The 68706-nt window shown below is 58.8% G+C and overlaps 1 protein-coding gene across 2 annotated transcripts; it reads left to right on the forward strand.

Moving 5' to 3' along the window:
- The first annotated feature begins 2833 nt into the window (after window positions 1-2833).
- Window positions 2834-19015, forward strand: LOC135327788 (uncharacterized). Of its 2 annotated transcripts, XM_064508364.1 has the most exons (5): window positions 2836-2887; window positions 16526-16699; window positions 17352-17598; window positions 17693-17788; window positions 18105-19015. In XM_064508364.1, exons 4-5 carry the CDS (start codon window positions 17736-17738, stop codon window positions 18958-18960), a joined length of 909 nt encoding a protein of 302 aa, XP_064364434.1. In that variant the 5' UTR covers window positions 2836-2887; window positions 16526-16699; window positions 17352-17598; window positions 17693-17735; the 3' UTR covers window positions 18961-19015. The 2 variants fall into 2 exon arrangements, with proteins under 2 accessions (XP_064364435.1, XP_064364434.1); XM_064508365.1 differs by lacking the exons at window positions 16526-16699; window positions 17352-17598; window positions 17693-17788; window positions 18105-19015 and adding an exon at window positions 3204-4740 and having other exon boundaries at window positions 2834-2887.
- Window positions 19016-68706: the final 49691 nt, after the last annotated feature.

Genomic DNA, 68706 nt, shown 5'->3' on the forward strand with positions numbered 1-68706 from the left:
TCTCATATGAGGAGAGGCTGAGAGAGCTCGGACCGTTCAGCCTGAAGTAGAGAAGGCTCAGGGGGATCTTAGCAATGTGTATAAACATCTGACAGGGTATAAAGAAGTCAGAGCAAGATTCTTCTCAGTGGTGCCCAGTGACAAGAAAGGCAAGGGGGAAAAACTGAAACACAGGAAATTCTGTCTGCACATGAGAAAACACTTCTTCACTGTGAGGGTGGTTGAACTGGAGCAGGTTGCCCAGAGAGGTTGTGGAGTCTCCGTCCTTGGAGATACTTGGAAGCTAACTGGACACGGTCCTGGATAATCCACTGACCTTGCTTTGAGCAGGGTGGTTGGACTAGACATCTCCAAAGTATTCTGTAGTATCTCCTGGCCCACTACAATGCTCTGAGACCTCATAATCTACAGAAGGATGAAAATACGCTCACTGTGACACAGGCATAAGAAATCAGACCCAGCTCATGTGAGAGCCATCGAGGTCACTTCAGTGCCATGACCAGAGAGTGACAGTGACAACAATATAACTGCCGGGATCATGGCATTGTCCCGGAGATGGGGTTTTGCCCTTCCCTGTGAAAAGCCAGAGGCTTTGTATCACCCTGAACAGTGCCAGGGCTGGGGACTGGTGTGGGCTGGCTGTGGCCCCAGCAACACTGTGCTTGCTCTAGCCATGCTGGCAGTTGCCTCGTGCTCGGATGACTGTTGACTGCCTTGGATTAGCTCAGCTCTGGGAGGGCCGCCTTTGGTATGTGGTGACAACCCCATGTCATCACTGCATCACAAATGTTGCCTCAGCTTAACTGTGGCAGCATCACCACTGGTGAAAAGAGGACAACCCTGTGTCATCACCGCATCACAAACACGAGCTCGTGTAGAAGTGGCACTGGGGAGGATGGGTGTCACTTTGCCTCTGAGCTGACAGGTGAAGAGAGCTGAAAGAGCAGGTAAGCACACTGAGCTGAGTCCGGCAGCTCCTCACCAAGGTCTCTGTGGCAGGGTGGGCTCTCGCTGTGCTTGTGGGCAGACCCAAAGTCCAGAAACCCTTGCAGACTCACTTCTGTGGATGTGGCGTGATGTGTGTGTATGTTCTGTTCATAGGATTGAAGGGGGTGATTTGAGCTTCCCCCTACTTTAGACATAAGGCTGAAATACAAAGGATTCTTGAAAAGATATTGGAAACCCAGCAGTGTTTGGGGTAGATTTTGAGCCTGGCTTGCAGATAAGAGAGCATCCCAGTGCAGTGCCCAAAGCCCAGTGGGGAATAAAAAGGGTCTTTGGCTTGGGAAGCAACAAAGACAGAGAGCCTGGGAGCAGACGCTGAAATTGTTCTTTTAGGATTGTTCTTCTCGGCGTGTTTTCAGAAGATTGTTGCTGTCGATCCTAGACCCAGGGACCACAGGAAGGGTGAGCACTGCCCCTGAACAAAGGGGTAGATCCTTGGATGTTTGTAAAGAGTAATTGTCCTGTTCATGAAGATTTCTTCTCCTGACCAGAGAATCTGGACTTGGGCTGTTGGTCTCCTTGTAACTCTAATGGGAATAATAATCCCAGGTGTTTGCTGAGGATCTGAGGAGGCTGTGAATGCAGTAACGGAACTGACAATATTTCCTTGGCTCCGCAGAGAAGGAGGTTGCCCTTTGCCTGTGTGCAGATCTGGCGCGTGAGAGGGAGGCCTGATCCCTGAGAAATGAACTTTTCCCCCACCGCCATGGACGGTGTCATCTCTCCAGCTTTCCTGTGGTTCCTGATGCTGGTGTTCACCTTCTACCTCCTGCTGACCTTCAACAAGCACAAGGTAGGAGTCAGTCTTGCTGCCTGGGCAGAGTGAAGGGGAGGCAGTTGCCCAGCCCAGCCCTGGCCAGCCTGGGCCAGGAGGGTCAGGGCAGAGACGGGCCTGGCCTTGGTGGGGCCCTGGTTTAGCTGGTGCCTGCGTGGCTGGTGGCGATGAGCAGGCAGAGCCCGTGTGTGCAGCTGGTCCCAGCTGTGCCAGCTCCAGCCCCGACTGTCCTGTGCTGCTACTGCAGCAGCTCTTGTACAGGTGCATTTTGAAGAGGGGATTTAAAAATCATGTCCAAACTGTCACGGTTCTTCCACAAGAGAAAATCCTGCTGGGAAGGTGGGACAGCAGGTCCTGGGCACCGCTGGGCTGCACACACAACGCAGCCTCCCTTTGGCACCAGCCTGGGCTGGGGAAATGCCTGCCTGCCCTGGTGAGAAAGAGCAATGGGAGCATCACCATCACCTGCAGGGCAGGAAACTCTCCCGGCCCCCCTGCATCTGCCCTCGGTCTGCCCCTGTAGCCACGGGCCATGGCCAGACTGCCCAGTGCAAAGTTCCCCACGGGTCCCTGACCTGCCCCTTGCCAGTGCAGTGGTTCCCAGGAGCCAGGGCACCCTTGCGGAGGAGAGACGCTGCTCTCTCACCGGCTGCTTTCTCTGCCTGTGTAGGAAGGCAGGTGCAAGAAGAGAAGGTGGAGGGGCAGTGATGAGGAGCCCAGAGGTGAGCGGCTCCTGGGCAAGGGCAGGTGCCCTGCAAAGGAAACCCTGAGACCCCACACATCCACCGCCCCGCTCTGCCTCTGCCGGGGCTCCTGTGAGGGACTGCCCCATCCGCTCACTTGCCATCTCCCCTTCCAGCAGCCTTTTCCCTCTGGGAGGAAGGTCCAGAGGAGTCTTCAGGGTCCTCTGGGTCACCGTAAGTGGAGCCCTTCCCTCTGTAGTGCAGCAGCCCCCTCTGGGAGCCGCCAGCAAGAGAGAGCCCATTAATACTGCCCTCTGCCCACATGCAGATGCACTGGAGTCCTGGAGACGCCCATCACGGATCACTGGGAGATGGACCTGAACTTTGATAACATAATCAGATCTGTGAAGGAGGCCTCAAAGAGGTGAGACAGCTGAGGAGGGGACAGGGTAGGGGGCATGGGCTGAGGGGGAATGGCTTGGGGAGAGCAAGGAGAAATCCAAGGGCCTCAGATCTGAGGGATGAGGCCTTTAGGGAGGGATTTTCTTCTCTGGAGCAGAGCTGACAGTGTCCTCCTCTTTTCTAGGGGAGAGGGACCTGCTGGGTTCTGGCAGGCAGGCAGGGGACTTTGGGCACACACTCGGACCCCATGGCAGTAACACAGCCTGCCATCTCCTTAGGGGGCATAGGGAGAGCTTGTGGCTGCTAGGCTCAAGCTTCACCTCCTTCCTCTCACACAGGCTCACCTGGGAGGCCATCAACAGCAGCTCCATCACTTGTGACTCAGCAAGTGAAGCCAGCTTCTCTTCAGGGACGTCTTTCTCCCCTGCTAGCGATTATTCCCTCACTTCAACTTTGGGGAGCCAAGCCAGCTCTTTTTCAGGGGAGTCTTTCTCCTCTTTCACTGATGGAGAAGGTCTGGCTCAAGGCTCTAGAGTGCAGCCTGTCCTCACGTATCCCCGGCCTAGCCAGGAGAAGCAGCAGGACCTGGCGACTCGCCCACCTGGCAGGGAAGTGGGGGCCAGCTGCCACATGGCTGGCAGTGGCCTGCAGCAGCAGCACTTTCAGGCCCACCTGAGTGTTCCCCCCCGATGCCCAAAGGTGCTGGCCTTCCACGTCATGGAAACGGAGACAACTTTCTTGTACCCTGATGCCCAAGAAGACCTGGAGGAGCGTGTCCGGAAAAAGAAACTTGAGATGCACCTGGGGCTGCCGGCTGCTATCTGCAAATCCCTGCACGCTGACCTGTCCTGGCCTCCTAGCCCACCACCACTGCCTGCAAAGCCAGACACGGAGCAGGTTTCCAGCATGCAGAGGCAAACCTTCCCAGGCAAAGCCGAGTTCAGTGCTGTGGAGTTGGATTTCAGCTGGAATGGCAAGGAGAGCTTGGAGTGTCTCATCCAGGAAAAGGAATGGCAGCAGGAAGCAGGCCTGTCAGCCAATCTGGGTGAACCTCAGCAGGAGTTGCCAAGCTCAGCTCCTCGAACACCTCAGTGGCATGCTGAGCCTGATGAGGTGGTGGTTCCCAGTGTGCAGGAGCTGCCCTTCCTCAACAACACTGTCAAAAAGCAGCTAGAGCTGCACATCAGCAGATAAAACAGCGTGTTGGGCCGCCAGCAAGGATCCCGGCCTGCAAGAAGGTTGCGGCCCCTGTCGCAGGGCAAAAAGCCTCCCAGCCTCCCCCTCCACACAGAGGTGCTGGGCTGCCATATCACTCCCCCTTGCAGCACTGGACCAGGCATGCTCAGACCAGGTGCTCTGCAGAAGAGCCCCCAGGCCCCAAGCAGGAGAAGAGCAGGTGTCCCACATCTCCCATGATGAGAGAGCAGAGACTCAGCTCTCAGAGCAGGAGGCAGCCAGAGGAAGAGAGCCCTGAAAAGGAAGAGGCTACAGACCTTGTCATGGCATGCCTGGGACAGCAGCAGGGTCAAGCCTGCTCTGCTCCACGTGCTTTCCTGAGAGCAGCACAGGAGATGTCTTGGAAGGACAAGGAGGTATCAGCCTGGAAAAGAGAGTGTGGGGGAACAGCCAGCAGCAGCAAGGACACTGAGGAGTCCCTGCTGGCCACCAGCAGGAAGGATCAGGGTCCTGGGACACAAGGGGATGTGCGCAGCCCTTGCCCTCCCAGCCAGGCAGAGCAGGCGTTGCTGCAGAGCAAGGGAGCTCACCAGGGGCAACTGTGGCAGTCCCATGAGAGCTGGAGCAGCTCCAGTGAGGACATGAGGACACCAGAGCTGCCATCAAAGAAGAGTGTCCCCCAGGAAAAACACGGCCAGTCCCGTGAGAGCTGGAGCGTCTCCAGGGAGGACATGGAGACACCAGAGCTGCCAGCAGCCAGGAGAGCTCCTCCAAGAAAATGTTCCCAGAAGAGATAACACAGTGAGGAGGGCCCCTCAGCTCTGCCACCGGCTCCAGCCCCTGCAGGGACCAGTGTTCCAGTCTCCCAGCTGGAAGGGCTCCTCACAGCCCTCATCGATTCCCACAAGGCCAGCCAAGCTGCTCACAAAGCGCAGAACCAGCTGCTGGAGGAAATGTTGGTGTGGCTCCCAGACAAGGCTGGGGCCCCAAGGAAGGACACGACAGGAGGGCACCCCGTTGGCTCACAGCGCTGCAGACATGTGGCTGAAAGCTGCCCTCACTGCAGGGGACGGAGAGCAGTGCAGGATGCGCCCATGCCGGCTGCCTTGCCCACCAATATCACCACAAATATGAGCAAGGACAGAGACTGCCAAAGGAGTCCTGTCTTTAAGCAGAAAATGAGTCTGGAGCAAGTCTGCCAACAGGTATTAACAGAGGAGCCAGAGCAGGGGAAGGGCAAGGGAAACCCCAAGGACAGAGCCAGCTCCAGGAGACTCTGCCCCAAATGCGGTAAAGCTCGGCGCCAGAGACTCTCCGGCAAGGAAGGCTTGCAGACCTCACCTCCATCTGATGCTGCAGCCCTGGGCGCAGGAAGAGCAGCACACAGGCACCCACCCCAGGGCAGGGGCAAGAGGCAGCAGGGGCAGGAGGAAAGGGCTGCCCCCACCCAGCAGGCAAAGGGGCTCCATCTTTCCACAACTTCATTCTTGCGAGCTGGGCAGGCGGGGTCTCAGCCACACCAGGCCCCCACCAGGCCTCTGCCCTCACATGTGGCGCCTGGGCACAGGACACTGGAGAGGGAGACACCACCTCTGCCGGGCAGCATCTGCTGTGGGCTCGTCCTCATCCTGCCGTGCCTCGAGAGAGCCTGCACCAAGCTCCTAGAAAAAATCAAGGCCTAATTTGGCAAGAACAAGGGGAGGGGCGGAGAGGAGCTGCAAGAGTGCAGAGTGCCAGCTCCCGCAGGGATCTCCAGAGGAGAGCAACAGCATGTGACAGTGACACGCCAGGCTGCAGATGCTGCGCTCTTGGAGTGAGTGGGGCTGGGTGCAGTAGTCTGTGGGGCTGGGGTATCGCCAGGGCTGCTGGGGGGAAGGGGCTGCCTGGGACTGTCTGCGAGAGGTGATGGGGAAGGACTCGGTGGGCTCTCCGGTGAGACTTTCCTGATGGGAGTGATGGATGCTATGGGGACACAGTGCCAGCGAGGCCGGGGCATAGCAAGGGGCAGAGCCAGGGTGGGAGCAGCCCCCCTGGGGACACAGCAAGGCTGGCTCCTGTTGCCTGTGGGGAGCAACCCCCCGTGCTGCTGGTTAGGAGCACAGAGAGCAGCCCCATTCCTGGCACCCCAACCCCCAGCCCTGGCTGACTGTGCTCTTCCCCTTGCAGCTGTGCAGGTGGGGCATGGACCCAGTGAGCAGCAGCTCCTGGCCAGGCCCTCCCAGGGAGCAGGAGCTCTCCTAACAAAGTCATGTCCATTGAAATATGGGCTCTTATGGGCTTCCCGGCTGCCTGGAGGTCCCTGGCTCGCGACAGCTGCATTTCAGGTGTGGGCACAGTGCAGTTCCCCAAAGGTAGCAAGCGGGAGAGGACAGTGGGGCTCGGTGTCCACCACAGGGACAGAGAGGATGGAGACCCAGCAGGTGGTGTTCCCCCCTGCAGCAGACTGTCCTCACTCCAGTCAAAGCACTCTGACAGGCAGCATCCCTGGGAAGAGCAGATAAAGGCTTTTGAGGGCACCACCTCTCCTCCTTTCTGTGGGACAGAGTGGGCCCATCTCCTTCAAAATCCCTGCCTCTCAGCATTGCAGGAAGATGTGGGGGTGGCATGGAGGTGACCTGAAACCCCCGGAATGGGGCCAGGACCACAGCCCTGAGCTCTGGGGCTTGCGAGGAGCTCTTTGGGGTGGTGGTAGATGGGGCTGTGCTGAAAGTCCTGCATCTTCCCCTTTGCTTCCCTGTGGGCAGAGCTGATGCTGAAGGGAGTAAAATGCTGAGGAGGAGGAGGAGGAGGTGGTGAGCTTGATCCACAAGTGGAGGGAAGAGAGCAGTGAGGGCTGGCAGAGGGGAGGGGGATGGCAAAGCTCTCACCGGTCCCCTCACACCTCCGGGTGGCTGCTGACTCAAGACAATGCAGGGGAGGCCAGAGGAGGCCATACTGAAGCCCATGCTGGCTGCCTTGCCCATCAAGGTCATCATAAAGACGAGCAAGGACAGAGACCTCCACAGAAACTAGTCTTTAAACCGAAAACTAGTTGCAAGCAAGGGTGCAAATGAGTATTAATGGAGGAGCTGCCAGAAGAAGGGAAAAGCCCCAAGGACAGAGCCGGCTCCAGGACACTCTGCCCCAGGTACTGTAAAGCTTGCTGCCAGAGACTGTCCAGCAGTGAAGGCTTGCAGACCTCAGCTCCATCTGACGCTGCAGCCCCGGGTGCAGGAAGAGCAGGACAAAGGTGTCCCACCCAGGGCAGGGGCAAGAGGTAGCAGAGGCAGGAGAAACAGGCTGCTCCCACGCAGCAGGCAGAAGTGGTCCATGTGAGAGCAAGCATGACAGGGCTCCCACCATCGCAGGCATAGACTTCACCTCCTCCCTCTCACACAGGCTCACCTGGGAGGCCATCAACAGCAGCTCCATCACTTGTGACTCAGCAAGTGAAGCCAGCTTCTCTTCAGGGACGTCTTTCTCCCCTGCTAGCGATTATTCCCTCACTTCAACTTTGGGGAGCCAAGCCAGCTCTTTTTCAGGGGAGTCTTTCTCCTCTTTCACTGATGGAGAAGGTCTGGCTCAAGGCTCTAGAGTGCAGCCTGTCCTCACGTATCCCCGGCCTAGCCAGGAGAAGCAGCAGGACCTGGCGACTCGCCCACCTGGCAGGGAAGTGGGGGCCAGCTGCCACATGGCTGGCAGTGGCCTGCAGCAGCAGCACTTTCAGGCCCACCTGAGTGTTCCCCCCCGATGCCCAAAGGTGCTGGCCTTCCACATCATGGAAACGGAGACAACTTTCTTGTACCCTGATGCCCAAGAAGACCTGGAGGAGCGTGTCCGGAAAAAGAAACTTGAGATGCAACTGGGGCTGCTGGCTGCTGGCTGCAAATCCCTGCACGCTGACCTGTCCTGGCCTCCTAGCCCACCACCACTGCCTGCAGCAGCAGCACTTTCAGGCCCACCTGAGTGTTCCCCCCCAATGCCCAAAGGTGCTGGCCTTCCACATCATGGAAACGGAGACAACTTTCTTGTACCCTGATGCCCAAGAAGACTTGGAGGAGCGTGTCCGGAAAAAGAAACTTGAGATGCAACTGGGGCTGCCGGCTGCTATCTGCAAATCCCTGCACGCTGACCTGTCCTGGCCTCCTAGCCCACCACCACTGCCTGCAAAGCCAGACACGGAGCAGGTTTCCAGCATGCAGAGGCAAACCTTCCCAGGCAAAGCCGAGTTCAGTGCTGTGGAGTTGGATTTCAGCTGGAATGGCAAGGAGAGCTTGGAGTGTCTCATCCAGGAAAATGAATGGCAGCAGGAAGCAGGCCTGTCAGCCAGTCTGGGTGAACCTCAGCAGGAGTTGCCAAGCTCAGCTCCTCGAACACCTCAGTGGCATGCTGAGCCTGATGAGGTGGTGGTTCCCAGTGTGCAGGAGCTGCCCTTCCTCAACAACACTGTCAAAAAGCAGCTAGAGCTGCACATCAGCAGATAAAACAGCGTGTTGGGCCGCCAGCAAGGATCCCGGCCTGCAAGAAGGTTGCGGCCCCTGTCGCAGGGCAAAAAGCCTCCCAGCCTCCCCCTCCACACAGAGGTGCTGGGCTGCCATATCACTCCCCCTTGCAGCACTGGACCAGGCATGCTCAGACCAGGTGCTCTGCAGAAGAGCCCCCAGGCCCCAAGCAGGAGAAGAGCAGGTGTCCCACATCTCCCATGATGAGAGAGCAGAGACTCAGCTCTCAGAGCAGGAGGCAGCCAGAGGAAGAGAGCCCTGAAAAGGAAGAGGCTACAGACCTTGTCATGGCATGCCTGGGACAGCAGCAGGGTCAAGCCTGCTCTGCTCCACGTGCTTTCCTGAGAGCAGCACAGGAGATGTCTTGGAAGGACAAGGAGGTATCAGCCTGGAAAAGAGAGCGTGGGGAAACAGCCAGCAGCAGCAAGGACACTGAGGAGTCCCTGCTGGCCACCAGCAGGAAGGATCAGGGTCCTGGGACACAAGGGGATGTGCGCAGCCCTTGCCCTCCCAGCCAGGCAGAGCAGGCGTTGCTGCAGAGCAAGGGAGCTCACCAGGGGCAATTGTGGCAGTCCCATGAGAGCTGGAGCAGCTCCAGTGAGGACATGAGGACACCAGAGCTGCCATCAAAGAAGAGTGTCCCCCAGGAAAAACACGGCCAGTCCCGTGAGAGCTGGAGCATCTCCAGGGAGGACATGGAGACACCAGAGCTGCCAGCAGCCAGGAGAGCTCCTCCAAGAAAACGTTCCCAGAAGAGACAACACAGTGAGGAGGGCCCCTCAGCTCTGCCACCGGCTCCAGCCCCTGCAGGGACCAGTGTTCCAGTCTCCCAGCTGGAAGGGCTCCTCACAGCCCTCATCGATTCCCACAAGGCCAGCCAAGCTGCTCACAAAGCGCAGAACCAGCTGCTGGAGGAAATGTTGGTGTGGCTCCCAGACAAGGCTGGGGCCCCAAGGAAGGACACGACAGGAGGGCACCCCGTTGGCTCACAGTGCTGCAGACATGTGGCTGAAAGCTGCCCTCACTGCAGGGGACAGAGAGCAGTGCAGGATGCGCCCGCGCCGGCTGCCTTGCCCACCAATATCACCACAAATATGAGCAAGGACAGAAATCGCCAAAGGAGTCCTGTCTTTAAGCTGAAAATGAGTCTGGAGCAAGTCTGCCAATGGGTATTAACAGAGGAGCCAGAGCAGGGGAAGGGCAAGGGAAACCCCAAGGACAGAGCCAGCTCCAGGAGACTCTGCCCCAAATGCGGTAAAGCTCGGCGCCAGAGACTCTCCGGCAAGGAAGGCTTGCAGACCTCACCTCCATCTGATGCTGCAGCCCTGGGCGCAGGAAGAGCAGGACACAGGCACCCACCCCAGGGCAGGGGCAAGAGGCAGCAGGGGCAGGAGGAAAGGGCTGCCCCCACCCAGCAGGCAAAGGGGCTCCATCTTTCCACAACTTCATTCTTGCGAGCTGGGCAGGCGGGGTCTCAGCCACACCAGGCCCCCACCGGGCCTCTGCCCTCACATGTGGCGCCTGGGCACAGGACACTGGAGAGGGAGACACCACCTCTGCTGGGCAGCATCTGCTGTGGGCTCGTCCTCATCCTGCCGTGCCTCGAGAGAGCCTGCACCAAGCTCCTAGAAAAAATCAAGGCCTAATTTGGCAAGAACAAGGGGAGGGGCGGAGAGGAGCTGCAAGAGTGCAGAGTGCCAGCTCCCGCAGGGATCTCCAGAGGAGAGCAACAGCATGTGACAGTGACACGCCAGGCTGCAGATGCTGCGCTCTTGGAGTGAGTGGGGCTGGGTGCAGTAGTCTGTGGGGCTGGGGTATCGCCAGGGCTGCTGGGGGGAAGGGGCTGCCTGGGACTGTCTGCGAGAGGTGATGGGGAAGGACTCGGTGGGCTCTCCGGTGAGACTTTCCTGATGGGAGTGATGGATGCTATGGGGACACAGTGCCAGCGAGGCCGGGGCATAGCAAGGGGCAGAGCCAGGGTGGGAGCAGCCCCCCTGGGGACACAGCAAGGCTGGCTCCTGTTGCCTGTGGGGAGCGACCCCCCGTGCTGCTGGTTAGGAGCACAGAGAGCAGCCCCATTCCTGGCACCCCAACCCCCAGCCCTGGCTGACTGTGCTCTTCCCCTTGCAGCTGTGCAGGTGGAGCAGGGCCCAATGGGGCATGGACCCAGTGAGCAGCAGCTCCCGGCCAGGCCCTCCCAGGGAGCAGGAGCTCTCCTAACAAAGTCATGTCCATTGAAATAAGCACGCAGTGGTCTCTTCTTCCTTGGGGAGTAGTGGCGCTGTCCCTGCCCACTTCTCGACCCTCATTTCACAGGCAAGTCAGGCATGTGTGTTGGCAGTTTCAGATGAGAGGACAGGGATGTCCCTCCACATCTCTGAGGGCGGGAGGCTGGGGCTGGCCGCCTGCTAGAGATTTTCGTAGGGTTTTCTTATGGGCTCCCCAGCTGCCTGGAGGTCCCTGGCTCGCGACAGCTGCATTTCAGGTGTGGGCACAGTGCAGTTCCCCAAAGGTAGCAAGCGGGAGAGGACAGTGGGGCTCGGTGTCCAGCACAGGGACAGAGAGGATGGAGACCCAGCAGGTGGTGTTCCCCCCTGCAGCAGACTGTCCTCACTCCAGTCAAAGCACTCTGACAGGCAGCATCCCTGGGAAGAGCAGATAAAGGCTTTTGAGGGCACCACCTCTCCTCCTTTCTGTGGGACAGAGTGGGCCCATCTCCTTCAAAATCCCTGCCTCTCAGCATTGCAGGAAGATGTGGGGGTGGCATGGAGGTGACCTGAAACCCCCGGAATGGGGCCAGGACCACAGCCCTGAGCTCTGGGGCTTGCGAGGAGCTCTTTGGGGTGGTGGTAGATGGGGCTGTGCTGAAAGTCCTGCATCTTCCCCTTTGCTTCCCTGTGGGCAGAGCTGATGCTGAAGGGAGTAAAATGCTGAGGAGGAGGAGGAGGAGGTGGTGGTGGTGGTGGTGGTGGTGAGCTTGATCCACAAGTGGAGGGAAGAGAGCAGTGAGGGCTGGCAGAGGGGAGGGGGATGGCAAAGCTCTCACCGGTCCCCTCACACCTCCGGGTGGCTGCTGACTCAAGACAATGCAGGGGAGGCCAGAGGAGGCCATACTGAAGCCCATGCTGGCTGCCTTGCCCATCAAGGTCATCATAAAGACGAGCAAGGACAGAGACCTCCACAGAAACTAGTCTTTAAACCGAAAACTAGTTGCAAGCAAGGGTGCAAATGAGTATTAATGGAGGAGCTGCCAGAAGAAGGGAAAAGCCCCAAGGACAGAGCCGGCTCCAGGACACTCTGCCCCAGGTACTGTAAAGCTTGCTGCCAGAGACTGTCCAGCAGTGAAGGCTTGCAGACCTCACCTCCATCTGACGCTGCAGCCCCGGGTGCAGGAAGAGCAGGACAAAGGTGTCCCACCCAGGGCAGGGGCAAGAGGTAGCAGAGGCAGGAGAAACAGGCTGCTCCCACGCAGCAGGCAGAAGTGGTCCATGTGAGAGCAAGCATGACAGGGCTCCCACCATCGCAGGCATAGACTGAGAGAGAATGGCTTGGGGAGGACAAGGGGAAATGCAAGGTCCTCAAATCTGAGCGGATATACCCATGTGGAGTCGTGTCCAGTAAAACAAACTTGAGGAGCAACTTGGGCTGCCAGCTGCTCTCTGCAAACCACTGCAGGCTGTCCTATCCAGTGGTCTTAGTTTACCCCCACTGTATCTGGAGCACGTTTCCCAGACAAAGCCGAGTTCAGTGCTGTGGAGTTGGATTTCAGTCTGTATAGCAAGGAGTGCTTTGAGGGGCTCATCGATTAAAAAATACCAACTGCAGTGGGAACTGGGCCTACCAGCTGATGTGGGTAAACACCTGCAGGATTTCCAGCCTTAGTTCCTTGAACACCTTGGCAGCGTGCAGAGACTGATGGGCTGGTGTTTCCTGGGTTGGTGTCCAGGTGGAGCAGGTCACAGCAGTTCACAAAGCCAGCAAGTAGGAGATCCCTGCCAGGCTTTCTCAGGGGAGGATCTCTCCCCATAATGTCATGTATTTGGGTCATAACCTGAGGAATCTTTCTTTCCTGTGGGACAGAGACTCCATCCCCTTCCCTGGGGGGAAGGCTTCACAGACTTCACACAGACTTGTTAGACAATGTTTCATTAACAATTTGCCAGATCCCCTGCCATGCAGGTGGACCCACTGCTCACTGCAGAGCATTAGAGACTCACAAACCAAAGCCGACAGCCTCCACACCCTGCACTGTCCTCCTAGGGAAGACGGCTGGTTACCAGTCGTCCGGTGGGCTACACGCTGTGGCACCAAGCGTTCTGATTGGCTCCTGTCTCCTGAGCACTGTCTCTGATTGGCTGCTGGGAAGGACATGGCCCAGCAACAGCTGCTTCCGTTGCTGGCCAGCAAGGGCTGCTTCGTTCCGGTTCTGACCGGCTGGGGCTGGGCACTAGCTCCCGGTGCATTTGGGTTCCCAAGGTCATTCACTCCTCAAGTGCACCTATTTGGTATAGCCCTACACCCCTTAATGTGTCCCGTGCCTTTTGTGAAGCATTCCACGGTGCATTGGCTTGCTGTCATCTAAGACTTCAATCAAGACTTCAGTGGCAAGACACAACCATTCATGGTTCAGAAAAGAAGAAAAAGTATTGAATGACAGGACAAAAAACCCCAACTTGAAGCACAGGTATTGTTAATAATGTTACACCAGCACTTGCCCAACACAAGAGTCTTACTTATTTGGAAGTAGTAAGAGAGGAAGTTTGTGAAAGCATTTCTGCCTGCAAGATCAAATGTAGCACTGGAAGGACAATCGCTCCGAGAATGCTTTAGCACATGCTCTGGCACAAAGCTGGTGGGACTAAAAGTTGTGGAGCAGAATTGCTGATCTGAGGAAGGAGAACAAAAATGGTCTTCTGATCTCAGGAATCATGAAGTTCAGCTTGCAGTATTCAAACCCCACCCCCCTCTTCTTTGTCAGCTCTTGTACTCCAAATGCAAATTGCTGAAATGCGACATGCTTTGGTGAAGGACCCAATTTGGATGTGCACATTTCACAGTTTTAGCCCCAAATTGGAGTTCTCTCCCACCATAATTTTTATGATATAGGGGGCCAAATATGTGTGTAAAGCACACACATAGCGCTGATAACCATGGCACGAAATACTTAACTACTCTCTCAACTTTGTGATGAAAACTGGAACTTAATACTTAAAGTGGTTTCAGGCCAATCATTGGTCCAAAAGCCAGTGTCCTAGTACAAGTGAGAAAGCAGCAGTTCTCAGTGAGCAAACACTATCAGTAATTAAAACCTATATTGGTGTCAATGCTCAAGTTACCTATTATCTACCTCTATTTCAATAACTCCTTCTGACTATGAGTAATGATCAATACCAAGATTTCTCATCGGGTCCACTCTCTATTGACAGAAAGGATGGTGAGAAAAGCAGCAGGTAATACAATGACTGGTTGATACATAAAAGAATTCTGGAATGATTATTCCTCCAGTTCCAAAAGTACCACTTCCTCTCGAGAACAACCTGTTTTCTGAGTTATTAGCTTACAGGCCCCTGTGTGGAAACTGAGTAAGCTGTCTTGGGATAATTGTTCCCAGAATAGCTAGTCTGATAGAGTTTCACATGTGGACAGACTTGCTAGGCCATCTTCCCTACTGCTTCCCCTTTAGTAAGAAGGGGCCTTAAGGGGCCATAAATACTACAATATGCACAACCAGTCCTGGGGGAGCCTCGGAAAAAAAGAAAAGGGCCTAATTCTTAAACAAAGAAATGCTGTAATTAGAGAAAAGCCTAAGCATCAAAGCTCTACTTTGACTCCACACTTGCCAGAATTCAGATCTGAGACTTGGGACTAGGGGCCACAACTGAGGGTTCATAGAGTTTAAGGCCACCGGATCATTTGGACCATCATGCCTGACCTCTAGGATATCACAGAACATTATGTTTCATTAGTTTTTGACTAAGGCTTCCAGAAATGCATCCAGTCTCAATCTGAATGCACCAGTGAGTGAATGTGTGGTTTGGCAGACCAGGAACACACAGGGCCCATCTACACTAGTAGATTCCAAAGTACCAGTGCCCACATGCATTTCATATCAGCAAGTGTTGCCAAAATGCAGTTTCACCGCCAACTTCCCTGCTGTTTGGTGCTTCTCATACGGCACCGGACCCTGGTATCAACTCCTTTACTAAAGACTCGCTGTTAAAAAAGAAACTGATCTGAAGCCCTTACATGCAGGTCTTTGAACTAAGTTGTGTGTGCAGCTATCATCAGGCAAACATTAGCCAATGCTGGGCTTCCCCGCTAGAAGAAAGGAGTAAGTCCAGTGAAGGGCCATGGAGATGATTATGGGACTGGGAGCATCTCTCATATGAGGAGAGGCTGAGAGAGCTCGGACCGTTCAGCCTGAAGTAGAGAAGGCTCAGGGGGATCTTAGCAATGTGTATAAACATCTGACAGGGTATAAAGAAGTCAGAGCAAGATTCTTCTCAGTGGTGCCCAGTGACAAGAAAGGCAAGGGGGAAAAACTGAAACACAGGAAATTCTGTCTGCACATGAGAAAACACTTCTTCACTGTGAGGGTGGTTGAACTGGAGCAGGTTGCCCAGAGAGGTTGTGGAGTCTCCGTCCTTGGAGATACTTGGAAGCTAACTGGACACGGTCCTGGATAATCCACTGACCTTGCTTTGAGCAGGGTGGTTGGACTAGACATCTCCAAAGTATTCTGTAGTATCTCCTGGCCCACTACAATGCTCTGAGACCTCATAATCTACAGAAGGATGAAAATACGCTCACTGTGACACAGGCATAAGAAATCAGACCCAGCTCATGTGAGAGCCATCGAGGTCACTTCAGTGCCATGACCAGAGAGTGACAGTGACAACAATATAACTGCCGGGATCATGGCATTGTCCCGGAGATGGGGTTTTGCCCTTCCCTGTGAAAAGCCAGAGGCTTTGTATCACCCTGAACAGTGCCAGGGCTGGGGACTGGTGTGGGCTGGCTGTGGCCCCAGCAACACTGTGCTTGCTCTAGCCATGCTGGCAGTTGCCTCGTGCTCGGATGACTGTTGACTGCCTTGGATTAGCTCAGCTCTGGGAGGGCCGCCTTTGGTATGTGGTGACAACCCCATGTCATCACTGCATCACAAATGTTGCCTCAGCTTAACTGTGGCAGCATCACCACTGGTGAAAAGAGGACAACCCTGTGTCATCACCGCATCACAAACACGAGCTCGTGTAGAAGTGGCACTGGGGAGGATGGGTGTCACTTTGCCTCTGAGCTGACAGGTGAAGAGAGCTGAAAGAGCAGGTAAGCACACTGAGCTGAGTCCGGCAGCTCCTCACCAAGGTCTCTGTGGCAGGGTGGGCTCTCGCTGTGCTTGTGGGCAGACCCAAAGTCCAGAAACCCTTGCAGACTCACTTCTGTGGATGTGGCGTGATGTGTGTGTATGTTCTGTTCATAGGATTGAAGGGGGTGATTTGAGCTTCCCCCTACTTTAGACATAAGGCTGAAATACAAAGGATTCTTGAAAGGGTATTGGAAACCCAGCGGTGTTTGGGGTAGATTTTGAGCCTGGCTTGCAGATAAGAGAGCATCCCAGTGCAGTGCCCAAAGCCCAGTGGGGAATAAAAAGGGTCTTTGGCTTGGGAAGCAACAAAGACAGAGAGCCTGGGAGCAGACGCTGAAATTGTTCTTTTAGGATTGTTCTTCTCGGCGTGTTTTCAGAAGATTGTTGCTGTCGATCCTAGACCCAGGGACCACAGGAAGGGTGAGCACTGCCCCTGAACAAAGGGGTAGATCCTTGGATGTTTGTAAAGAGTAATTGTCCTGTTCATGAAGATTTCTTCTCCTGACCAGAGAATCTGGACTTGGGCTGTTGGTCTCCTTGTAACTCTAATGGGAATAATAATCCCAGGTGTTTGCTGAGGATCTGAGGAGGCTGTGAATGCAGTAACGGAACTGACAATATTTCCTTGGCTCCGCAGAGAAGGAGGTTGCCCTTTGCCTGTGTGCAGATCTGGCGCGTGAGAGGGAGGCCTGATCCCTGAGAAATGAACTTTTCCCCCACCGCCATGGACGGTGTCATCTCTCCAGCTTTCCTGTGGTTCCTGATGCTGGTGTTCACCTTCTACCTCCTGCTGACCTTCAACAAGCACAAGGTAGGAGTCAGTCTTGCTGCCTGGGCAGAGTGAAGGGGAGGCAGTTGCCCAGCCCAGCCCTGGCCAGCCTGGGCCAGGAGGGTCAGGGCAGAGACGGGCCTGGCCTTGGTGGGGCCCTGGTTTAGCTGGTGCCTGCGTGGCTGGTGGCGACGAGCAGGCAGAGCCCGTGTGTGCAGCTGGTCCCAGCTGTGCCAGCTCCAGCCCCGACTGTCCTGTGCTGCTACTGCAGCAGCTCTTGTACAGGTGCATTTTGAAGAGGGGATTTAAAAATCATGTCCAAACTGTCACGGTTCTTCCACAAGAGAAAATCCTGCTGGGAAGGTGGGACAGCAGGTCCTGGGCACCGCTGGGCTGCACACACAACGCAGCCTCCCTTTGGCACCAGCCTGGGCTGGGGAAATGCCTGCCTGCCCTGGTGAGAAAGAGCAATGGGAGCATCACCATCACCTGCAGGGCAGGAAACTCTCCCGGCCCCCCTGCATCTGCCCTCGGTCTGCCCCTGTAGCCACGGGCCATGGCCAGACTGCCCAGTGCAAAGTTCCCCACGGGTCCCTGACCTGCCCCTTGCCAGTGCAGTGGTTCCCAGGAGCCAGGGCACCCTTGTGGAGGAGAGACGCTGCTCTCTCACCGGCTGCTTTCTCTGCCTGTGTAGGAAGGCAGGTGCAAGAAGAGAAGGTGGAGGGGCAGCGATGAGGAGCCCAGAGGTGAGCGGCTCCTGGGCAAGGGCAGGTGCCCTGCAAAGGAAACCCTGAGACCCCACACATCCACCGCCCCGCTCTGCCTCTGCCGGGGCTCCTGTGAGGGACTGCCCCATCCGCTCACTTGCCATCTCCCCTTCCAGCAGCCTTTTCCCTCTGGGAGGAAGGTCCAGAGGAGTCTTCAGGGTCCTCTGGGTCACCGTAAGTGGAGCCCTTCCCTCTGTAGTGCAGCAGCCCCCTCTGGGAGCCGCCAGCAAGAGAGAGCCCATTAATACTGCCCTCTGCCCACATGCAGATGCACTGGAGTCCTGGAGACGCCCATCACGGATCGCTGGGAGATGGACCTGAACTTTGATAACATAATCAGATCTGTGAAGGAGGCCTCAAAGAGGTGAGGCAGCTGAGGAGGGGACAGGGTAGGGGGCATGGGCTGAGGGGGAATGGCTTGGGGAGAGCAAGGAGAAATCCAAGGGCCTCAGATCTGAGGGATGAGGCCTTTAGGGAGGGATTTTCTTCTCTGGAGCAGAGCTGACAGTGTCCTCCTCTTTTCTAGGGGAGAGGGACCTGCTGGGTTCTGGCAGGCAGGCAGGGGACTTTGGGCACACACTCGGACCCCATGGCAGTAACACAGCCTGCCATCTCCTTAGGGGGCATAGGGAGAGCTTGTGGCTGCTAGGCTCAAGCTTCACCTCCTCCCTCTCGCACAGGCTCACCTGGGAGGCCATCAACAGCAGCTCCATCACTTGTGACTCAGCAAGTGAAGCCAGCTTCTCTTCAGGGACGTCTTTCTCCCCTGCTAGCGATTATTCCCTCACTTCAACTTTGGGGAGCCAAGCCAGCTCTTTTTCAGGGGAGTCTTTCTCCTCTTTCACTGATGGAGAAGGTCTGGCTCAAGGCTCTAGAGTGCAGCCTGTCCTCACGTATCCCCGGCCTAGCCAGGAGAAGCAGCAGGACCTGGCGACTCGCCCACCTGGCAGGGAAGTGGGGGCCAGCTGCCACATGGCTGGCAGTGGCCTGCAGCAGCAGCACTTTCAGGCCCACCTGAGTGTTCCCCCCCGATGCCCAAAGGTGCTGGCCTTCCACGTCATGGAAACGGAGACAACTTTCTTGTACCCTGATGCCCAAGAAGACTTGGAGGAGCGTGTCCGGAAAAAGAAACTTGAGATGCAACTGGGGCTGCCGGCTGCTATCTGCAAATCCCTGCACGCTGACCTGTCCTGGCCTCCTAGCCCACCACCACTGCCTGCAAAGCCAGACACGGAGCAGGTTTCCAGCATGCAGAGGCAAACCTTCCCAGGCAAAGCCGAGTTCAGTGCTGTGGAGTTGGATTTCAGCTGGAATGGCAAGGAGAGCTTGGAGTGTCTCATCCAGGAAAATGAATGGCAGCAGGAAGCAGGCCTGTCAGCCAGTCTGGGTGAACCTCAGCAGGAGTTGCCAAGCTCAGCTCCTCGAACACCTCAGTGGCATGCTGAGCCTGATGAGGTGGTGGTTCCCAGTGTGCAGGAGCTGCCCTTCCTCAACAACACTGTCAAAAAGCAGCTAGAGCTGCACATCAGCAGATAAAACAGCGTGTTGGGCCGCCAGCAAGGATCCCGGCCTGCAAGAAGGTTGCGGCCCCTGTCGCAGGGCAAAAAGTCTCCCAGCCTCCCCCTCCACACAGAGGTGCTGGGCTGCCATATCACTCCCCCTTGCAGCACTGGACCAGGCATGCTCAGACCAGGTGCTCTGCAGAAGAGCCCCCAGGCCCCAAGCAGGAGAAGAGCAGGTGTCCCACATCTCCCATGATGAGAGAGCAGAGACTCAGCTCTCAGAGCAGGAGGCAGCCAGAGGAAGAGAGCCCTGAAAAGGAAGAGGCTACAGACCTTGTCATGGCATGCCTGGGACAGCAGCAGGGTCAAGCCTGCTCTGCTCCACGTGCTTTCCTGAGAGCAGCACAGGAGATGTCTTGGAAGGACAAGGAGGTATCAGCCTGGAAAAGAGAGCGTGGGGGAACAGCCAGCAGCAGCAAGGACACTGAGGAGTCCCTGCTGGCCACCAGCAGGAAGGATCAGGGTCCTGGGACACAAGGGGATGTGCGCAGCCCTTGCCCTCCCAGCCAGGCAGAGCAGGCGTTGCTGCAGAGCAAGGGAGCTCACCAGGGGCAATTGTGGCAGTCCCATGAGAGCTGGAGCAGCTCCAGTGAGGACATGAGGACACCAGAGCTGCCATCAAAGAAGAGTGTCCCCCAGGAAAAACACGGCCAGTCCCGTGAGAGCTGGAGCGTCTCCAGGGAGGACATGGAGACACCAGAGCTGCCAGCAGCCAGGAGAGCTCCTCCAAGAAAATGTTCCCAGAAGAGATAACACAGTGAGGAGGGCCCCTCAGCTCTGCCACCGGCTCCAGCCCCTGCAGGGACCAGTGTTCCAGTCTCCCAGCTGGAAGGGCTCCTCACAGCCCTCATCGATTCCCACAAGGCCAGCCAAGCTGCTCACAAAGCGCAGAACCAGCTGCTGGAGGAAATGTTGGTGTGGCTCCCAGACAAGGCTGGGGCCCCAAGGAAGGACACGACAGGAGGGCACCCCGTTGGCTCACAGCGCTGCAGACATGTGGCTGAAAGCTGCCCTCACTGCAGGGGACGGAGAGCAGTGCAGGATGCGCCCGTGCCGGCTGCCTTGCCCACCAATATCACCACAAATATGAGCAAGGACAGAGACTGCCAAAGGAGTCCTGTCTTTAAGCAGAAAATGAGTCTGGAGCAAGTCTGCCAACAGGTATTAACAGAGGAGCCAGAGCAGGGGAAGGGCAAGGGAAACCCCAAGGACAGAGCCAGCTCCAGGAGACTCTGCCCCAAATGCGGTAAAGCTCGGCGCCAGAGACTCTCCGGCAAGGAAGGCTTGCAGACCTCACCTCCATCTGATGCTGCAGCCCTGGGCGCAGGAAGAGCAGCACACAGGCACCCACCCCAGGGCAGGAGGAAAGGGCTGCCCCCACCCAGCAGGCAAAGGGGCTCCATCTTTCCACAACTTCATTCTTGCGAGCTGGGCAGGCGGGGTCTCAGCCACACCAGGCCCCACCGGGCCTCTGCCCTCACATGTGGCGCCTGGGCACAGGACACTGGAGAGGGAGACACCACCTCTGCTGGGCAGCATCTGCTGTGGGCTCGTCCTCATCCTGCCGTGCCTCGAGAGAGCCTGCACCAAGCTCCTAGAAAAAATCAAGGCCTAATTTGGCAAGAACAAGGGGAGGGGCGGAGAGGAGCTGCAAGAGTGCAGAGTGCCAGCTCCCGCAGGGATCTCCAGAGGAGAGCAACAGCATGTGACAGTGACACGCCAGGCTGCAGATGCTGCGCTCTTGGAGTGAGTGGGGCTGGGTGCAGTAGTCTGTGGGGCTGGGGTATCGCCAGGGCTGCTGGGGGGAAGGGGCTGCCTGGGACTGTCTGCGAGAGGTGATGGGGAAGGACTCGGTGGGCTCTCCGGTGAGACTTTCCTGATGGGAGTGATGGATGCTATGGGGACACAGTGCCAGCGAGGCCGGGGCATAGCAAGGGGCAGAGCCAGGGTGGGAGCAGCCCCCCTGGGGACACAGCAAGGCTGGCTCCTGTTGCCTGTGGGGAGCAACCCCCCGTGCTGCTGGTTAGGAGCACAGAGAGCAGCCCCATTCCTGGCACCCCAACCCCCAGCCCTGGCTGACTGTGCTCTTCCCCTTGCAGCTGTGCAGGTGGGGCATGGACCCAGTGAGCAGCAGCTCCTGGCCAGGCCCTCCCAGGGAGCAGGAGCTCTCCTAACAAAGTCATGTCCATTGAAATATGGGCTCTTATGGGCTCCCCGGCTGCCTGGAGGTCCCTGGCTCGCGACAGCTGCATTTCAGGTGTGGGCACAGTGCAGTTCCCCAAAGGTGGCAAGCGGGAGAGGACAGTGGGGCTCGGTGTCCAGCACAGGGACAGAGAGGATGGAGACCCAGCAGGTGGTGTTCCCCCCTGCAGCAGACTGTCCTCACTCCAGTCAAAGCACTCTGACAGGCAGCATCCCTGGGAAGAGCAGATAAAGGCTTTTGAGGGCACCACCTCTCCTCCTTTCTGTGGGACAGAGTGGGCCCATCTCCTTCAAAATCCCTGCCTCTCAGCATTGCAGGAAGATGTGGGGGTGGCATGGAGGTGACCTGAAACCCCCGGAATGGGGCCAGGACCACAGCCCTGAGCTCTGGGGCTTGCGAGGAGCTCTTTGGGGTGGTGGTAGATGGGGCTGTGCTGAAAGTCCTGCATCTTCCCCTTTGCTTCCCTGTGGGCAGAGCTGATGCTGAAGGGAGTAAAATGCTGAGGAGGAGGAGGTGGTGGTGGTGAGCTTGATCCACAAGTGGAGGGAAGAGAGCAGTGAGGGCTGGCAGAGGGGAGGGGGATGGCAAAGCTCTCACCGGTCCCCTCACACCTCCGGGTGGCTGCTGACTCAAGACAATGCAGGGGAGGCCAGAGGAGGCCATACTGAAGCCCATGCTGGCTGCCTTGCCCATCAAGGTCATCATAAAGACGAGCAAGGACAGAGACCTCCACAGAAACTAGTCTTTAAACCGAAAACTAGTTGCAAGCAAGGGTGCAAATGAGTATTAATGGAGGAGCTGCCAGAAGAAGGGAAAAGCCCCAAGGACAGAGCCGGCTCCAGGACACTCTGCCCCAGGTACTGTAAAGCTTGCTGCCAGAGACTGTCCAGCAGTGAAGGCTTGCAGACCTCAGCTCCATCTGACGCTGCAGCCCCGGGTGCAGGAAGAGCAGGACAAAGGTGTCCCACCCAGGGCAGGGGCAAGAGGTAGCAGAGGCAGGAGAAACAGGCTGCTCCCACGCAGCAGGCAGAAGTGGTCCATGTGAGAGCAAGCATGACAGGGCTCCCACCATCGCAGGCATAGACTTCACCTCCTCCCTCTCACACAGGCTCACCTGGGAGGCCATCAACAGCAGCTCCATCACTTGTGACTCAGCAAGTGAAGCCAGCTTCTCTTCAGGGACGTCTTTCTCCCCTGCTAGCGATTATTCCCTCACTTCAACTTTGGGGAGCCAAGCCAGCTCTTTTTCAGGGGAGTCTTTCTCCTCTTTCACTGATGGAGAAGGTCTGGCTCAAGGCTCTAGAGTGCAGCCTGTCCTCACGTATCCCCGGCCTAGCCAGGAGAAGCAGCAGGACCTGGCGACTCGCCCACCTGGCAGGGAAGTGGGGGCCAGCTGCCACATGGCTGGCAGTGGCCTGCAGCAGCAGCACTTTCAGGCCCACCTGAGTGTTCCCCCCCGATGCCCAAAGGTGCTGGCCTTCCACGTCATGGAAACGGAGACAACTTTCTTGTACCCTGATGCCCAAGAAGACTTGGAGGAGCGTGTCCGGAAAAAGAAACTTGAGATGCAACTGGGGCTGCTGGCTGCTGGCTGCAAATCCCTGCACGCTGACCTGTCCTGGCCTCCTAGCCCACCACCACTGCCTGCAGCAGCAGCACTTTCAGGCCCACCTGAGTGTTCCCCCCCAATGCCCAAAGGTGCTGGCCTTCCACATCATGGAAACGGAGACAACTTTCTTGTACCCTGATGCCCAAGAAGACTTGGAGGAGCGTGTCCGGAAAAAGAAACTTGAGATGCAACTGGGGCTGCTGGCTGCTGGCTGCAAATCCCTGCACGCTGACCTGTCCTGGCCTCCTAGCCCACCACCACTGCCTGCAAAGCCAGACACGGAGCAGGTTTCCAGCATGCAGAGGCAAACCTTCCCAGGCAAAGCTGAGTTCAGTGCTGTGGAGTTGGATTTCAGCTGGAATGGCAAGGAGAGCTTGGAGTGTCTCATCCAGGAAAATGAATGGCAGCAGGAAGCAGGCCTGTCAGCCAGTCTGGGTGAACCTCAGCAGGAGTTGCCAAGCTCAGCTCCTCGAACACCTCAGTGGCATGCTGAGCCTGATGAGGTGGTGGTTCCCAGTGTGCAGGAGCTGCCCTTCCTCAACAACACTGTCAAAAAGCAGCTAGAGCTGCACATCAGCAGATAAAACAGCGTGTTGGGCCGCCAGCAAGGATCCCGGCCTGCAAGAAGGTTGCGGCCCCTGTCGCAGGGCAAAAAGCCTCCCAGCCTCCCCCTCCACACAGAGGTGCTGGGCTGCCATATCACTCCCCCTTGCAGCACTGGACCAGGCATGCTCAGACCAGGTGCTCTGCAGAAGAGCCCCCAGGCCCCAAGCAGGAGAAGAGCAGGTGTCCCACATCTCCCATGATGAGAGAGCAGAGACTCAGCTCTCAGAGCAGGAGGCAGCCAGAGGAAGAGAGCCCTGAAAAGGAAGAGGCTACAGACCTTGTCATGGCATGCCTGGGACAGCAGCAGGGTCAAGCCTGCTCTGCTCCACGTGCTTTCCTGAGAGCAGCACAGGAGATGTCTTGGAAGGACAAGGAGGTATCAGCCTGGAAAAGAGAGCGTGGGGGAACAGCCAGCAGCAGCAAGGACACTGAGGAGTCCCTGCTGGCCACCAGCAGGAAGGATCAGGGTCCTGGGACACAAGGGGATGTGCGCAGCCCTTGCCCTCCCAGCCAGGCAGAGCAGGCGTTGCTGCAGAGCAAGGGAGCTCACCAGGGGCAACTGTGGCAGTCCCATGAGAGCTGGAGCAGCTCCAGTGAGGACATGAGGACACCAGAGCTGCCATCAAAGAAGAGTGTCCCCCAGGAAAAACACGGCCAGTCCCGTGAGAGCTGGAGCATCTCCAGGGAGGACATGGAGACACCAGAGCTGCCAGCAGCCAGGAGAGCTCCTCCAAGAAAATGTTCCCAGAAGAGATAACACAGTGAGGAGGGCCCCTCAGCTCTGCCACCGGCTCCAGCCCCTGCAGGGACCAGTGTTCCAGTCTCCCAGCTGGAAGGGCTGCTCACAGCCCTCATCGATTCCCACAAGGCCAGCCAAGCTGCTCACAAAGCGCAGAACCAGCTGCTGGAGGAAATGTTGGTGTGGCTCCCAGACAAGGCTGGGGCCCCAAGGAAGGACACGACAGGAGGGCACCCCGTTGGCTCACAGCGCTGCAGACATGTGGCTGAAAGCTGCCCTCACTGCAGGGGACGGAGAGCAGTGCAGGATGCGCCCGTGCCGGCTGCCTTGCCCACCAATATCACCACAAATATGAGCAAGGACAGAGACTGCCAAAGGAGTCCTGTCTTTAAGCAGAAAATGAGTCTGGAGCAAGTCTGCCAACGGGTATTAACAGAGGAGCCAGAGCAGGGGAAGGGCAAGGGAAACCCCAAGGACAGAGCCAGCTCCAGGAGACTCTGCCCCAAATGCGGTAAAGCTCGGCGCCAGAGACTCTCCGGCAAGGAAGGCTTGCAGACCTCACCTCCATCTGATGCTGCAGCCCTGGGCGCAGGAAGAGCAGCACACAGGCACCCACCCCAGGGCAGGGGCAAGAGGCAGCAGGGGCAGGAGGAAAGGGCTGCCCCCACCCAGCAGGCAAAGGGGCTCCATCTTTCCACAACTTCATTCTTGCGAGCTGGGCAGGCGGGGTCTCAGCCACACCAGGCCCCCACCAGGCCTCTGCCCTCACATGTGGCGCCTGGGCACAGGACACTGGAGAGGGAGACACCACCTCTGCCGGGCAGCATCTGCTGTGGGCTCGTCCTCATCCTGCCGTGCCTCGAGAGAGCCTGCACCAAGCTCCTAGAAAAAATCAAGGCCTAATTTGGCAAGAACAAGGGGAGGGGCGGAGAGGAGCTGCAAGAGTGCAGAGTGCCAGCTCCCGCAGGGATCTCCAGAGGAGAGCAACAGCATGTGACAGTGACACGCCAGGCTGCAGATGCTGCGCTCTTGGAGTGAGTGGGGCTGGGTGCAGTAGTCTGTGGGGCTGGGGTATCGCCAGGGCTGCTGGGGGGAAGGGGCTGCCTGGGACTGTCTGCGAGAGGTGATGGGGAAGGACTCGGTGGGCTCTCCGGTGAGACTTTCCTGATGGGAGTGATGGATGCTATGGGGACACAGTGCCAGCGAGGCCGGGGCATAGCAAGGGGCAGAGCCAGGGTGGGAGCAGCCCCCCTGGGGACACAGCAAGGCTGGCTCCTGTTGCCTGTGGGGAGCAACCCCCCGTGCTGCTGGTTAGGAGCACAGAGAGCAGCCCCATTCCTGGCACCCCAACCCCCAGCCCTGGCTGACTGTGCTCTTCCCCTTGCAGCTGTGCAGGTGGGGCATGGACCCAGTGAGCAGCAGCTCCTGGCCAGGCCCTCCCAGGGAGCAGGAGCTCTCCTAACAAAGTCATGTCCATTGAAATATGGGCTCTTATGGGCTCCCTGGCTGCCTGGAGGTCCCTGGCTCGCGACAGCTGCATTTCAGGTGTGGGCACAGTGCAGTTCCCCAAAGGTGGCAAGCGGGAGAGGACAGTGGGGCTCGGTGTCCAGCACAGGGACAGAGAGGATGGAGACCCAGCAGGTGGTGTTCCCCCCTGCAGCAGACTGTCCTCACTCCAGTCAAAGCACTCTGACAGGCAGCATCCCTGGGAAGAGCAGATAAAGGCTTTTGAGGGCACCACCTCTCCTCCTTTCTGTGGGACAGAGTGGGCCCATCTCCTTCAAAATCCCTGCCTCTCAGCATTGCAGGAAGATGTGGGGGTGGCATGGAGGTGACCTGAAACCCCCGGAATGGGGCCAGGACCACAGCCCTGAGCTCTGGGGCTTGCGAGGAGCTCTTTGGGGTGGTGGTAGATGGGGCTGTGCTGAAAGTCCTGCATCTTCCCCTTTGCTTCCCTGTGGGCAGAGCTGATGCTGAAGGGAGTAAAATGCTGAGGAGGAGGAGGTGGTGGTGGTGAGCTTGATCCACAAGTGGAGGGAAGAGAGCAGTGAGGGCTGGCAGAGGGGAGGGGGATGGCAAAGCTCTCACCGGTCCCCTCACACCTCCGGGTGGCTGCTGACTCAAGACAATGCAGGGGAGGCCAGAGGAGGCCATACTGAAGCCCATGCTGGCTGCCTTGCCCATCAAGGTCATCATAAAGACGAGCAAGGACAGAGACCTCCACAGAAACTAGTCTTTAAACCGAAAACTAGTTGCAAGCAAGGGTGCAAATGAGTATTAATGGAGGAGCTGCCAGAAGAAGGGAAAAGCCCCAAGGACAGAGCCGGCTCCAGGACACTCTGCCCCAGGTACTGTAAAGCTTGCTGCCAGAGACTGTCCAGCAGTGAAGGCTTGCAGACCTCAGCTCCATCTGACGCTGCAGCCCCGGGTGCAGGAAGAGCAGGACAAAGGTGTCCCACCCAGGGCAGGGGCAAGAGGTAGCAGAGGCAGGAGAAACAGGCTGCTCCCACGCAGCAGGCAGAAGTGGTCCATGTGAGAGCAAGCATGACAGGGCTCCCACCATCGCAGGCATAGACTTCACCTCCTCCCTCTCACACAGGCTCACCTGGGAGGCCATCAACAGCAGCTCCATCACTTGTGACTCAGCAAGTGAAGCCAGCTTCTCTTCAGGGACGTCTTTCTCCCCTGCTAGCGATTATTCCCTCACTTCAACTTTGGGGAGCCAAGCCAGCTCTTTTTCAGGGGAGTCTTTCTCCTCTTTCACTGATGGAGAAGATCTGGCTCAAGGCTCTAGAGTGCAGCCTGTCCTCACGTATCCCCGGCCTAGCCAGGAGAAGCAGCAGGACCTGGCGACTCGCCCACCTGGCAGGGAAGTGGGGGCCAGCTGCCACATGGCTGGCAGTGGCCTGCAGCAGCAGCACTTTCAGGCCCACCTGAGTGTTCCCCCCCGATGCCCAAAGGTGCTGGCCTTCCACATCATGGAAACGGAGACAACTTTCTTGTACCCTGATGCCCAAGAAGACTTGGAGGAGCGTGTCCGGAAAAAGAAACTTGAGATGCAACTGGGGCTGCTGGCTGCTGGCTGCAAATCCCTGCACGCTGACCTGTCCTGGCCTCCTAGCCCACCACCACTGCCTGCAGCAGCAGCACTTTCAGGCCCACCTGAGTGTTCCCCCCCAATGCCCAAAGGTGCTGGCCTTCCACATCATGGAAACGGAGACAACTTTCTTGTACCCTGATGCCCAAGAAGACTTGGAGGAGCGTGTCCAGAAAAAGAAACTTGAGATGCAACTGGGGCTGCTGGCTGCAAATCCCTGCACGCTGACCTGTCCTGGCCTCCTAGCCCACCACCACTGCCTGCAAAGCCAGACACGGAGCAGGTTTCCAGCATGCAGAGGCAAACCTTCCCAGGCAAAGCTGAGTTCAGTGCTGTGGAGTTGGATTTCAGCTGGAATGGCAAGGAGAGCTTGGAGTGTCTCATCCAGGAAAATGAATGGCAGCAGGAAGCAGGCCTGTCAGCCAATCTGGGTGAACCTCAGCAGGAGTTGCCAAGCTCAGCTCCTCGAACACCTCAGTGGCATGCTGAGCCTGATGAGGTGGTGGTTCCCAGTGTGCAGGAGCTGCCCTTCCTCAACAACACTGTCAAAAAGCAGCTAGAGCTGCACATCAGCAGATAAAACAGCGTGTTGGGCCGCCAGCAAGGATCCCGGCCTGCAAGAAGGTTGCGGCCCCTGTCGCAGGGCAAAAAGCCTCCCAGCCTCCCCCTCCACACAGAGGTGCTGGGCTGCCATATCACTCCCCCTTGCAGCACTGGACCAGGCATGCTCAGACCAGGTGCTCTGCAGAAGAGCCCCCAGGCCCCAAGCAGGAGAAGAGCAGGTGTCCCACATCTCCCATGATGAGAGAGCAGAGACTCAGCTCTCAGAGCAGGAGGCAGCCAGAGGAAGAGAGCCCTGAAAAGGAAGAGGCTACAGACCTTGTCATGGCATGCCTGGGACAGCAGCAGGGTCAAGCCTGCTCTGCTCCACGTGCTTTCCTGAGAGCAGCACAGGAGATGTCTTGGAAGGACAAGGAGGTATCAGCCTGGAAAAGAGAGCGTGGGGAAACAGCCAGCAGCAGCAAGGACACTGAGGAGTCCCTGCTGGCCACCAGCAGGAAGGATCAGGGTCCTGGGACACAAGGGGATGTGCGCAGCCCTTGCCCTCCCAGCCAGGCAGAGCAGGCGTTGCTGCAGAGCAAGGGAGCTCACCAGGGGCAATTGTGGCAGTCCCATGAGAGCTGGAGCAGCTCCAGTGAGGACATGAGGACACCAGAGCTGCCATCAAAGAAGAGTGTCCCCCAGGAAAAACACGGCCAGTCCCGTGAGAGCTGGAGCGTCTCCAGGGAGGACATGGAGACACCAGAGCTGCCAGCAGCCAGGAGAGCTCCTCCAAGAAAATGTTCCCAGAAGAGATAACACAGTGAGGAGGGCCCCTCAGCTCTGCCACCGGCTCCAGCCCCTGCAGGGACCAGTGTTCCAGTCTCCCAGCTGGAAGGGCTCCTCACAGCCCTCATCGATTCCCACAAGGCCAGCCAAGCTGCTCACAAAGCGCAGAACCAGCTGCTGGAGGAAATGTTGGTGTGGCTCCCAGACAAGGCTGGGGCCCCAAGGAAGGACACGACAGGAGGGCACCCCGTTGGCTCACAGCGCTGCAGACATGTGGCTGAAAGCTGCCCTCACTGCAGGGGACGGAGAGCAGTGCAGGATGCGCCCGTGCCGGCTGCCTTGCCCACCAATATCACCACAAATATGAGCAAGGACAGAGACTGCCAAAGGAGTCCTGTCTTTAAGCAGAAAATGAGTCTGGAGCAAGTCTGCCAACAGGTATTAACAGAGGAGCCAGAGCAGGGGAAGGGCAAGGGAAACCCCAAGGACAGAGCCAGCTCCAGGAGACTCTGCCCCAAATGCGGTAAAGCTCGGCGCCAGAGACTCTCCGGCAAGGAAGGCTTGCAGACCTCACCTCCATCTGATGCTGCAGCCCTGGGCGCAGGAAGAGCAGCACACAGGCACCCACCCCAGGGCAGGGGCAAGAGGCAGCAGGGGCAGGAGGAAAGGGCTGCCCCCACCCAGCAGGCAAAGGGGCTCCATCTTTCCACAACTTCATTCTTGCGAGCTGGGCAGGCGGGGTCTCAGCCACACCAGGCCCCCACCAGGCCTCTGCCCTCACATGTGGCGCCTGGGCACAGGACACTGGAGAGGGAGACACCACCTCTGCTGGGCAGCATCTGCTGTGGGCTCGTCCTCATCCTGCCGTGCCTCGAGAGAGCCTGCACCAAGCTCCTAGAAAAAATCAAGGCCTAATTTGGCAAGAACAAGGGGAGGGGCGGAGAGGAGCTGCAAGAGTGCAGAGTGCCAGCTCCCGCAGGGATCTCCAGAGGAGAGCAACAGCATGTGACAGTGACACGCCAGGCTGCAGATGCTGCGCTCTTGGAGTGAGTGGGGCTGGGTGCAGTAGTCTGTGGGGCTGGGGTATCGCCAGGGCTGCTGGGGGGAAGGGGCTGCCTGGGACTGTCTGCGAGAGGTGATGGGGAAGGACTCGGTGGGCTCTCCGGTGAGACTTTCCTGATGGGAGTGATGGATGCTATGGGGACACAGTGCCAGCGAGGCCGGGGCATAGCAAGGGGCAGAGCCAGGGTGGGAGCAGCCCCCCTGGGGACACAGCAAGGCTGGCTCCTGTTGCCTGTGGGGAGCAACCCCCCGTGCTGCTGGTTAGGAGCACAGAGAGCAGCCCCATTCCTGGCACCCCAACCCCCAGCCCTGGCTGACTGTGCTCTTCCCCTTGCAGCTGTGCAGGTGGGGCATGGACCCAGTGAGCAGCAGCTCCTGGCCAGGCCCTCCCAGGGAGCAGGAGCTCTCCTAACAAAGTCATGTCCATTGAAATATGGGCTCTTATGGGCTCCCCGGCTGCCTGGAGGTCCCTGGCTCGCGACAGCTGCATTTCAGGTGTGGGCACAGTGCAGTTCCCCAAAGGTGGCAAGCGGGAGAGGACAGTGGGGCTCGGTGTCCAGCACAGGGACAGAGAGGATGGAGACCCAGCAGGTGGTGTTCCCCCCTGCAGCAGACTGTCCTCACTCCAGTCAAAGCACTCTGACAGGCAGCATCCCTGGGAAGAGCAGATAAAGGCTTTTGAGGGCACCACCTCTCCTCCTTTCTGTGGGACAGAGTGGGCCCATCTCCTTCAAAATCCCTGCCTCTCAGCATTGCAGGAAGATGTGGGGGTGGCATGGAGGTGACCTGAAACCCCCGGAATGGGGCCAGGACCACAGCCCTGAGCTCTGGGGCTTGCGAGGAGCTCTTTGGGGTGGTGGTAGATGGGGCTGTGCTGAAAGTCCTGCATCTTCCCCTTTGCTTCCCTGTGGGCAGAGCTGATGCTGAAGGGAGTAAAATGCTGAGGAGGAGGAGGTGGTGGTGGTGAGCTTGATCCACAAGTGGAGGGAAGAGAGCAGTGAGGGCTGGCAGAGGGGAGGGGGATGGCAAAGCTCTCACCGGTCCCCTCACACCTCCGGGTGGCTGCTGACTCAAGACAATGCAGGGGAGGCCAGAGGAGGCCATACTGAAGCCCATGCTGGCTGCCTTGCCCATCAAGGTCATCATAAAGACGAGCAAGGACAGAGACCTCCACAGAAACTAGTCTTTAAACCGAAAACTAGTTGCAAGCAAGGGTGCAAATGAGTATTAATGGAGGAGCTGCCAGAAGAAGGGAAAAGCCCCAAGGACAGAGCCGGCTCCAGGACACTCTGCCCCAGGTACTGTAAAGCTTGCTGCCAGAGACTGTCCAGCAGTGAAGGCTTGCAGACCTCAGCTCCATCTGACGCTGCAGCCCCGGGTGCAGGAAGAGCAGGACAAAGGTGTCCCACCCAGGGCAGGGGCAAGAGGTAGCAGAGGCAGGAGAAACAGGCTGCTCCCACGCAGCAGGCAGAAGTGGTCCATGTGAGAGCAAGCATGACAGGGCTCCCACCATCGCAGGCATAGACTTCACCTCCTCCCTCTCACACAGGCTCACCTGGGAGGCCATCAACAGCAGCTCCATCACTTGTGACTCAGCAAGTGAAGCCAGCTTCTCTTCAGGGACGTCTTTCTCCCCTGCTAGCGATTATTCCCTCACTTCAACTTTGGGGAGCCAAGCCAGCTCTTTTTCAGGGGAGTCTTTCTCCTCTTTCACTGATGGAGAAGGTCTGGCTCAAGGCTCTAGAGTGCAGCCTGTCCTCACGTATCCCCGGCCTAGCCAGGAGAAGCAGCAGGACCTGGCGACTCGCCCACCTGGCAGGGAAGTGGGGGCCAGCTGCCACATGGCTGGCAGTGGCCTGCAGCAGCAGCACTTTCAGGCCCACCTGAGTGTTCCCCCCCGATGCCCAAAGGTGCTGGCCTTCCACATCATGGAAACGGAGACAACTTTCTTGTACCCTGATGCCCAAGAAGACTTGGAGGAGCGTGTCCGGAAAAAGAAACTTGAGATGCAACTGGGGCTGCTGGCTGCTGGCTGCAAATCCCTGCACGCTGACCTGTCCTGGCCTCCTAGCCCACCACCACTGCCTGCAGCAGCAGCACTTTCAGGCCCACCTGAGTGTTCCCCCCCAATGCCCAAAGGTGCTGGCCTTCCACATCATGGAAACGGAGACAACTTTCTTGTACCCTGATGCCCAAGAAGACTTGGAGGAGCGTGTCCGGAAAAAGAAACTTGAGATGCAACTGGGGCTGCTGGCTGCTGGCTGCAAATCCCTGCACGCTGACCTGTCCTGGCCTCCTAGCCCACCACCACTGCCTGCAAAGCCAGACACGGAGCAGGTTTCCAGCATGCAGAGGCAAACCTTCCCAGGCAAAGCTGAGTTCAGTGCTGTGGAGTTGGATTTCAGCTGGAATGGCAAGGAGAGCTTGGAGTGTCTCATCCAGGAAAATGAATGGCAGCAGGAAGCAGGCCTGTCAGCCAGTCTGGGTGAACCTCAGCAGGAGTTGCCAAGCTCAGCTCCTCGAACACCTCAGTGGCATGCTGAGCCTGATGAGGTGGTGGTTCCCAGTGTGCAGGAGCTGCCCTTCCTCAACAACACTGTCAAAAAGCAGCTAGAGCTGCACATCAGCAGATAAAACAGCGTGTTGGGCCGCCAGCAAGGATCCCGGCCTGCAAGAAGGTTGCGGCCCCTGTCGCAGGGCAAAAAGCCTCCCCCTCCACACAGAGGTGCTGGGCTGCCATATCACTCCCCCTTGCAGCACTGGACCAGGCATGCTCAGACCAGGTGCTCTGCAGAAGAGCCCCCAGGCCCCAAGCAGGAGAAGAGCAGGTGTCCCACATCTCCCATGATGAGAGAGCAGAGACTCAGCTCTCAGAGCAGGAGGCAGCCAGAGGAAGAGAGCCCTGAAAAGGAAGAGGCTACAGACCTTGTCATGGCATGCCTGGGACAGCAGCAGGGTCAAGCCTGCTCTGCTCCACGTGCTTTCCTGAGAGCAGCACAGGAGATGTCTTGGAAGGACAAGGAGGTATCAGCCTGGAAAAGAGAGCGTGGGGGAACAGCCAGCAGCAGCAAGGACACTGAGGAGTCCCTGCTGGCCACCAGCAGGAAGGATCAGGGTCCTGGGACACAAGGGGATGTGCGCAGCCCTTGCCCTCCCAGCCAGGCAGAGCAGGCGTTGCTGCAGAGCAAGGGAGCTCACCAGGGGCAACTGTGGCAGTCCCATGAGAGCTGGAGCAGCTCCAGTGAGGACATGAGGACACCAGAGCTGCCATCAAAGAAGAGTGTCCCCCAGGAAAAACACGGCCAGTCCCGTGAGAGCTGGAGCATCTCCAGGGAGGACATGGAGACACCAGAGCTGCCAGCAGCCAGGAGAGCTCCTCCAAGAAAATGTTCCCAGAAGAGATAACACAGTGAGGAGGGCCCCTCAGCTCTGCCACCGGCTCCAGCCCCTGCAGGGACCAGTGTTCCAGTCTCCCAGCTGGAAGGGCTGCTCACAGCCCTCATCGATTCCCACAAGGCCAGCCAGGCTGCTCACAAAGCGCAGAACCAGCTGCTGGAGGAAATGTTGGTGTGGCTCCCAGACAAGGCTGGGGCCCCAAGGAAGGACACGACAGGAGGGCACCCCGTTGGCTCACAGCGCTGCAGACATGTGGCTGAAAGCTGCCCTCACTGCAGGGGACGGAGAGCAGTGCAGGATGCGCCCGTGCCGGCTGCCTTGCCCACCAATATCACCACAAATATGAGCAAGGACAGAGACTGCCAAAGGAGTCCTGTCTTTAAGCAGAAAATGAGTCTGGAGCAAGTCTGCCAACAGGTATTAACAGAGGAGCCAGAGCAGGGGAAGGGCAAGGGAAACCCCAAGGACAGAGCCAGCTCCAGGAGACTCTGCCCCAAATGCGGTAAAGCTCGGCGCCAGAGACTCTCCGGCAAGGAAGGCTTGCAGACCTCACCTCCATCTGATGCTGCAGCCCTGGGCGCAGGAAGAGCAGCACACAGGCACCCACCCCAGGGCAGGGGCAAGAGGCAGCAGGGGCAGGAGGAAAGGGCTGCCCCCACCCAGCAGGCAAAGGGGCTCCATCTTTCCACAACTTCATTCTTGCGAGCTGGGCAGGCGGGGTCTCAGCCACACCAGGCCCCCACCAGGCCTCTGCCCTCACATGTGGCGCCTGGGCACAGGACACTGGAGAGGGAGACACCACCTCTGCCGGGCAGCATCTGCTGTGGGCTCGTCCTCATCCTGCCGTGCCTCGAGAGAGCCTGCACCAAGCTCCTAGAAAAAATCAAGGCCTAATTTGGCAAGAACAAGGGGAGGGGCGGAGAGGAGCTGCAAGAGTGCAGAGTGCCAGCTCCCGCAGGGATCTCCAGAGGAGAGCAACAGCATGTGACAGTGACACGCCAGGCTGCAGATGCTGCGCTCTTGGAGTGAGTGGGGCTGGGTGCAGTAGTCTGTGGGGCTGGGGTATCGCCAGGGCTGCTGGGGGGAAGGGGCTGCCTGGGACTGTCTGCGAGAGGTGATGGGGAAGGACTCGGTGGGCTCTCCGGTGAGACTTTCCTGATGGGAGTGATGGATGCTATGGGGACACAGTGCCAGCGAGGCCGGGGCATAGCAAGGGGCAGAGCCAGGGTGGGAGCAGCCCCCCTGGGGACACAGCAAGGCTGGCTCCTGTTGCCTGTGGGGAGCAACCCCCCGTGCTGCTGGTTAGGAGCACAGAGAGCAGCCCCATTCCTGGCACCCCAACCCCCAGCCCTGGCTGACTGTGCTCTTCCCCTTGCAGCTGTGCAGGTGGGGCATGGACCCAGTGAGCAGCAGCTCCTGGCCAGGCCCTCCCAGGGAGCAGGAGCTCTCCTAACAAAGTCATGTCCATTGAAATATGGGCTCTTATGGGCTCCCCGGCTGCCTGGAGGTCCCTGGCTCGCGACAGCTGCATTTCAGGTGTGGGCACAGTGCAGTTCCCCAAAGGTGGCAAGCGGGAGAGGACAGTGGGGCTCGGTGTCCACCACAGGGACAGAGAGGATGGAGACCCAGCAGGTGGTGTTCCCCCCTGCAGCAGACTGTCCTCACTCCAGTCAAAGCACTCTGACAGGCAGCATCCCTGGGAAGAGCAGATAAAGGCTTTTGAGGGCACCACCTCTCCTCCTTTCTGTGGGACAGAGTGGGCCCATCTCCTTCAAAATCCCTGCCTCTCAGCATTGCAGGAAGATGTGGGGGTGGCATGGAGGTGACCTGAAACCCCCGGAATGGGGCCAGGACCACAGCCCTGAGCTCTGGGGCTTGCGAGGAGCTCTTTGGGGTGGTGGTAGATGGGGCTGTGCTGAAAGTCCTGCATCTTCCCCTTTGCTTCCCTGTGGGCAGAGCTGATGCTGAAGGGAGTAAAATGCTGAGGAGGAGGAGGTGGTGGTGGTGAGCTTGATCCACAAGTGGAGGGAAGAGAGCAGTGAGGGCTGGCAGAGGGGAGGGGGATGGCAAAGCTCTCACCGGTCCCCTCACACCTCCGGGTGGCTGCTGACTCAAGACAATGCAGGGGAGGCCAGAGGAGGCCATACTGAAGCCCATGCTGGCTGCCTTGCCCATCAAGGTCATCATAAAGACGAGCAAGGACAGAGACCTCCACAGAAACTAGTCTTTAAACCGAAAACTAGTTGCAAGCAAGGGTGCAAATGAGTATTAATGGAGGAGCTGCCAGAAGAAGGGAAAAGCCCCAAGGACAGAGCCGGCTCCAGGACACTCTGCCCCAGGTACTGTAAAGCTTGCTGCCAGAGACTGTCCAGCAGTGAAGGCTTGCAGACCTCAGCTCCATCTGACGCTGCAGCCCCGGGTGCAGGAAGAGCAGGACAAAGGTGTCCCACCCAGGGCAGGGGCAAGAGGTAGCAGAGGCAGGAGAAACAGGCTGCTCCCACGCAGCAGGCAGAAGTGGTCCATGTGAGAGCAAGCATGACAGGGCTCCCACCATCGCAGGCATAGACTTCACCTCCTCCCTCTCACACAGGCTCACCTGGGAGGCCATCAACAGCAGCTCCATCACTTGTGACTCAGCAAGTGAAGCCAGCTTCTCTTCAGGGACGTCTTTCTCCCCTGCTAGCGATTATTCCCTCACTTCAACTTTGGGGAGCCAAGCCAGCTCTTTTTCAGGGGAGTCTTTCTCCTCTTTCACTGATGGAGAAGATCTGGCTCAAGGCTCTAGAGTGCAGCCTGTCCTCACGTATCCCCGGCCTAGCCAGGAGAAGCAGCAGGACCTGGCGACTCGCCCACCTGGCAGGGAAGTGGGGGCCAGCTGCCACATGGCTGGCAGTGGCCTGCAGCAGCAGCACTTTCAGGCCCACCTGAGTGTTCCCCCCCGATGCCCAAAGGTGCTGGCCTTCCACATCATGGAAACGGAGACAACTTTCTTGTACCCTGATGCCCAAGAAGACTTGGAGGAGCGTGTCCGGAAAAAGAAACTTGAGATGCAACTGGGGCTGCTGGCTGCTGGCTGCAAATCCCTGCACGCTGACCTGTCCTGGCCTCCTAGCCCACCACCACTGCCTGCAGCAGCAGCACTTTCAGGCCCACCTGAGTGTTCCCCCCCAATGCCCAAAGGTGCTGGCCTTCCACATCATGGAAACGGAGACAACTTTCTTGTACCCTGATGCCCAAGAAGACTTGGAGGAGCGTGTCCAGAAAAAGAAACTTGAGATGCAACTGGGGCTGCTGGCTGCAAATCCCTGCACGCTGACCTGTCCTGGCCTCCTAGCCCACCACCACTGCCTGCAAAGCCAGACACGGAGCAGGTTTCCAGCATGCAGAGGCAAACCTTCCCAGGCAAAGCTGAGTTCAGTGCTGTGGAGTTGGATTTCAGCTGGAATGGCAAGGAGAGCTTGGAGTGTCTCATCCAGGAAAATGAATGGCAGCAGGAAGCAGGCCTGTCAGCCAATCTGGGTGAACCTCAGCAGGAGTTGCCAAGCTCAGCTCCTCGAACACCTCAGTGGCATGCTGAGCCTGATGAGGTGGTGGTTCCCAGTGTGCAGGAGCTGCCCTTCCTCAACAACACTGTCAAAAAGCAGCTAGAGCTGCACATCAGCAGATAAAACAGCGTGTTGGGCCGCCAGCAAGGATCCCGGCCTGCAAGAAGGTTGCGGCCCCTGTCGCAGGGCAAAAAGCCTCCCAGCCTCCCCCTCCACACAGAGGTGCTGGGCTGCCATATCACTCCCCCTTGCAGCACTGGACCAGGCATGCTCAGACCAGGTGCTCTGCAGAAGAGCCCCCAGGCCCCAAGCAGGAGAAGAGCAGGTGTCCCACATCTCCCATGATGAGAGAGCAGAGACTCAGCTCTCAGAGCAGGAGGCAGCCAGAGGAAGAGAGCCCTGAAAAGGAAGAGGCTACAGACCTTGTCATGGCATGCCTGGGACAGCAGCAGGGTCAAGCCTGCTCTGCTCCACGTGCTTTCCTGAGAGCAGCACAGGAGATGTCTTGGAAGGACAAGGAGGTATCAGCCTGGAAAAGAGAGCGTGGGGAAACAGCCAGCAGCAGCAAGGACACTGAGGAGTCCCTGCTGGCCACCAGCAGGAAGGATCAGGGTCCTGGGACACAAGGGGATGTGCGCAGCCCTTGCCCTCCCAGCCAGGCAGAGCAGGCGTTGCTGCAGAGCAAGGGAGCTCACCAGGGGCAATTGTGGCAGTCCCATGAGAGCTGGAGCAGCTCCAGTGAGGACATGAGGACACCAGAGCTGCCATCAAAGAAGAGTGTCCCCCAGGAAAAACACGGCCAGTCCCGTGAGAGCTGGAGCGTCTCCAGGGAGGACATGGAGACACCAGAGCTGCCAGCAGCCAGGAGAGCTCCTCCAAGAAAATGTTCCCAGAAGAGATAACACAGTGAGGAGGGCCCCTCAGCTCTGCCACCGGCTCCAGCCCCTGCAGGGACCAGTGTTCCAGTCTCCCAGCTGGAAGGGCTCCTCACAGCCCTCATCGATTCCCACAAGGCCAGCCAAGCTGCTCACAAAGCGCAGAACCAGCTGCTGGAGGAAATGTTGGTGTGGCTCCCAGACAAGGCTGGGGCCCCAAGGAAGGACACGACAGGAGGGCACCCCGTTGGCTCACAGCGCTGCAGACATGTGGCTGAAAGCTGCCCTCACTGCAGGGGACGGAGAGCAGTGCAGGATGCGCCCGTGCCGGCTGCCTTGCCCACCAATATCACCACAAATATGAGCAAGGACAGAGACTGCCAAAGGAGTCCTGTCTTTAAGCAGAAAATGAGTCTGGAGCAAGTCTGCCAACAGGTATTAACAGAGGAGCCAGAGCAGGGGAAGGGCAAGGGAAACCCCAAGGACAGAGCCAGCTCCAGGAGACTCTGCCCCAAATGCGGTAAAGCTCGGCGCCAGAGACTCTCCGGCAAGGAAGGCTTGCAGACCTCACCTCCATCTGATGCTGCAGCCCTGGGCGCAGGAAGAGCAGCACACAGGCACCCACCCCAGGGCAGGGGCAAGAGGCAGCAGGGGCAGGAGGAAAGGGCTGCCCCCACCCAGCAGGCAAAGGGGCTCCATCTTTCCACAACTTCATTCTTGCGAGCTGGGCAGGCGGGGTCTCAGCCACACCAGGCCCCCACCAGGCCTCTGCCCTCACATGTGGCGCCTGGGCACAGGACACTGGAGAGGGAGACACCACCTCTGCTGGGCAGCATCTGCTGTGGGCTCGTCCTCATCCTGCCGTGCCTCGAGAGAGCCTGCACCAAGCTCCTAGAAAAAATCAAGGCCTAATTTGGCAAGAACAAGGGGAGGGGCGGAGAGGAGCTGCAAGAGTGCAGAGTGCCAGCTCCCGCAGGGATCTCCAGAGGAGAGCAACAGCATGTGACAGTGACACGCCAGGCTGCAGATGCTGCGCTCTTGGAGTGAGTGGGGCTGGGTGCAGTAGTCTGTGGGGCTGGGGTATCGCCAGGGCTGCTGGGGGGAAGGGGCTGCCTGGGACTGTCTGCGAGAGGTGATGGGGAAGGACTCGGTGGGCTCTCCGGTGAGACTTTCCTGATGGGAGTGATGGATGCTATGGGGACACAGTGCCAGCGAGGCCGGGGCATAGCAAGGGGCAGAGCCAGGGTGGGAGCAGCCCCCCTGGGGACACAGCAAGGCTGGCTCCTGTTGCCTGTGGGGAGCAACCCCCCGTGCTGCTGGTTAGGAGCACAGAGAGCAGCCCCATTCCTGGCACCCCAACCCCCAGCCCTGGCTGACTGTGCTCTTCCCCTTGCAGCTGTGCAGGTGGGGCATGGACCCAGTGAGCAGCAGCTCCTGGCCAGGCCCTCCCAGGGAGCAGGAGCTCTCCTAACAAAGTCATGTCCATTGAAATATGGGCTCTTATGGGCTCCCCGGCTGCCTGGAGGTCCCTGGCTCGCGACAGCTGCATTTCAGGTGTGGGCACAGTGCAGTTCCCCAAAGGTAGCAAGCGGGAGAGGACAGTGGGGCTCGGTGTCCAGCACAGGGACAGAGAGGATGGAGACCCAGCAGGTGGTGTTCCCCCCTGCAGCAGACTGTCCTCACTCCAGTCAAAGCACTCTGACAGGCAGCATCCCTGGGAAGAGCAGATAAAGGCTTTTGAGGGCACCACCTCTCCTCCTTTCTGTGGGACAGAGTGGGCCCATCTCCTTCAAAATCCCTGCCTCTCAGCATTGCAGGAAGATGTGGGGGTGGCATGGAGGTGACCTGAAACCCCCGGAATGGGGCCAGGACCACAGCCCTGAGCTCTGGGGCTTGCGAGGAGCTCTTTGGGGTGGTGGTAGATGGGGCTGTGCTGAAAGTCCTGCATCTTCCCCTTTGCTTCCCTGTGGGCAGAGCTGATGCTGAAGGGAGTAAAATGCTGAGGAGGAGGAGGTGGTGGTGGTGAGCTTGATCCACAAGTGGAGGGAAGAGAGCAGTGAGGGCTGGCAGAGGGGAGGGGGATGGCAAAGCTCTCACCGGTCCCCTCACACCTCCGGGTGGCTGCTGACTCAAGACAATGCAGGGGAGGCCAGAGGAGGCCATACTGAAGCCCATGCTGGCTGCCTTGCCCATCAAGGTCATCATAAAGACGAGCAAGGACAGAGACCTCCACAGAAACTAGTCTTTAAACCGAAAACTAGTTGCAAGCAAGGGTGCAAATGAGTATTAATGGAGGAGCTGCCAGAAGAAGGGAAAAGCCCCAAGGACAGAGCTGGCTCCAGGACACTCTGCCCCAGGTACTGTAAAGCTTGCTGCCAGAGACTGTCCAGCAGTGAAGGCTTGCAGACCTCACCTCCATCTGACGCTGCAGCCCCGGGTGCAGGAAGAGCAGGACAAAGGTGTCCCACCCAGGGCAGGGGCAAGAGGTAGCAGAGGCAGGAGAAACAGGCTGCTCCCACGCAGCAGGCAGAAGTGGTCCATGTGAGAGCAAGCATGACAGGGCTCCCACCATCGCAGGCATAGACTTCACCTCCTCCCTCTCACACAGGCTCACCTGGGAGGCCATCAACAGCAGCTCCATCACTTGTGACTCAGCAAGTGAAGCCAGCTTCTCTTCAGGGACGTCTTTCTCCCCTGCTAGCGATTATTCCCTCACTTCAACTTTGGGGAGCCAAGCCAGCTCTTTTTCAGGGGAGTCTTTCTCCTCTTTCACTGATGGAGAAGGTCTGGCTCAAGGCTCTAGAGTGCAGCCTGTCCTCACGTATCCCCGGCCTAGCCAGGAGAAGCAGCAGGACCTGGCGACTCGCCCACCTGGCAGGGAAGTGGGGGCCAGCTGCCACATGGCTGGCAGTGGCCTGCAGCAGCAGCACTTTCAGGCCCACCTGAGTGTTCCCCCCCCCGATGCCCAAAGGTGCTGGCCTTCCACATCATGGAAACGGAGACAACTTTCTTGTACCCTGATGCCCAAGAAGACTTGGAGGAGCGTGTCCGGAAAAAGAAACTTGAGATGCAACTGGGGCTGCCGGCTGCTATCTGCAAATCCCTGCACGCTGACCTGTCCTGGCCTCCTAGCCCACCACCACTGCCTGCAAAGCCAGACACGGAGCAGGTTTCCAGCATGCAGAGGCAAACCTTCCCAGGCAAAGCTGAGTTCAGTGCTGTGGAGTTGGATTTCAGCTGGAATGGCAAGGAGAGCTTGGAGTGTCTCATCCAGGAAAATGAATGGCAGCAGGAAGCAGGCCTGTCAGCCAGTCTGGGTGAACCTCAGCAGGAGTTGCCAAGCTCAGCTCCTCGAACACCTCAGTGGCATGCTGAGCCTGATGAGGTGGTGGTTCCCAGTGTGCAGGAGCTGCCCTTCCTCAACAACACTGTCAAAAAGCAGCTAGAGCTGCACATCAGCAGATAAAACAGCGTGTTGGGCCGCCAGCAAGGATCCCGGCCTGCAAGAAGGTTGCGGCCCCTGTCGCAGGGCAAAAAGCCTCCCAGCCTCCCCCTCCACACAGAGGTGCTGGGCTGCCATATCACTCCCCCTTGCAGCACTGGACCAGGCATGCTCAGACCAGGTGCTCTGCAGAAGAGCCCCCAGGCCCCAAGCAGGAGAAGAGCAGGTGTCCCACATCTCCCATGATGAGAGAGCAGAGACTCAGCTCTCAGAGCAGGAGGCAGCCAGAGGAAGAGAGCCCTGAAAAGGAAGAGGCTACAGACCTTGTCATGGCATGCCTGGGACAGCAGCAGGGTCAAGCCTGCTCTGCTCCACGTGCTTTCCTGAGAGCAGCACAGGAGATGTCTTGGAAGGACAAGGAGGTATCAGCCTGGAAAAGAGAGCGTGGGGAAACAGCCAGCAGCAGCAAGGACACTGAGGAGTCCCTGCTGGCCACCAGCAGGAAGGATCAGGGTCCTGGGACACAAGGGGATGTGCGCAGCCCTTGCCCTCCCAGCCAGGCAGAGCAGGCGTTGCTGCAGAGCAAGGGAGCTCACCAGGGGCAACTGTGGCAGTCCCATGAGAGCTGGAGCAGCTCCAGTGAGGACATGAGGACACCAGAGCTGCCATCAAAGAAGAGTGTCCCCCAGGAAAAACACGGCCAGTCCCGTGAGAGCTGGAGCGTCTCCAGGGAGGACATGGAGACACCAGAGCTGCCAGCAGCCAGGAGAGCTCCTCCAAGAAAATGTTCCCAGAAGAGATAACACAGTGAGGAGGGCCCCTCAGCTCTGCCACCGGCTCCAGCCCCTGCAGGGACCAGTGTTCCAGTCTCCCAGCTGGAAGGGCTCCTCACAGCCCTCATCGATTCCCACAAGGCCAGCCAAGCTGCTCACAAAGCGCAGAACCAGCTGCTGGAGGAAATGTTGGTGTGGCTCCCAGACAAGGCTGGGGCCCCAAGGAAGGACACGACAGGAGGGCACCCCGTTGGCTCACAGCGCTGCAGACATGTGGCTGAAAGCTGCCCTCACTGCAGGGGACGGAGAGCAGTGCAGGATGCGCCCGTGCCGGCTGCCTTGCCCACCAATATCACCACAAATATGAGCAAGGACAGAGACTGCCAAAGGAGTCCTGTCTTTAAGCAGAAAATGAGTCTGGAGCAAGTCTGCCAACAGGTATTAACAGAGGAGCCAGAGCAGGGGAAGGGCAAGGGAAACCCCAAGGACAGAGCCAGCTCCAGGAGACTCTGCCCCAAATGCGGTAAAGCTCGGCGCCAGAGACTCTCCGGCAAGGAAGGCTTGCAGACCTCACCTCCATCTGATGCTGCAGCCCTGGGCGCAGGAAGAGCAGCACACAGGCACCCACCCCAGGGCAGGGGCAAGAGGCAGCAGGGGCAGGAGGAAAGGGCTGCCCCCACCCAGCAGGCAAAGGGGCTCCATCTTTCCACAACTTCATTCTTGCGAGCTGGGCAGGCGGGGTCTCAGCCACACCAGGCCCCCACCAGGCCTCTGCCCTCACATGTGGCGCCTGGGCACAGGACACTGGAGAGGGAGACACCACCTCTGCTGGGCAGCATCTGCTGTGGGCTCGTCCTCATCCTGCCGTGCCTCGAGAGAGCCTGCACCAAGCTCCTAGAAAAAATCAAGGCCTAATTTGGCAAGAACAAGGGGAGGGGCGGAGAGGAGCTGCAAGAGTGCAGAGTGCCAGCTCCCGCAGGGATCTCCAGAGGAGAGCAACAGCATGTGACAGTGACACGCCAGGTTGCAGATGCTGCGCTCTTGGAGTGAGTGGGGCTGGGTGCAGTAGTCTGTGGGGCTGGGGTATCGCCAGGGCTGCTGGGGGGAAGGGGCTGCCTGGGACTGTCTGCGAGAGGTGATGGGGAAGGACTCGGTGGGCTCTCCGGTGAGACTTTCCTGATGGGAGTGATGGATGCTATGGGGACACAGTGCCAGCGAGGCCGGGGCATAGCAAGGGGCAGAGCCAGGGTGGGAGCAGCCCCCCTGGGGACACAGCAAGGCTGGCTCCTGTTGCCTGTGGGGAGCAACCCCCCGTGCTGCTGGTTAGGAGCACAGAGAGCAGCCCCATTCCTGGCACCCCAACCCCCAGCCCTGGCTGACTGTGCTCTTCCCCTTGCAGCTGTGCAGGTGGGGCATGGACCCAGTGAGCAGCAGCTCCTGGCCAGGCCCTCCCAGGGAGCAGGAGCTCTCCTAACAAAGTCATGTCCATTGAAATATGGGCTCTTATGGGCTCCCCGGCTGCCTGGAGGTCCCTGGCTCGCGACAGCTGCATTTCAGGTGTGGGCACAGTGCAGTTCCCCAAAGGTAGCAAGCGGGAGAGGACAGTGGGGCTCAGTGTCCACCACAGGGACAGAGAGGATGGAGACCCAGCAGGTGGTGTTCCCCCCTGCAGCAGACTGTCCTCACTCCAGTCAAAGCACTCTGACAGGCAGCATCCCTGGGAAGAGCAGATAAAGGCTTTTGAGGGCACCACCTCTCCTCCTTTCTGTGGGACAGAGTGGGCCCATCTCCTTCAAAATCCCTGCCTCTCAGCATTGCAGGAAGATGTGGGGGTGGCATGGAGGTGACCTGAAACCCCCGGAATGGGGCCAGGACCACAGCCCTGAGCTCTGGGGCTTGCGAGGAGCTCTTTGGGGTGGTGGTAGATGGGGCTGTGCTGAAAGTCCTGCATCTTCCCCTTTGCTTCCCTGTGGGCAGAGCTGATGCTGAAGGGAGTAAAATGCTGAGGAGGAGGAGGTGGTGGTGGTGAGCTTGATCCACAAGTGGAGGGAAGAGAGCAGTGAGGGCTGGCAGAGGGGAGGGGGATGGCAAAGCTCTCACCGGTCCCCTCACACCTCCGGGTGGCTGCTGACTCAAGACAATGCAGGGGAGGCCAGAGGAGGCCATACTGAAGCCCATGCTGGCTGCCTTGCCCATCAAGGTCATCATAAAGACGAGCAAGGACAGAGACCTCCACAGAAACTAGTCTTTAAACCGAAAACTAGTTGCAAGCAAGGGTGCAAATGAGTATTAATGGAGGAGCTGCCAGAAGAAGGGAAAAGCCCCAAGGACAGAGCCGGCTCCAGGACACTCTGCCCCAGGTACTGTAAAGCTTGCTGCCAGAGACTGTCCAGCAGTGAAGGCTTGCAGACCTCACCTCCATCTGACGCTGCAGCCCCGGGTGCAGGAAGAGCAGGACAAAGGTGTCCCACCCAGGGCAGGGGCAAGAGGTAGCAGAGGCAGGAGAAACAGGCTGCTCCCACGCAGCAGGCAGAAGTGGTCCATGTGAGAGCAAGCATGACAGGGCTCCCACCATCGCAGGCATAGACTTCACCTCCTCCCTCTCACACAGGCTCACCTGGGAGGCCATCAACAGCAGCTCCATCACTTGTGACTCAGCAAGTGAAGCCAGCTTCTCTTCAGGGACGTCTTTCTCCCCTGCTAGCGATTATTCCCTCACTTCAACTTTGGGGAGCCAAGCCAGCTCTTTTTCAGGGGAGTCTTTCTCCTCTTTCACTGATGGAGAAGGTCTGGCTCAAGGCTCTAGAGTGCAGCCTGTCCTCACGTATCCCCGGCCTAGCCAGGAGAAGCAGCAGGACCTGGCGACTCGCCCACCTGGCAGGGAAGTGGGGGCCAGCTGCCACATGGCTGGCAGTGGCCTGCAGCAGCAGCACTTTCAGGCCCACCTGAGTGTTCCCCCCCCGATGCCCAAAGGTGCTGGCCTTCCACATCATGGAAACGGAGACAACTTTCTTGTACCCTGATGCCCAAGAAGACTTGGAGGAGCGTGTCCGGAAAAAGAAACTTGAGATGCAACTGGGGCTGCCGGCTGCTATCTGCAAATCCCTGCACGCTGACCTGTCCTGGCCTCCTAGCCCACCACCACTGCCTGCAGCAGTAGCACTTTCAGGCCCACCTGAGTGTTCCCCCCCAATGCCCAAAGGTGCTGGCCTTCCACATCATGGAAACGGAGACAACTTTCTTGTACCCTGATGCCCAAGAAGACTTGGAGGAGCGTGTCCGGAAAAAGAAACTTGAGATGCAACTGGGGCTGCTGGCTGCTGGCTGCAAATCCCTGCACGCTGACCTGTCCTGGCCTCCTAGCCCACCACCACTGCCTGCAGCAGCAGCACTTTCAGGCCCACCTGAGTGTTCCCCCCCAATGCCCAAAGGTGCTGGCCTTCCACATCATGGAAACGGAGACAACTTTCTTGTACCCTGATGCCCAAGAAGACTTGGAGGAGCGTGTCCGGAAAAAGAAACTTGAGATGCAACTGGGGCTGCTGGCTGCTGGCTGCAAATCCCTGCACGCTGACCTGTCCTGGCCTCCTAGCCCACCACCACTGCCTGCAGCAGCAGCACTTTCAGGCCCACCTGAGTGTTCCCCCCCAATGCCCAAAGGTGCTGGCCTTCCACATCATGGAAACGGAGACAACTTTCTTGTACCCTGATGCCCAAGAAGACTTGGAGGAGCGTGTCCGGAAAAAGAAACTTGAGATGCAACTGGGGCTGCTGGCTGCTGGCTGCAAATCCCTGCACGCTGACCTGTCCTGGCCTCCTAGCCCACCACCACTGCCTGCAAAGCCAGACACGGAGCAGGTTTCCAGCATGCAGAGGCAAACCTTCCCAGGCAAAGCTGAGTTCAGTGCTGTGGAGTTGGATTTCAGCTGGAATGGCAAGGAGAGCTTGGAGTGTCTCATCCAGGAAAATGAATGGCAGCAGGAAGCAGGCCTGTCAGCCAGTCTGGGTGAACCTCAGCAGGAGTTGCCAAGCTCAGCTCCTCGAACACCTCAGTGGCATGCTGAGCCTGATGAGGTGGTGGTTCCCAGTGTGCAGGAGCTGCCCTTCCTCAACAACACTGTCAAAAAGCAGCTAGAGCTGCACATCAGCAGATAAAACAGCGTGTTGGGCCGCCAGCAAGGATCCCGGCCTGCAAGAAGGTTGCGGCCCCTGTCGCAGGGCAAAAAGCCTCCCAGCCTCCCCCTCCACACAGAGGTGCTGGGCTGCCATATCACTCCCCCTTGCAGCACTGGACCAGGCATGCTCAGACCAGGTGCTCTGCAGAAGAGCCCCCAGGCCCCAAGCAGGAGAAGAGCAGGTGTCCCACATCTCCCATGATGAGAGAGCAGAGACTCAGCTCTCAGAGCAGGAGGCAGCCAGAGGAAGAGAGCCCTGAAAAGGAAGAGGCTACAGACCTTGTCATGGCATGCCTGGGACAGCAGCAGGGTCAAGCCTGCTCTGCTCCACGTGCTTTCCTGAGAGCAGCACAGGAGATGTCTTGGAAGGACAAGGAGGTATCAGCCTGGAAAAGAGAGCGTGGGGAAACAGCCAGCAGCAGCAAGGACACTGAGGAGTCCCTGCTGGCCACCAGCAGGAAGGATCAGGGTCCTGGGACACAAGGGGATGTGCGCAGCCCTTGCCCTCCCAGCCAGGCAGAGCAGGCGTTGCTGCAGGGCAAGGGAGCTCACCAGGGGCAATTGTGGCAGTCCCATGAGAGCTGGAGCAGCTCCAGTGAGGACATGAGGACACCAGAGCTGCCATCAAAGAAGAGTGTCCCCCAGGAAAAACACGGCCAGTCCCGTGAGAGCTGGAGCGTCTCCAGGGAGGACATGGAGACACCAGAGCTGCCAGCAGCCAGGAGAGCTCCTCCAAGAAAATGTTCCCAGAAGAGATAACACAGTGAGGAGGGCCCCTCAGCTCTGCCACCGGCTCCAGCCCCTGCAGGGACCAGTGTTCCAGTCTCCCAGCTGGAAGGGCTCCTCACAGCCCTCATCGATTCCCACAAGGCCAGCCAAGCTGCTCACAAAGCGCAGAACCAGCTGCTGGAGGAAATGTTGGTGTGGCTCCCAGACAAGGCTGGGGCCCCAAGGAAGGACACGACAGGAGGGCACCCCGTTGGCTCACAGCGCTGCAGACATGTGGCTGAAAGCTGCCCTCACTGCAGGGGACGGAGAGCAGTGCAGGATGCGCCCGTGCCGGCTGCCTTGCCCACCAATATCACCACAAATATGAGCAAGGACAGAGACTGCCAAAGGAGTCCTGTCTTTAAGCAGAAAATGAGTCTGGAGCAAGTCTGCCAACAGGTATTAACAGAGGAGCCAGAGCAGGGGAAGGGCAAGGGAAACCCCAAGGACAGAGCCAGCTCCAGGAGACTCTGCCCCAAATGCGGTAAAGCTCGGCGCCAGAGACTCTCCGGCAAGGAAGGCTTGCAGACCTCACCTCCATCTGATGCTGCAGCCCTGGACGCAGGAAGAGCAGGACACAGGCACCCACCCCAGGGCAGGGGCAAGAGGCAGCAGGGGCAGGAGGAAAGGGCTGCCCCCACCCAGCAGGCAAAGGGGCTCCATCTTTCCACAACTTCATTCTTGCGAGCTGGGCAGGCGGGGTCTCAGCCACACCAGGCCCCCACCAGGCCTCTGCCCTCACATGTGGCGCCTGGGCACAGGACACTGGAGAGGGAGACACCACCTCTGCTGGGCAGCATCTGCTGTGGGCTCGTCCTCATCCTGCCGTGCCTCGAGAGAGCCTGCACCAAGCTCCTAGAAAAAATCAAGGCCTAATTTGGCAAGAACAAGGGGAGGGGCGGAGAGGAGCTGCAAGAGTGCAGAGTGCCAGCTCCCGCAGGGATCTCCAGAGGAGAGCAACAGCATGTGACAGTGACACGCCAGGCTGCAGATGCTGCGCTCTTGGAGTGAGTGGGGCTGGGTGCAGTAGTCTGTGGGGCTGGGGTATCGCCAGGGCTGCTGGGGGGAAGGGGCTGCCTGGGACTGTCTGCGAGAGGTGATGGGGAAGGACTCGGTGGGCTCTCCGGTGAGACTTTCCTGATGGGAGTGATGGATGCTATGGGGACACAGTGCCAGCGAGGCCGGGGCATAGCAAGGGGCAGAGCCAGGGTGGGAGCAGCCCCCCTGGGGACACAGCAGGGCTGGCTCCTGTTGCCTGTGGGGAGCAACCCCCCGTGCTGCTGGTTAGGAGCACAGAGAGCAGCCCCATTCCTGGCACCCCAACCCCCAGCCCTGGCTGACTGTGCTCTTCCCCTTGCAGCTGTGCAGGTGGGGCATGGACCCAGTGAGCAGCAGCTCCTGGCCAGGCCCTCCCAGGGAGCAGGAGCTCTCCTAACAAAGTCATGTCCATTGAAATATGGGTTCTTATGGGCTCCCCGGCTGCCTGGAGGTCCCTGGCTCGCGACAGCTGCATTTCAGGTGTGGGCACAGTGCAGTTCCCCAAAGGTGGCAAGCGGGAGAGGACAGTGGGGCTCGGTGTCCAGCACAGGGACAGAGAGGATGGAGACCCAGCAGGTGGTGTTCCCCCCTGCAGCAGACTGTCCTCACTCCAGTCAAAGCACTCTGACAGGCAGCATCCCTGGGAAGAGCAGATAAAGGCTTTTGAGGGCACCACCTCTCCTCCTTTCTGTGGGACAGAGTGGGCCCATCTCCTTCAAAATCCCTGCCTCTCAGCATTGCAGGAAGATGTGGGGGTGGCATGGAGGTGACCTGAAACCCCCGGAATGGGGCCAGGACCACAGCCCTGAGCTCTGGGGCTTGCGAGGAGCTCTTTGGGGTGGTGGTAGATGGGGCTGTGCTGAAAGTCCTGCATCTTCCCCTTTGCTTCCCTGTGGGCAGAGCTGATGCTGAAGGGAGTAAAATGCTGAGGAGGAGGAGGTGGTGGTGGTGAGCTTGATCCACAAGTGGAGGGAAGAGAGCAGTGAGGGCTGGCAGAGGGGAGGGGGATGGCAAAGCTCTCACCGGTCCCCTCACACCTCCGGGTGGCTGCTGACTCAAGACAATGCAGGGGAGGCCAGAGGAGGCCATACTGAAGCCCATGCTGGCTGCCTTGCCCATCAAGGTCATCATAAAGACGAGCAAGGACAGAGACCTCCACAGAAACTAGTCTTTAAACCGAAAACTAGTTGCAAGCAAGGGTGCAAATGAGTATTAATGGAGGAGCTGCCAGAAGAAGGGAAAAGCCCCAAGGACAGAGCCGGCTCCAGGACACTCTGCCCCAGGTACTGTAAAGCTTGCTGCCAGAGACTGTCCAGCAGTGAAGGCTTGCAGACCTCACCTCCATCTGACGCTGCAGCCCCGGGTGCAGGAAGAGCAGGACAAAGGTGTCCCACCCAGGGCAGGGGCAAGAGGTAGCAGAGGCAGGAGAAACAGGCTGCTCCCACGCAGCAGGCAGAAGTGGTCCATGTGAGAGCAAGCATGACAGGGCTCCCACCATCGCAGGCATAGACTTCACCTCCTCCCTCTCACACAGGCTCACCTGGGAGGCCATCAACAGCAGCTCCATCACTTGTGACTCAGCAAGTGAAGCCAGCTTCTCTTCAGGGACGTCTTTCTCCCCTGCTAGCGATTATTCCCTCACTTCAACTTTGGGGAGCCAAGCCAGCTCTTTTTCAGGGGAGTCTTTCTCCTCTTTCACTGATGGAGAAGATCTGGCTCAAGGCTCTAGAGTGCAGCCTGTCCTCACGTATCCCCGGCCTAGCCAGGAGAAGCAGCAGGACCTGGCGACTCGCCCACCTGGCAGGGAAGTGGGGGCCAGCTGCCACATGGCTGGCAGTGGCCTGCAGCAGCAGCAGCACTTTCAGGCCCACCTGAGTGTTCCCCCCCGATGCCCAAAGGTGCTGGCCTTCCACATCATGGAAACGGAGACAACTTTCTTGTACCCTGATGCCCAAGAAGACTTGGAGGAGCGTGTCCGGAAAAAGAAACTTGAGATGCAACTGGGGCTGCTGGCTGCTATCTGCAAATCCCTGCACGCTGACCTGTCCTGGCCTCCTAGCCCACCACCACTGCCTGCAAAGCCAGACACGGAGCAGGTTTCCAGCATGCAGAGGCAAACCTTCCCAGGCAAAGCCGAGTTCAGTGCTGTGGAGTTGGATTTCAGCTGGAATGGCAAGGAGAGCTTGGAGTGTCTCATCCAGGAAAATGAATGGCAGCAGGAAGCAGGCCTGTCAGCCAGTCTGGGTGAACCTCAGCAGGAGTTGCCAAGCTCAGCTCCTCGAACACCTCAGTGGCATGCTGAGCCTGATGAGGTGGTGGTTCCCAGTGTGCAGGAGCTGCCCTTCCTCAACAACACTGTCAAAAAGCAGCTAGAGCTGCACATCAGCAGATAAAACAGCGTGTTGGGCCGCCAGCAAGGATCCCGGCCTGCAAGAAGGTTGCGGCCCCTGTCGCAGGGCAAAAAGCCTCCCAGCCTCCCCCTCCACACAGAGGTGCTGGGCTGCCATATCACTCCCCCTTGCAGCACTGGACCAGGCATGCTCAGACCAGGTGCTCTGCAGAAGAGCCCCCAGGCCCCAAGCAGGAGAAGAGCAGGTGTCCCACATCTCCCATGATGAGAGAGCAGAGACTCAGCTCTCAGAGCAGGAGGCAGCCAGAGGAAGAGAGCCCTGAAAAGGAAGAGGCTACAGACCTTGTCATGGCATGCCTGGGACAGCAGCAGGGTCAAGCCTGCTCTGCTCCACGTGCTTTCCTGAGAGCAGCACAGGAGATGTCTTGGAAGGACAAGGAGGTATCAGCCTGGAAAAGAGAGCGTGGGGAAACAGCCAGCAGCAGCAAGGACACTGAGGAGTCCCTGCTGGCCACCAGCAGGAAGGATCAGGGTCCTGGGACACAAGGGGATGTGCGCAGCCCTTGCCCTCCCAGCCAGGCAGAGCAGGCGTTGCTGCAGAGCAAGGGAGCTCACCAGGGGCAACTGTGGCAGTCCCATGAGAGCTGGAGCAGCTCCAGTGAGGACATGAGGACACCAGAGCTGCCATCAAAGAAGAGTGTCCCCCAGGAAAAACACGGCCAGTCCCGTGAGAGCTGGAGCGTCTCCAGGGAGGACATGGAGACACCAGAGCTGCCAGCAGCCAGGAGAGCTCCTCCAAGAAAATGTTCCCAGAAGAGATAACACAGTGAGGAGGGCCCCTCAGCTCTGCCACCGGCTCCAGCCCCTGCAGGGACCAGTGTTCCAGTCTCCCAGCTGGAAGGGCTCCTCACAGCCCTCATCGATTCCCACAAGGCCAGCCAAGCTGCTCACAAAGCGCAGAACCAGCTGCTGGAGGAAATGTTGGTGTGGCTCCCAGACAAGGCTGGGGCCCCAAGGAAGGACACGACAGGAGGGCACCCCGTTGGCTCACAGCGCTGCAGACATGTGGCTGAAAGCTGCCCTCACTGCAGGGGACGGAGAGCAGTGCAGGATGCGCCCGTGCCGGCTGCCTTGCCCACCAATATCACCACAAATATGAGCAAGGACAGAGACTGCCAAAGGAGTCCTGTCTTTAAGCAGAAAATGAGTCTGGAGCAAGTCTGCCAACAGGTATTAACAGAGGAGCCAGAGCAGGGGAAGGGCAAGGGAAACCCCAAGGACAGAGCCAGCTCCAGGAGACTCTGCCCCAAATGCGGTAAAGCTCGGCGCCAGAGACTCTCCGGCAAGGAAGGCTTGCAGACCTCACCTCCATCTGATGCTGCAGCCCTGGGCGCAGGAAGAGCAGCACACAGGCACCCACCCCAGGGCAGGGGCAAGAGGCAGCAGGGGCAGGAGGAAAGGGCTGCCCCCACCCAGCAGGCAAAGGGGCTCCATCTTTCCACAACTTCATTCTTGCGAGCTGGGCAGGCGGGGTCTCAGCCACACCAGGCCCCCACCAGGCCTCTGCCCTCACATGTGGCGCCTGGGCACAGGACACTGGAGAGGGAGACACCACCTCTGCTGGGCAGCATCTGCTGTGGGCTCGTCCTCATCCTGCCGTGCCTCGAGAGAGCCTGCACCAAGCTCCTAGAAAAAATCAAGGCCTAATTTGGCAAGAACAAGGGGAGGGGCGGAGAGGAGCTGCAAGAGTGCAGAGTGCCAGCTCCCGCAGGGATCTCCAGAGGAGAGCAACAGCATGTGACAGTGACACGCCAGGCTGCAGATGCTGCGCTCTTGGAGTGAGTGGGGGTGGGTGCAGTAGTCTGTGGGGCTGGGGTATCGCCAGGGCTGCTGGGGGGAAGGGGCTGCCTGGGACTGTCTGCGAGAGGTGATGGGGAAGGACTCGGTGGGCTCTCCGGTGAGACTTTCCTGATGGGAGTGATGGATGCTATGGGGACACAGTGCCAGCGAGGCCGGGGCATAGCAAGGGGCAGAGCCAGGGTGGGAGCAGCCCCCCTGGGGACACAGCAGGGCTGGCTCCTGTTGCCTGTGGGGAGCAACCCCCCGTGCTGCTGGTTAGGAGCACAGAGAGCAGCCCCATTCCTGGCACCCCAACCCCCAGCCCTGGCTGACTGTGCTCTTCCCCTTGCAGCTGTGCAGGTGGGGCATGGACCCAGTGAGCAGCAGCTCCTGGCCAGGCCCTCCCAGGGAGCAGGAGCTCTCCTAACAAAGTCATGTCCATTGAAATATGGGCTCTTATGGGCTCCCCGGCTGCCTGGAGGTCCCTGGCTCGCGACAGCTGCATTTCAGGTGTGGGCACAGTGCAGTTCCCCAAAGGTGGCAAGCGGGAGAGGACAGTGGGGCTCGGTGTCCAGCACAGGGACAGAGAGGATGGAGACCCAGCAGGTGGTGTTCCCCCCTGCAGCAGACTGTCCTCACTCCAGTCAAAGCACTCTGACAGGCAGCATCCCTGGGAAGAGCAGATAAAGGCTTTTGAGGGCACCACCTCTCCTCCTTTCTGTGGGACAGAGTGGGCCCATCTCCTTCAAAATCCCTGCCTCTCAGCATTGCAGGAAGATGTGGGGGTGGCATGGAGGTGACCTGAAACCCCCGGAATGGGGCCAGGACCACAGCCCTGAGCTCTGGGGCTTGCGAGGAGCTCTTTGGGGTGGTGGTAGATGGGGCTGTGCTGAAAGTCCTGCATCTTCCCCTTTGCTTCCCTGTGGGCAGAGCTGATGCTGAAGGGAGTAAAATGCTGAGGAGGTGGTGGTGGTGGTGGTGGTGAGCTTGATCCACAAGTGGAGGGAAGAGAGCAGTGAGGGCTGGCAGAGGGGAGGGGGATGGCAAAGCTCTCACCGGTCCCCTCACACCTCCGGGTGGCTGCTGACTCAAGACAATGCAGGGGAGGCCAGAGGAGGCCATACTGAAGCCCATGCTGGCTGCCTTGCCCATCAAGGTCATCATAAAGACGAGCAAGGACAGAGACCTCCACAGAAACTAGTCTTTAAACCGAAAACTAGTTGCAAGCAAGGGTGCAAATGAGTATTAATGGAGGAGCTGCCAGAAGAAGGGAAAAGCCCCAAGGACAGAGCTGGCTCCAGGACACTCTGCCCCAGGTACTGTAAAGCTTGCTGCCAGAGACTGTCCAGCAGTGAAGGCTTGCAGACCTCACCTCCATCTGACGCTGCAGCCCCGGGTGCAGGAAGAGCAGGACAAAGGTGTCCCACCCAGGGCAGGGGCAAGAGGTAGCAGAGGCAGGAGAAACAGGCTGCTCCCACGCAGCAGGCAGAAGTGGTCCATGTGAGAGCAAGCATGACAGGGCTCCCACCATCGCAGGCATAGACTTCACCTCCTCCCTCTCACACAGGCTCACCTGGGAGGCCATCAACAGCAGCTCCATCACTTGTGACTCAGCAAGTGAAGCCAGCTTCTCTTCAGGGATGTCTTTCTCCCCTGCTAGCGATTATTCCCTCACTTCAACTTTGGGGAGCCAAGCCAGCTCTTTTTCAGGGGAGTCTTTCTCCTCTTTCACTGATGGAGAAGGTCTGGCTCAAGGCTCTAGAGTGCAGCCTGTCCTCACGTATCCCCGGCCTAGCCAGGAGAAGCAGCAGGACCTGGCGACTCGCCCACCTGGCAGGGAAGTGGGGGCCAGCTGCCACATGGCTGGCAGTGGCCTGCAGCAGCAGCACTTTCAGGCCCACCTGAGTGTTCCCCCCCGATGCCCAAAGGTGCTGGCCTTCCACGTCATGGAAACGGAGACAACTTTCTTGTACCCTGATGCCCAAGAAGACTTGGAGGAGCGTGTCCGGAAAAAGAAACTTGAGATGCAACTGGGGCTGCTGGCTGCTGGCTGCAAATCCCTGCACGCTGACCTGTCCTGGCCTCCTAGCCCACCACCACTGCCTGCAAAGCCAGACACGGAGCAGGTTTCCAGCATGCAGAGGCAAACCTTCCCAGGCAAAGCCGAGTTCAGTGCTGTGGAGTTGGATTTCAGCTGGAATGGCAAGGAGAGCTTGGAGTGTCTCATCCAGGAAAATGAACGGCAGCAGGAAGCAGGCCTGTCAGCCAGTCTGGGTGAACCTCAGCAGGAGTTGCCAAGCTCAGCTCCTCGAACACCTCAGTGGCATGCTGAGCCTGATGAGGTGGTGGTTCCCAGTGTGCAGGAGCTGCCCTTCCTCAACAACACTGTCAAAAAGCAGCTAGAGCTGCACATCAGCAGATAAAACAGCGTGTTGGGCCGCCAGCAAGGATCCCGGCCTGCAAGAAGGTTGCGGCCCCTGTCGCAGGGCAAAAAGCCTCCCAGCCTCCCCCTCCACACAGAGGTGCTGGGCTGCCATATCACTCCCCCTTGCAGCACTGGACCAGGCATGCTCAGACCAGGTGCTCTGCAGAAGAGCCCCCAGGCCCCAAGCAGGAGAAGAGCAGGTGTCCCACATCTCCCATGATGAGAGAGCAGAGACTCAGCTCTCAGAGCAGGAGGCAGCCAGAGGAAGAGAGCCCTGAAAAGGAAGAGGCTACAGACCTTGTCATGGCATGCCTGGGACAGCAGCAGGGTCAAGCCTGCTCTGCTCCACGTGCTTTCCTGAGAGCAGCACAGGAGATGTCTTGGAAGGACAAGGAGGTATCAGCCTGGAAAAGAGAGCGTGGGGAAACAGCCAGCAGCAGCAAGGACACTGAGGAGGCCCTGCTGGCCACCAGCAGGAAGGATCAGGGTCCTGGGACACAAGGGGATGTGCGCAGCCCTTGCCCTCCCAGCCAGGCAGAGCAGGCGTTGCTGCAGAGCAAGGGAGCTCACCAGGGGCAACTGTGGCAGTCCCATGAGAGCTGGAGCAGCTCCAGTGAGGACATGAGGACACCAGAGCTGCCATCAAAGAAGAGTGTCCCCCAGGAAAAACACGGCCAGTCCCGTGAGAGCTGGAGCGTCTCCAGGGAGGACATGGAGACACCAGAGCTGCCAGCAGCCAGGAGAGCTCCTCCAAGAAAATGTTCCCAGAAGAGATAACACAGTGAGGAGGGCCCCTCAGCTCTGCCACCGGCTCCAGCCCCTGCAGGGACCAGTGTTCCAGTCTCCCAGCTGGAAGGGCTGCTCACAGCCCTCATCGATTCCCACAAGGCCAGCCAAGCTGCTCACAAAGCGCAGAACCAGCTGCTGGAGGAAATGTTGGTGTGGCTCCCAGACAAGGCTGGGGCCCCAAGGAAGGACACGACAGGAGGGCACCCCGTTGGCTCACAGCGCTGCAGACATGTGGCTGAAAGCTGCCCTCACTGCAGGGGACGGAGAGCAGTGCAGGATGCGCCCGTGCCGGCTGCCTTGCCCACCAATATCACCACAAATATGAGCAAGGACAGAGACTGCCAAAGGAGTCCTGTCTTTAAGCAGAAAATGAGTCTGGAGCAAGTCTGCCAATGGGTATTAACAGAGGAGCCAGAGCAGGGGAAGGGCAAGGGAAACCCCAAGGACAGAGCCAGCTCCAGGAGACTCTGCCCCAAATGCGGTAAAGCTCGGCACCAGAGACTCTCCGGCAAGGAAGGCTTGCAGACCTCACCTCCATCTGATGCTGCAGCCCTGGGCGCAGGAAGAGCAGCACACAGGCACCCACCCCAGGGCAGGGGCAAGAGGCAGCAGGGGCAGGAGGAAAGGGCTGCCCCCACCCAGCAGGCAAAGGGGCTCCATCTTTCCACAACTTCATTCTTGCGAGCTGGGCAGGCGGGGTCTCAGCCACACCAGGCCCCCACCAGGCCTCTGCCCTCACATGTGGCGCCTGGGCACAGGACACTGGAGAGGGAGACACCACCTCTGCTGGGCAGCATCTGCTGTGGGCTTGTCCTCATCCTGCCGTGCCTCGAGAGAGCCTGCACCAAGCTCCTAGAAAAAATCAAGGCCTAATTTGGCAAGAACAAGGGGAGGGGCGGAGAGGAGCTGCAAGAGTGCAGAGTGCCAGCTCCCGCAGGGATCTCCAGAGGAGAGCAACAGCATGTGACAGTGACACGCCAGGCTGCAGATGCTGCGCTCTTGGAGTGAGTGGGGCTGGGTGCAGTAGTCTGTGGGGCTGGGGTAGCGCCAGGGCTGCTGGGGGGAAGGGGCTGCCTGGGACTGTCTGCGAGAGGTGATGGGGAAGGACTCGGTGGGCTCTCCGCTGAGACTTTCCTGATGGGAGTGATGGATGCTATGGGGACACAGTGCCAGCGAGGCCGGGGCATAGCAAGGGGCAGAGCCAGGGTGGGAGCAGCCCCCCTGGGGACACAGCAAGGCTGGCTCCTGTTGCCTGTGGGGAGCAACCCCCCGTGCTGCTGGTTAGGAGCACAGAGAGCAGCCCCATTCCTGGCACCCCAACCCCCAGCCCTGGCTGACTGTGCTCTTCCCCTTGCAGCTGTGCAGGTGGGGCATGGACCCAGTGAGCAGCAGCTCCTGGCCAGGCCCTCCCAGGGAGCAGGAGCTCTCCTAACAAAGTCATGTCCATTGAAATATGGGCTCTTATGGGCTCCCCGGCTGCCTGGAGGTCCCTGGCTCGCGACAGCTGCATTTCAGGTGTGGGCACAGTGCAGTTCCCCAAAGGTGGCAAGCGGGAGAGGACAGTGGGGCTCGGTGTCCAGCACAGGGACAGAGAGGATGGAGACCCAGCAGGTGGTGTTCCCCCCTGCAGCAGACTGTCCTCACTCCAGTCAAAGCACTCTGACAGGCAGCATCCCTGGGAAGAGCAGATAAAGGCTTTTGAGGGCACCACCTCTCCTCCTTTCTGTGGGACAGAGTGGGCCCATCTCCTTCAAAATCCCTGCCTCTCAGCATTGCAGGAAGATGTGGGGGTGGCATGGAGGTGACCTGAAACCCCCGGAATGGGGCCAGGACCACAGCCCTGAGCTCTGGGGCTTGCGAGGAGCTCTTTGGGGTGGTGGTAGATGGGGCTGTGCTGAAAGTCCTGCATCTTCCCCTTTGCTTCCCTGTGGGCAGAGCTGATGCTGAAGGGAGTAAAATGCTGAGGAGGAGGAGGTGGTGGTGGTGAGCTTGATCCACAAGTGGAGGGAAGAGAGCAGTGAGGGCTGGCAGAGGGGAGGGGGATGGCAAAGCTCTCACCGGTCCCCTCACACCTCCGGGTGGCTGCTGACTCAAGACAATGCAGGGGAGGCCAGAGGAGGCCATACTGAAGCCCATGCTGGCTGCCTTGCCCATCAAGGTCATCATAAAGACGAGCAAGGACAGAGACCTCCACAGAAACTAGTCTTTAAACCGAAAACTAGTTGCAAGCAAGGGTGCAAATGAGTATTAATGGAGGAGCTGCCAGAAGAAGGGAAAAGCCCCAAGGACAGAGCCGGCTCCAGGACACTCTGCCCCAGGTACTGTAAAGCTTGCTGCCAGAGACTGTCCAGCAGTGAAGGCTTGCAGACCTCACCTCCATCTGACGCTGCAGCCCCGGGTGCAGGAAGAGCAGGACAAAGGTGTCCCACCCAGGGCAGGGGCAAGAGGTAGCAGAGGCAGGAGAAACAGGCTGCTCCCACGCAGCAGGCAGAAGTGGTCCATGTGAGAGCAAGCATGACAGGGCTCCCACCATCGCAGGCATAGACTTCACCTCCTCCCTCTCACACAGGCTCACCTGGGAGGCCATCAACAGCAGCTCCATCACTTGTGACTCAGCAAGTGAAGCCAGCTTCTCTTCAGGGATGTCTTTCTCCCCTGCTAGCGATTATTCCCTCACTTCAACTTTGGGGAGCCAAGCCAGCTCTTTTTCAGGGGAGTCTTTCTCCTCTTTCACTGATGGAGAAGGTCTGGCTCAAGGCTCTAGAGTGCAGCCTGTCCTCACGTATCCCCGGCCTAGCCAGGAGAAGCAGCAGGACCTGGCGACTCGCCCACCTGGCAGGGAAGTGGGGGCCAGCTGCCACATGGCTGGCAGTGGCCTGCAGCAGCAGCACTTTCAGGCCCACCTGAGTGTTCCCCCCCGATGCCCAAAGGTGCTGGCCTTCCACGTCATGGAAACGGAGACAACTTTCTTGTACCCTGATGCCCAAGAAGACTTGGAGGAGCGTGTCCGGAAAAAGAAACTTGAGATGCAACTGGGGCTGCTGGCTGCTGGCTGCAAATCCCTGCACGCTGACCTGTCCTGGCCTCCTAGCCCACCACCACTGCCTGCAAAGCCAGACACGGAGCAGGTTTCCAGCATGCAGAGGCAAACCTTCCCAGGCAAAGCCGAGTTCAGTGCTGTGGAGTTGGATTTCAGCTGGAATGGCAAGGAGAGCTTGGAGTGTCTCATCCAGGAAAATGAACGGCAGCAGGAAGCAGGCCTGTCAGCCAGTCTGGGTGAACCTCAGCAGGAGTTGCCAAGCTCAGCTCCTCGAACACCTCAGTGGCATGCTGAGCCTGATGAGGTGGTGGTTCCCAGTGTGCAGGAGCTGCCCTTCCTCAACAACACTGTCAAAAAGCAGCTAGAGCTGCACATCAGCAGATAAAACAGCGTGTTGGGCCGCCAGCAAGGATCCCGGCCTGCAAGAAGGTTGCGGCCCCTGTCGCAGGGCAAAAAGCCTCCCAGCCTCCCCCTCCACACAGAGGTGCTGGGCTGCCATATCACTCCCCCTTGCAGCACTGGACCAGGCATGCTCAGACCAGGTGCTCTGCAGAAGAGCCCCCAGGCCCCAAGCAGGAGAAGAGCAGGTGTCCCACATCTCCCATGATGAGAGAGCAGAGACTCAGCTCTCAGAGCAGGAGGCAGCCAGAGGAAGAGAGCCCTGAAAAGGAAGAGGCTACAGACCTTGTCATGGCATGCCTGGGACAGCAGCAGGGTCAAGCCTGCTCTGCTCCACGTGCTTTCCTGAGAGCAGCACAGGAGATGTCTTGGAAGGACAAGGAGGTATCAGCCTGGAAAAGAGAGCGTGGGGGAACAGCCAGCAGCAGCAAGGACACTGAGGAGTCCCTGCTGGCCACCAGCAGGAGGGATCAGGGTCCTGGGACACAAGGGGATGTGCGCAGCCCTTGCCCTCCCAGCCAGGCAGAGCAGGCGTTGCTGCAGAGCAAGGGAGCTCACCAGGGGCAACTGTGGCAGTCCCATGAGAGCTGGAGCAGCTCCAGTGAGGACATGAGGACACCAGAGCTGCCATCAAAGAAGAGTGTCCCCCAGGAAAAACACGGCCAGTCCCGTGAGAGCTGGAGCATCTCCAGGGAGGACATGGAGACACCAGAGCTGCCAGCAGCCAGGAGAGCTCCTCCAAGAAAACGTTCCCAGAAGAGATAACACAGTGAGGAGGGCCCCTCAGCTCTGCCACCGGCTCCAGCCCCTGCAGGGACCAGTGTTCCAGTCTCCCAGCTGGAAGGGCTCCTCACAGCCCTCATCGATTCCCACAAGGCCAGCCAAGCTGCTCACAAAGCGCAGAACCAGCTGCTGGAGGAAATGTTGGTGTGGCTCCCAGACAAGGCTGGGGCCCCAAGGAAGGACACGACAGGAGGGCACCCCGTTGGCTCACAGCGCTGCAGACATGTGGCTGAAAGCTGCCCTCACTGCAGGGGACGGAGAGCAGTGCAGGATGCGCCCGTGCCGGCTGCCTTGCCCACCAATATCACCACAAATATGAGCAAGGACAGAGACTGCCAAAGGAGTCCTGTCTTTAAGCAGAAAATGAGTCTGGAGCAAGTCTGCCAACAGGTATTAACAGAGGAGCCAGAGCAGGGGAAGGGCAAGGGAAACCCCAAGGACAGAGCCAGCTCCAGGAGACTCTGCCCCAAATGCGGTAAAGCTCGGCGCCAGAGACTCTCCGGCAAGGAAGGCTTGCAGACCTCACCTCCATCTGATGCTGCAGCCCTGGGTGCAGGAAGAGCAGCACACAGGCACCCACCCCAGGGCAGGGGCAAGAGGCAGCAGGGGCAGGAGGAAAGGGCTGCCCCCACCCAGCAGGCAAAGGGGCTCCATCTTTCCACAACTTCATTCTTGCGAGCTGGGCAGGCGGGGTCTCAGCCACACCAGGCCCCCACCAGGCCTCTGCCCTCACATGTGGCGCCTGGGCACAGGACACTGGAGAGGGAGACACCACCTCTGCTGGGCAGCATCTGCTGTGGGCTCGTCCTCATCCTGCCGTGCCTCGAGAGAGCCTGCACCAAGCTCCTAGAAAAAATCAAGGCCTAATTTGGCAAGAACAAGGGGAGGGGCGGAGAGGAGCTGCAAGAGTGCAGAGTGCCAGCTCCCGCAGGGATCTCCAGAGGAGAGCAACAGCATGTGACAGTGACACGCCAGGCTGCAGATGCTGCGCTCTTGGAGTGAGTGGGGCTGGGTGCAGTAGTCTGTGGGGCTGGGGTATCGCCAGGGCTGCTGGGGGGAAGGGGCTGCCTGGGACTGTCTGCGAGAGGTGATGGGGAAGGACTCGGTGGGCTCTCCGCTGAGACTTTCCTGATGGGAGTGATGGATGCTATGGGGACACAGTGCCAGCGAGGCCGGGGCATAGCAAGGGGCAGAGCCAGGGTGGGAGCAGCCCCCCTGGGGACACAGCAAGGCTGGCTCCTGTTGCCTGTGGGGAGCGACCCCCCGTGCTGCTGGTTAGGAGCACAGAGAGCAGCCCCATTCCTGGCACCCCAACCCCCAGCCCTGGCTGACTGTGCTCTTCCCCTTGCAGCTGTGCAGGTGGGGCATGGACCCAGTGAGCAGCAGCTCCTGGCCAGGCCCTCCCAGGGAGCAGGAGCTCTCCTAACAAAGTCATGTCCATTGAAATATGGGCTCTTATGGGCTCCCCGGCTGCCTGGAGGTCCCTGGCTCGCGACAGCTGCATTTCAGGTGTGGGCACAGTGCAGTTCCCCAAAGGTGGCAAGCGGGAGAGGACAGTGGGGCTCGGTGTCCAGCACAGGGACAGAGAGGATGGAGACCCAGCAGGTGGTGTTCCCCCCTGCAGCAGACTGTCCTCACTCCAGTCAAAGCACTCTGACAGGCAGCATCCCTGGGAAGAGCAGATAAAGGCTTTTGAGGGCACCACCTCTCCTCCTTTCTGTGGGACAGAGTGGGCCCATCTCCTTCAAAATCCCTGCCTCTCAGCATTGCAGGAAGATGTGGGGGTGGCATGGAGGTGACCTGAAACCCCCGGAATGGGGCCAGGACCACAGCCCTGAGCTCTGGGGCTTGCGAGGAGCTCTTTGGGGTGGTGGTAGATGGGGCTGTGCTGAAAGTCCTGCATCTTCCCCTTTGCTTCCCTGTGGGCAGAGCTGATGCTGAAGGGAGTAAAATGCTGAGGAGGAGGAGGAGGAGGAGGAGGTGGTGTTGGTGGTGGTGGTGGTGAGCTTGATCCACAAGTGGAGGGAAGAGAGCAGTGAGGGCTGGCAGAGGGGAGGGGGATGGCAAAGCTCTCACCGGTCCCCTCACACCTCCGGGTGGCTGCTGACTCAAGACAATGCAGGGGAGGCCAGAGGAGGCCATACTGAAGCCCATGCTGGCTGCCTTGCCCATCAAGGTCATCATAAAGACGAGCAAGGACAGAGACCTCCACAGAAACTAGTCTTTAAACCGAAAACTAGTTGCAAGCAAGGGTGCAAATGAGTATTAATGGAGGAGCTGCCAGAAGAAGGGAAAAGCCCCAAGGACAGAGCCGGCTCCAGGACACTCTGCCCCAGGTACTGTAAAGCTTGCTGCCAGAGACTGTCCAGCAGTGAAGGCTTGCAGACCTCACCTCCATCTGACGCTGCAGCCCCGGGTGCAGGAAGAGCAGGACAAAGGTGTCCCACCCAGGGCAGGGGCAAGAGGTAGCAGAGGCAGGAGAAACAGGCTGCTCCCACGCAGCAGGCAGAAGTGGTCCATGTGAGAGCAAGCATGACAGGGCTCCCACCATCGCAGGCATAGACTTCACCTCCTCCCTCTCACACAGGCTCACCTGGGAGGCCATCAACAGCAGCTCCATCACTTGTGACTCAGCAAGTGAAGCCAGCTTCTCTTCAGGGATGTCTTTCTCCCCTGCTAGCGATTATTCCCTCACTTCAACTTTGGGGAGCCAAGCCAGCTCTTTTTCAGGGGAGTCTTTCTCCTCTTTCACTGATGGAGAAGGTCTGGCTCAAGGCTCTAGAGTGCAGCCTGTCCTCACGTATCCCCGGCCTAGCCAGGAGAAGCAGCAGGACCTGGCGACTCGCCCACCTGGCAGGGAAGTGGGGGCCAGCTGCCACATGGCTGGCAGTGGCCTGCAGCAGCAGCACTTTCAGGCCCACCTGAGTGTTCCCCCCCGATGCCCAAAGGTGCTGGCCTTCCACGTCATGGAAACGGAGACAACTTTCTTGTACCCTGATGCCCAAGAAGACTTGGAGGAGCGTGTCCGGAAAAAGAAACTTGAGATGCAACTGGGGCTGCTGGCTGCTATCTGCAAATCCCTGCACGCTGACCTGTCCTGGCCTCCTAGCCCACCACCACTGCCTGCAAAGCCAGACACGGAGCAGGTTTCCAGCATGCAGAGGCAAACCTTCCCAGGCAAAGCCGAGTTCAGTGCTGTGGAGTTGGATTTCAGCTGGAATGGCAAGGAGAGCTTGGAGTGTCTCATCCAGGAAAATGAACGGCAGCAGGAAGCAGGCCTGTCAGCCAGTCTGGGTGAACCTCAGCAGGAGTTGCCAAGCTCAGCTCCTCGAACACCTCAGTGGCATGCTGAGCCTGATGAGGTGGTGGTTCCCAGTGTGCAGGAGCTGCCCTTCCTCAACAACACTGTCAAAAAGCAGCTAGAGCTGCACATCAGCAGATAAAACAGCGTGTTGGGCCGCCAGCAAGGATCCCGGCCTGCAAGAAGGTTGCGGCCCCTGTCGCAGGGCAAAAAGCCTCCCAGCCTCCCCCTCCACACAGAGGTGCTGGGCTGCCATATCACTCCCCCTTGCAGCACTGGACCAGGCATGCTCAGACCAGGTGCTCTGCAGAAGAGCCCCCAGGCCCCAAGCAGGAGAAGAGCAGGTGTCCCACATCTCCCATGATGAGAGAGCAGAGACTCAGCTCTCAGAGCAGGAGGCAGCCAGAGGAAGAGAGCCCTGAAAAGGAAGAGGCTACAGACCTTGTCATGGCATGCCTGGGACAGCAGCAGGGTCAAGCCTGCTCTGCTCCACGTGCTTTCCTGAGAGCAGCACAGGAGATGTCTTGGAAGGACAAGGAGGTATCAGCCTGGAAAAGAGAGCGTGGGGGAACAGCCAGCAGCAGCAAGGACACTGAGGAGTCCCTGCTGGCCACCAGCAGGAGGGATCAGGGTCCTGGGACACAAGGGGATGTGCGCAGCCCTTGCCCTCCCAGCCAGGCAGAGCAGGCGTTGCTGCAGAGCAAGGGAGCTCACCAGGGGCAACTGTGGCAGTCCCATGAGAGCTGGAGCAGCTCCAGTGAGGACATGAGGACACCAGAGCTGCCATCAAAGAAGAGTGTCCCCCAGGAAAAACACGGCCAGTCCCGTGAGAGCTGGAGCATCTCCAGGGAGGACATGGAGACACCAGAGCTGCCAGCAGCCAGGAGAGCTCCTCCAAGAAAATGTTCCCAGAAGAGATAACACAGTGAGGAGGGCCCCTCAGCTCTGCCACCGGCTCCAGCCCCTGCAGGGACCAGTGTTCCAGTCTCCCAGCTGGAAGGGCTCCTCACAGCCCTCATCGATTCCCACAAGGCCAGCCAAGCTGCTCACAAAGCGCAGAACCAGCTGCTGGAGGAAATGTTGGTGTGGCTCCCAGACAAGGCTGGGGCCCCAAGGAAGGACACGACAGGAGGGCACCCCGTTGGCTCACAGCGCTGCAGACATGTGGCTGAAAGCTGCCCTCACTGCAGGGGACGGAGAGCAGTGCAGGATGCGCCCGTGCCGGCTGCCTTGCCCACCAATATCACCACAAATATGAGCAAGGACAGAGACTGCCAAAGGAGTCCTGTCTTTAAGCAGAAAATGAGTCTGGAGCAAGTCTGCCAACAGGTATTAACAGAGGAGCCAGAGCAGGGGAAGGGCAAGGGAAACCCCAAGGACAGAGCCAGCTCCAGGAGACTCTGCCCCAAATGCGGTAAAGCTCGGCACCAGAGACTCTCCGGCAAGGAAGGCTTGCAGACCTCACCTCCATCTGATGCTGCAGCCCTGGGCGCAGGAAGAGCAGCACACAGGCACCCACCCCAGGGCAGGAGGAAAGGGCTGCCCCCACCCAGCAGGCAAAGGGGCTCCATCTTTCCACAACTTCATTCTTGCGAGCTGGGCAGGCGGGGTCTCAGCCACACCAGGCCCCCACCGGGCCTCTGCCCTCACATGTGGCGCCTGGGCACAGGACACTGGAGAGGGAGACACCACCTCTGCTGGGCAGCATCTGCTGTGGGCTCGTCCTCATCCTGCCGTGCCTCGAGAGAGCCTGCACCAAGCTCCTAGAAAAAATCAAGGCCTAATTTGGCAAGAACAAGGGGAGGGGCGGAGAGGAGCTGCAAGAGTGCAGAGTGCCAGCTCCCGCAGGGATCTCCAGAGGAGAGCAACAGCATGTGACAGTGACACGCCAGGCTGCAGATGCTGCGCTCTTGGAGTGAGTGGGGCTGGGTGCAGTAGTCTGTGGGGCTGGGGTAGCGCCAGGGCTGCTGGGGGGAAGGGGCTGCCTGGGACTGTCTGCGAGAGGTGATGGGGAAGGACTCGGTGGGCTCTCCGCTGAGACTTTCCTGATGGGAGTGATGGATGCTATGGGGACACAGTGCCAGCGAGGCCGGGGCATAGCAAGGGGCAGAGCCAGGGTGGGAGCAGCCCCCCTGGGGACACAGCAAGGCTGGCTCCTGTTGCCTGTGGGGAGCAACCCCCCGTGCTGCTGGTTAGGAGCACAGAGAGCAGCCCCATTCCTGGCACCCCAACCCCCAGCCCTGGCTGACTGTGCTCTTCCCCTTGCAGCTGTGCAGGTGGGGCATGGACCCAGTGAGCAGCAGCTCCTGGCCAGGCCCTCCCAGGGAGCAGGAGCTCTCCTAACAAAGTCATGTCCATTGAAATATGGGCTCTTATGGGCTCCCCGGCTGCCTGGAGGTCCCTGGCTCGCGACAGCTGCATTTCAGGTGTGGGCACAGTGCAGTTCCCCAAAGGTGGCAAGCGGGAGAGGACAGTGGGGCTCGGTGTCCAGCACAGGGACAGAGAGGATGGAGACCCAGCAGGTGGTGTTCCCCCCTGCAGCAGACTGTCCTCACTCCAGTCAAAGCACTCTGACAGGCAGCATCCCTGGGAAGAGCAGATAAAGGCTTTTGAGGGCACCACCTCTCCTCCTTTCTGTGGGACAGAGTGGGCCCATCTCCTTCAAAATCCCTGCCTCTCAGCATTGCAGGAAGATGTGGGGGTGGCATGGAGGTGACCTGAAACCCCCGGAATGGGGCCAGGACCACAGCCCTGAGCTCTGGGGCTTGCGAGGAGCTCTTTGGGGTGGTGGTAGATGGGGCTGTGCTGAAAGTCCTGCATCTTCCCCTTTGCTTCCCTGTGGGCAGAGCTGATGCTGAAGGGAGTAAAATGCTGAGGAGGAGGAGGTGGTGGTGGTGAGCTTGATCCACAAGTGGAGGGAAGAGAGCAGTGAGGGCTGGCAGAGGGGAGGGGGATGGCAAAGCTCTCACCGGTCCCCTCACACCTCCGGGTGGCTGCTGACTCAAGACAATGCAGGGGAGGCCAGAGGAGGCCATACTGAAGCCCATGCTGGCTGCCTTGCCCATCAAGGTCATCATAAAGACGAGCAAGGACAGAGACCTCCACAGAAACTAGTCTTTAAACCGAAAACTAGTTGCAAGCAAGGGTGCAAATGAGTATTAATGGAGGAGCTGCCAGAAGGGAAAAGCCCCAAGGACAGAGCCGGCTCCAGGACACTCTGCCCCAGGTACTGTAAAGCTTGCTGCCAGAGACTGTCCAGCAGTGAAGGCTTGCAGACCTCACCTCCATCTGACGCTGCAGCCCCGGGTGCAGGAAGAGCAGGACAAAGGTGTCCCACCCAGGGCAGGGGCAAGAGGTAGCAGAGGCAGGAGAAACAGGCTGCTCCCACGCAGCAGGCAGAAGTGGTCCATGTGAGAGCAAGCATGACAGGGCTCCCACCATCGCAGGCATAGACTTCACCTCCTCCCTCTCACACAGGCTCACCTGGGAGGCCATCAACAGCAGCTCCATCACTTGTGACTCAGCAAGTGAAGCCAGCTTCTCTTCAGGGACGTCTTTCTCCCCTGCTAGCGATTATTCCCTCACTTCAACTTTGGGGAGCCAAGCCAGCTCTTTTTCAGGGGAGTCTTTCTCCTCTTTCACTGATGGAGAAGGTCTGGCTCAAGGCTCTAGAGTGCAGCCTGTCCTCGCGGATCCCCGGCCTAGCCAGGAGAAGCAGCAGGACCTGGCGACTCGCCCACCTGGCAGGGAAGTGGGGGCCAGCTGCCACATGGCTGGCAGTGGCCTGCAGCAGCAGCACTTTCAGGCCCACCTGAGTGTTCCCCCCCAATGCCCAAAGGTGCTGGCCTTCCACGTCATGGAAACGGAGACAACTTTCTTGTACCCTGATGCCCAAGAAGACCTGGAGGAGCGTGTCCGGAAAAAGAAACTTGAGATGCAACTGGGGCTGCTGGCTGCAAATCCCTGCACGCTGACCTGTCCTGGCCTCCTAGCCCACCACCACTGCCTGCAGCAGCAGCACTTTCAGGCCCACCTGAGTGTTCCCCCCAATGCCCAAAGGTGCTGGCCTTCCACATCATGGAAACGGAGACAACTTTCTTGTACCCTGATGCCCAAGAAGACTTGGAGGAGCGTGTCCGGAAAAAGAAACTTGAGATGCAACTGGGGCTGCTGGCTGCTGGCTGCAAATCCCTGCACGCTGACCTGTCCTGGCCTCCTAGCCCACCACCACTGCCTGCAAAGCCAGACACGGAGCAGGTTTCCAGCATGCAGAGGCAAACCTTCCCAGGCAAAGCTGAGTTCAGTGCTGTGGAGTTGGATTTCAGCTGGAATGGCAAGGAGAGCTTGGAGTGTCTCATCCAGGAAAATGAATGGCAGCAGGAAGCAGGCCTGTCAGCCAATCTGGGTGAACCTCAGCAGGAGTTGCCAAGCTCAGCTCCTCGAACACCTCAGTGGCATGCTGAGCCTGATGAGGTGGTGGTTCCCAGTGTGCAGGAGCTGCCCTTCCTCAACAACACTGTCAAAAAGCAGCTAGAGCTGCACATCAGCAGATAAAACAGCGTGTTGGGCCGCCAGCAAGGATCCCGGCCTGCAAGAAGGTTGCGGCCCCTGTCGCAGGGCAAAAAGCCTCCCAGCCTCCCCCTCCACACAGAGGTGCTGGGCTGCCATATCACTCCCCCTTGCAGCACTGGACCAGGCATGCTCAGACCAGGTGCTCTGCAGAAGAGCCCCCAGGCCCCAAGCAGGAGAAGAGCAGGTGTCCCACATCTCCCATGATGAGAGAGCAGAGACTCAGCTCTCAGAGCAGGAGGCAGCCAGAGGAAGAGAGCCCTGAAAAGGAAGAGGCTACAGACCTTGTCATGGCATGCCTGGGACAGCAGCAGGGTCAAGCCTGCTCTGCTCCACGTGCTTTCCTGAGAGCAGCACAGGAGATGTCTTGGAAGGACAAGGAGGTATCAGCCTGGAAAAGAGAGCGTGGGGGAACAGCCAGCAGCAGCAAGGACACTGAGGAGTCCCTGCTGGCCACCAGCAGGAGGGATCAGGGTCCTGGGACACAAGGGGATGTGCGCAGCCCTTGCCCTCCCAGCCAGGCAGAGCAGGCGTTGCTGCAGAGCAAGGGAGCTCACCAGGGGCAATTGTGGCAGTCCCATGAGAGCTGGAGCAGCTCCAGTGAGGACATGAGGACACCAGAGCTGCCATCAAAGAAGAGTGTCCCCCAGGAAAAACACGGCCAGTCCCGTGAGAGCTGGAGCATCTCCAGGGAGGACATGGAGACACCAGAGCTGCCAGCAGCCAGGAGAGCTCCTCCAAGAAAACGTTCCCAGAAGAGACAACACAGTGAGGAGGGCCCCTCAGCTCTGCCACCGGCTCCAGCCCCTGCAGGGACCAGTGTTCCAGTCTCCCAGCTGGAAGGGCTCCTCACAGCCCTCATTGATTCCCACAAGGCCAGCCAAGCTGCTCACAAAGCGCAGAACCAGCTGCTGGAGGAAATGTTGGTGTGGCTCCCAGACAAGGCTGGGGCCCCAAGGAAGGACACGACAGGAGGGCACCCCGCTGGCTCACAGCGCTGCAGACATGTGGCTGAAAGCTGCCCTCACTGCAGGGGACGGAGAGCAGTGCAGGATGTGCCCACGCCGGCTGCCTTGCCCACCAATATCACCACAAATATGAGCAAGGACAGAAATCGCCAAAGGAGTCCTGTCTTTAAGCAGAAAATGAGTCTGGAGCAAGTCTGCCAACGGGTATTAACAGAGGAGCCAGAGCAGGGGAAGGGCAAGGGAAACCCCAAGGACAGAGCCAGCTCCAGGAGACTCTGCCCCAAATGCGGTAAAGCTCGGCGCCAGAGACTCTCCGGCAAGGAAGGCTTGCAGACCTCACCTCCATCTGATGCTGCAGCCCTGGGCGCAGGAAGAGCAGCACACAGGCACCCACCCCAGGGCAGGGGCAAGAGGCAGCAGGGGCAGGAGGAAAGGGCTGCCCCCACCCAGCAGGCAAAGGGGCTCCATCTTTCCACAACTTCATTCTTGCGAGCTGGGCAGGCGGGGTCTCAGCCACACCAGGCCCCCACCGGGCCTCTGCCCTCGCATGTGGCGCCTGGGCACAGGACACTGGAGAGGGAGACACCACCTCTGCTGGGC

Source organism: Dromaius novaehollandiae, chromosome 3 (genome assembly GCF_036370855.1).
Source record: "Dromaius novaehollandiae isolate bDroNov1 chromosome 3, bDroNov1.hap1, whole genome shotgun sequence".
Taxonomy (NCBI): domain Eukaryota; kingdom Metazoa; phylum Chordata; class Aves; order Casuariiformes; family Dromaiidae; genus Dromaius; species Dromaius novaehollandiae.

Bases quoted from the DNA above. Each gene is read 5' to 3' on its own strand.
- LOC135327788 (XM_064508365.1), top strand. From the start codon at position 2,835: ATGGACCTGAACTTTGATAACATAATCAGATCTGTGAAGGAGGCCTCA. The intron at 2,888-3,203 runs GTGAGACAGCTG...CCTCTCACACAG, and splicing joins GTGAAGGAGGCCTCAAAGAG to GCTCACCTGGGAGGCCATCA.